General features: G+C 32.6%; 3 protein-coding genes and 1 long non-coding RNA gene across 4 annotated transcripts; 1 reads left to right on the top strand and 3 right to left on the bottom strand.

Annotated features, from left to right (window-relative positions):
* The first annotated feature begins 32,880 nt into the window (after positions 1-32,880).
* On the top strand, positions 32,881-42,733 carry LOC134681454 (uncharacterized). Its single transcript, XM_063541091.1, has 4 exons — positions 32,881-33,037; positions 40,117-40,322; positions 40,841-41,132; positions 41,475-42,733. The coding sequence occupies exons 1-4, from the start codon at positions 32,881-32,883 to the stop codon at positions 42,731-42,733; spliced, it is 1,914 nt and encodes a 637-aa protein (XP_063397161.1).
* Positions 42,734-43,050: 317 nt separating this feature from the next.
* LOC134681453 (chymotrypsin-like serine proteinase) lies at positions 43,051-46,307 on the bottom strand. The gene is made up of 4 exons (XM_063541090.1): positions 46,284-46,307; positions 45,121-45,292; positions 43,656-43,810; positions 43,051-43,226 (listed from the first exon to the last, which is right to left on the bottom strand). Exons 1-4 carry the CDS (start codon positions 46,305-46,307, stop codon positions 43,068-43,070), a joined length of 510 nt encoding a protein of 169 aa, XP_063397160.1. The 3' UTR covers positions 43,051-43,067.
* A 6,138-nt stretch (positions 46,308-52,445) lies between these two features.
* On the bottom strand, positions 52,446-56,446 carry LOC134728117 (uncharacterized). Its single transcript, XR_010108771.1, has 3 exons — positions 56,293-56,446; positions 53,740-53,897; positions 52,446-52,564 (listed from the first exon to the last, which is right to left on the bottom strand). It is a non-coding gene; the product is annotated as an uncharacterized LOC134728117 (long non-coding RNA).
* Positions 56,447-65,670: 9,224 nt separating this feature from the next.
* LOC134681452 (uncharacterized) lies at positions 65,671-70,458 on the bottom strand. The gene is made up of 2 exons (XM_063541089.1): positions 70,373-70,458; positions 65,671-66,325 (listed from the first exon to the last, which is right to left on the bottom strand). The coding sequence occupies exons 1-2, from the start codon at positions 70,381-70,383 to the stop codon at positions 65,671-65,673; spliced, it is 666 nt and encodes a 221-aa protein (XP_063397159.1). The 5' UTR covers positions 70,384-70,458.
* Between the last annotated feature and the right edge of the window lie 1,631 nt (positions 70,459-72,089).

Here is a 72,089-nt window from a genome sequence, read left to right as displayed (position 1 = left end):
ATACTTTTACCTCTGAAATTTGATAGCTGAGAATCGAAAATTGCATTATTTAAATGCAGAAATATATCAAAAGTATTCATTCATCCAACTATTTGTTGTTACCAAAAATCATAACACGGTTATGCATGACAGTCTTTTCAACTTTTTCTATCATATTTTGTGGTTGTTTTCTGTGATAGTTTGTTTTTACAGCATATAACGAAACAAGTTATTCAGATCGATTAAATGAGTTAGCATGTTGGTCTATTGTTATTAAAATTTATCATATCAATTAAAATTAGTAGATATGGGTAACTAACGAGTCCTTACAATTGAATAAAGTAATATTCGTTTTAGTGGATAATTATTTTAACGTTAATTAAGCTCAAATTAAAAAAAATTGCTAGCACCTTTAAGTGATTAAAGTAAGATTATTCTGGTTAATTTTCCAAAATTTCATCATTATGGGGAGATAATTCCCATTTAAAGTCTTTTTCATAAAAGTTTGAATGCTTTATATAGGTTCTCAACATAACTTCTCACTAATGTATTTGACATAAGTTTGAAGTTTCTGGAAATAAGTGTTGGGTATGGTGTTCTATTTGTTCATATGTGTATATTGTGAGTGTACATGTATGTGTTAGGAGCGACTCATCGTACATGCATTTGTCTTAAAGAAACAAGTAATACAACTATATTTGTGCAAGTCTTGCATCGTCAGTGTTACAATTTCTTGTATGTAACTGAATTATATATCTATAAATATGAAAGCTAATAATTTTATTCGTTTCAAAACAAATTAACAAAAGTATATTAATGCATCATTGTCTTTAATAAACCAATAAACTGCAATATATTGAATTCCTACTTTTTGTAATTATTTTGAAATAAATCAAATACCTATACGTAAATATAAAATTATGAACCTGTTCAAGGGAAACAATACTCGCATAGGTTCAATTGACTTTTTCGAATTGCAACAAAGTACAAAGGAATATCACTCTTGCATACAAATGACATCAATAGAATTGATTAACTGCACATTCGTGCACCATCATTAATTGAGATAATAAATTATCAATATAACCAAGTGTTAGTAATCTGTATGATAGTGACGATTAATGAAGGCTAATCCACGGAAAAGACTATTTGTTTGAAGTTTTGTAAAGCGTACCCCGAAAATGCTCGAACTAATTGTCCTTCATAACTCATAATCAACCTGTTTACACAATAATATAATAAAGTAGTTTAAATTTATTTGCTATTCATAGTAAAAGACACAATACAGACCGTATGCTTGCATCATCTTACAGATAAACAGATTTAACTAAAGCCTGAATATTTTATATTGTTTATTATTTTATCCGTGAACGGTTTTGTAATTGATACTATCACAAGTTCCCGTTAAGATCCGACTAAATACCCATATCCAAATATCGTCAGCTTAACACACTAGGTAAACTGTTGATTGTCTTTGTTGGCTGATTAACTGAATGTTTGACTGAGTAAATATGGTTTGAAGAAGCAGCTGTAGTTTAATAATAGTAGTTACCGCTGTTTTATAATCATAAACAGATTGGTCGAAAACAACTCCGGGTCACAAACTAATACCTAGGGAAACATCAACTATAAAAATTTACTAACTGCCATATTCCTTTTTGTTGTTGGAAATTTTGTTGTCGGACATTTTACGGAAAATTTAAGGGGTTAAACCTGCTTTTATGGCTATCAAAGCACTTAGCACAGATAAATACATAAGTAAATAGAACAATAATCCAATAAACCATGTTAACTGCAGAATAACAACAACACCTACAAGGAATTTACGACACAGGGATACGACAACACAAATATAAACTCTACATCAAATGAATTTAACAACGTCACAAAAAATTACGTATTTTCGTGTCGTTTATATTATCATGATTATTACAGGTACATTTTTAGAATTAAAATTGATTCGTTATATTTTTAGACGCGTTTAAGAATATACAGTCTGTTAAGGTGCTTTTTCATGTAGTTTCTTATCGTGACCAGAATACTGAAATTGAACTTTGTTTGTAATGGTGTTATTCGTGTTATTATTTGTATTTTCAGGAGCAGTTTCTATGTCGTTAACATGATAATAGCCTGAAAAGCCAAAACTGTTTGGATAATTTGATATAATTATATGTATGTCAAATATTCCCCTTTTACAAGTTATACGTCTGTCCAAAAAAGTAAAAGTTTAGTTGGAAGTGCATATGTTATCAGTTATATCAACAAATGTGCGAAGTTATATGAATAAAAAATATACGTGAAATTGTAATAAGATCAACATATACTTAAAATGGATAAGATAATAAATGACGCCGATATCATATATACATATATATATGAAGTTGCTACGATTACAACATGCCAAAGCAATTGGCATTAGAATGACATCTATGCGAAGTGCCTTATATTTTTATATGTGTGTGAAGGAGCGATAATATAATGGATTTTACTCTTATACAGATACTAAATAAAATTGAGAAAGGAAATGGGGAATGTGTCAAAGCGACAACAACTCGACCATAGCGCAGACAACAGCCGGAGGCCACCTTTGGGTCTTCAATGTAGCGAAAAACTCCTGCACCGGTAAGCGTCCTTCAGCTGGCCCCTAAAAAAATATGTATACTAGTACAGTGATAATGGACGTCATACTAAACTCCGAATTATACACAAGAAACTCAAATTAAAAATCATACAAGACTAACAAAGGCCATAGGCTCCTGACTTGGGACAGGCGCAAAATTGCGTCGGGGTTAAACATGTTTATGAGATCTCAACCCTCCCCCTATTCCTATAGCCAATGTAAAAAAAACGCAAACAATACGCACATTAAAATTCAGTTCAAGAGAAGTCCGAGTCCGATGTCAGAAGATGTAACAAAAGAAAATAAAAAAAATGACAATAATACATAAATAACAACAGACTATTAGCAGTTAACTGACAGGCAGAATGGGGTTATAAAATAATATTTGGGTCGCATACCACGAGCAGTAGAGGCGTGGCTATCTTGTTTAGAAGCACTTTTTCTTTTGAAATTTTTGGACAAAAAGTGGATCAAAACGGGAACTATGCAATTCTAGATATAAAAATTTTCAATCATAGAATGACAATAGCAGTGGTATATGGACCCAATGAGGACAAACCAGCTTTTTATGAAATACTCCAAAGAGATATTGAAAACTTTGGTAATACTTCAGTAATAGTGGGGGTTGATTGGAATTTACCACAAAATTATGATATGGATACTTTAAACTATTTGCATAAAAATAATCCTAAAGCTCAAAAAAAGGTTAATGAAATGATGTCAGAAATAGATCTGGTTGATGTTTATAGGGAATTATACCCAGAGAAAAAGAGATTTTCCTGGAGAGGACCTAACAAGAAGCAGGCAAGACTGGACTACTTCCTTGTTTCATCTGATTTTCAACCACTGATAACCTCGTGTGATATTGGTGTTGCATATAGGTCTTATCACTCACCCGTATCTCTGTCCATTCAATTTAATACAAATGAAAAAGGCAAAGGGACGTGGAAATTTAACAATGCTTTATCATACGACAAAGAATTTATTACTAATACTAAAACTTGTATTGCTGATTGTATTGATCAATATAAAATAGTTGATTCTGAAAATAGGGAAGAAATATAATTTTCCATTTCCGACCAACTGTTTTGGGAAACTGATGATACGAGGAAAAACAATTTCTTATTCATCTTTTAAAAAGAAAGAACGCAGTAGGGAAGAACAAGAACTAGAAAGTCAATTGAACAATTTGAACAATAATGAAAATATCAATGATAAAAGGGAAGAAATTACACGTATTGAACTTCAGTTAAGGTCGTTAAGAGAATCTAGAATAAAAAGGGCAATAATGAGAGCAAAAGCTAAATGGCAAATTGAAGGGGAGACAAGTACAAAATATTTCTGTAATCTAGAGAAAAGAAATTATATTGACAAAGTAATACAAAAATTAACTTTCGATAATGGTGAATGTATCACTGATCAAGCAAAAATTCGTGCGGAACAAAAGTTATATTATGATAATCTATATTCATCTAAGAAAACACTTATAAATAATACACACAGAGCTAATTTCTTTTCTCTTGAAAACCAATTTATCAAAATTCTGTCTGATGAACAAAATATTAATTTAGAGGGGGAACTAAAAAGCTCAGAAATTCATAATGCATTAAAAAATATGAAAAATGGAAAATCTCCTGGTCTGGATGGTTTTACAACTGAGTTTTATAAAAAAAATTGGGCACGACACTTATCCTTTCTTACTGCGTTCTTTCAAAGAAGCATTTCAAGAAGGTAAATTATCAATTTCACAAACACAAGGTGTTATCACCTGTCTACCCAAGATGGTAAACCAAAACATTTTCTAAAAAATTGGCAACCTATTTCACTGCTTAATGTAGACTATAAAATAGTATCAACATGTATTGCAAATAGAATTTAAAAAGTCCTTGATCACCTGATTAGTGAAACTCAAACTGGCTTTATGAAAGGCAGATATATTGGTGAGTGTACAAGACTTATATATGACCTCTTGAAAAAAGTAGATGACGAAGATATTCCTGGCTTGCTTGTCTTGTTGGACTTTGAAAAAGCCTGCGACTCTCTTGAGTGGAACTTTATATGTGAAACCTTGAAATTTCTAGGATTTGGGGACACAATAGTGAAATGGTTCACAACCCTTTACTACAATTCAAAAAGCTGCATTCAAAATAATGGCTATCTATCTGATTTTTTTTGTAATAGAGAGGGGGTACGACAAGGGGATCCATTGTCTCCCTACCCTTTTATTTTATGTTTGGAACTGCTTAGTGCATCAATAAAATATGACAACAACATTAATGGTATAAAGATTAAGAATTCTGAATTTTTACTCAGTCAGTATGCTGATGATTCGACTTTGATCCTGGATGATAGTGAAGAATCTCTCAACAGTGCTCTAAATAATATAGACTTGTTTTACTCATGCTCTGGTTTGAAGGCTAATTTTGAAAAAAAAACTAAGTAATATGGATTGGGGCAAAAAAGGGGCTGTGGTGAGGAGCTAAACACAAATAAAACAATAATATGGAACCATTCAGGAAATTTCAAACTCCTAGGCATCCAATATTGTTTGTCAAAAGTTGATATATGTGTTGATAATTATTTAGAAAAAAATCGAAAAGTTAAAAATCTTTTAAGTGACTGGTCATTTAGAAATATTACTATATATGGGGAAATTGTAGTTGTGAAAACTCTCGCCCTACCAATTCTAATTCAATGTTTTACTGTTTTACCAGATCCATCCCCAGATATAGTAAAGCAGTTACAATCTATGCTATACAGATTTGTGTGGGATGGTAAAGGGGACAAAATTAAAAGAAATATACTTATCTCAAATTACGAGGATGGTGGTGTAAAAATGCCACATATTGAATCATTTATAAAATCACTTAAGTTATCCTGGGTGAAAAAAGTTTTAGACCCCACAAATTATTCCTCATGCAAGGTTCTATTGGCAGATCACCTTGAAATGAATGGTGGTGAAAATATGTGGCATTTATCAAAATCAGCACTCAATGAAATTAAAAAAGAATTTAACCCTTTTTGGCAAAATGTAATTTCATCATGGAAATCATTGTGTGAACCTCTGACCACAGCCCCAAGTGATATCTTGTCTCAACCATTGTTTTTAAATGAAAATATTATGATTGATGGAAAAACAGCTTTTTATAAAAATTGGATACAGAATAATGTATTTTTCATAAATGATCTCATTAAGGAAAATGGAGAATTTTACAATTATGATGAATTTATTAGAAATTATAATATAAAAACAACTTTCTTAGATTTCTATGGACTAATCTTGGCACTGCTAAAGGAATGGAAGAATGTTATTTATTCTCAAGTATTTATCAAACTAAATACTGTCAGTCACAAAATTGTTACCGCCATAAAAACAGTTGATAAAGTATCAAAACATTTTTATAATTTTTTTCTAGATAAAATAAAGGAAACCCCATCACGCATACAAGAGAAATGGAAAATGAAATTGGGAATAGATATTGTGGCCGAAGAATGGAATTATTGTTTTAGTCTTCCTTTACTTATAACTGAAGATCCCACATTAAGGGCATTTCAATACAGATTACTCCATAGAATTCTAGGAACAAATACTTTACTTATGAAGTGTAAATATAGTGAAACAGAACTGTGCACTTTTTGTACCGAAACTAAAGAAACATACATACATCTCTTATTTTCAAGGCAGCTAAGTGCAACATATACATTGAGCTGCAAAAGTTTCTTATCATCTACATCCGATTTCACCTGGATAGATGCACGCTTGATAAAGCTAGTTGGTCTAGCGAAATATTGCGTTTATTGTCATCATTTTGTAAATACTTTAAACATTCTTATATTTACATACTAAATAGTGTGTTAAAATTACATTGTTAGGCAATCTGTGATTTATAATATATATATATATATATTTAACATTATTTAGGTAGACAGAATTGTACACCACAAAAATGACAACTCTCTCAATAGAAGAGGAAAATTATGTCAGGATGGGCTTGCTGCTAACAGGAATATGTCCACGTGCGGCGCGAACTTTGTTTGATCGAGAATTTGCCCCATCATGCTTGGATGCCTCACTGAAGAAAGAGCTCAACAAACTGAATGACATGAAGAAGAAAAAAGTTATAAACCCGCATCAGTGGAATCTGCTGTTCACTCGATTTCCGGGTAAGTTGCCATGTATTTAGCCATATTATGCACCATTACTAGAATAGAAACCTGATTAATATCAATATACTGATACATGTTACGTGTATATTTTACCAGCTGCAATAAAGCTCAATTCATTTCCTAAGACACAGATGTTCTTCTAAATCTCCTGTAACAGCATATATCTTCAGAGATATTCATATAAAAAAGAGTCCATAAGCAATACAAACATCTCAATATTATTTTGTAACAGGCTTTATGTATATCTTCAGAGAATCAAAGTAAGATCTCATTAGCTCATCATTTAATACACTTTGTATACTTTTATTTTCTTAAATATTTGAAATCTACGGTAAATTTTACTATCAGTTTCGATTTGATCCAAACTATGAAGGCAAATACTTATTATGTTCAACCTATGATAGTAGAGGGGAATCGTTTAATGGTCTATGCGTCCGTCCGTCCGTCCGTTCATCCATTCGTCTATACCGCTTCAGGTTAAAAAAAATGGTCAAGGTAGTTTTTGATGAAGTTGAAGTCCAATCAACTTGAAACTTAGTACACATGTTCCAATGATATGATCTTTCTAATTTTAAGGCCAATTAGAGTTTTGACTCCAATTTCATGGTCCACTGAACACATAGAAATTGATAGTGCAAGTTTCAGGTTAAAGTTTTTGGTTAATGTTTTTGGTAAAGGTTGTTTTTGATGAAGTGGAAGTCCAATTAAGTTGACAATGAGTCTACATGTTACCTATGATATAATCTTTCTAAGTTTAATGCAAAATGACAGTTTTTACCCAAATTGCAAAGTCCATTTAACATAGAAAATGATAGTCCGAGTGGAGCATCCGTATAATAAGGACACATTCTTGTTTTATTATCACTTCAATATTAAAATAATACACACATAGATGTATTGATAAGCAGTTACTTACTTGATGATGCAATTTCATCTGATGTTTTGGTTTACTTTAGAATTTACTTTCTAAAATGGTAGGACAAATCAGTTGATACATTCATGGTATGTTCCCTTCCATGTGCCAATGTGGTATCGTCATTAAATTTTAGAAACAGTCTCTTATTCCAGAGGAACAAGCAAAAATACAAAAGAAAAATCAAAAATTTTGATATGCTCGTAATTTTATGAAACTTTATATGATTGTTAACTGGTAAATCTGGATGGGCCTTTAATGTTTGGAGTTTCCAAATTTGTAACCGTTGCCATTGATACTGCGTGAATATATAAAAAAAAATATATCAAAAATGCTTTAATTGTTTTTATAATTAACAGTTGATAGCCTTTTTAAAATTTTCGAAATGGCTGCCAGTAAGTACCCATAGGGGGAAGGTGACACCCGCTATTGCTTGCAATGGCAAATCTAGTTATAGTTTTGTTTTAGCAGGAGGACGATTAAAAAAAAATTCAGTCACCATTTACAGTTTTGGGAATTTCGGATCCTCAATGCTCTTCAACTTTGTACTTGTTTGACTTTATAAATATTTTGATATGAGCGTCACTGATGAGTCTTATGTATTAGGTCCGAGACCACCATTGTCGTCCCTTGATTTTCGTTGTTCACAAATATAGCCCCTAGTGTTGACAGTGGGTAACTTGCCATTACTTTTTATACCCCTTCCAAATTTATTTCTTCATGTTTAATGCCTCAAATTGCAAGTAGGGGGATAACATTACACTGTAAAAAAATTTGGGTCCAGAATTTTAAAGGAAAGTAGTGATTTGGTCCAACTGAAAAAGGTTTTAAATTAGCACTTCGGAAGCTGTCAACAGATTTCAAGACGCCCTAAACATACAATTGTCCATATTTTGAGTTAGAGCCGATGAAGTTTTCTATTATTTTGATATAATTTGTCCCAAAAGTAGTACAACACACTGTAAAAGTTTCTTTGAGAAAGCGCAGGTGGGATTTTTTTTATTTACATTTATGTTCTAAAAGAAATGCACTACGAAATAATTGTGTTCTCGGACCATGTAGACGAAACGCGCGTCTGGCGTACTAAATTATAATCCTGGTACCTTTGATAATAATTTCCAGGAATTGGTTAAAACATCATGATGAGTTCAAATCTTTCGTTTTGACAGATGTTCCAAATTCTGATACATTCGACATAACATTGATTATAACATTACTAAGAAACCTGGCAGACTTGATCCCTCCACACGGAGGATATGACCGCCTTCCTTCAGCCATTGAGACTACACCTGGTTCTGATTTGGCGAGGATAAAGTATTACAGGAATTACTTAGCCCATCTAGATGACGCAAAGATAGACAATACTTTTTTCAACCCTGCCTGGGAAGACATTAGTGAGGTTTGTTTTTATTGAAAAATATAATATTCGTTCGTAATTTGAGCTCTCATCTCAAGTAATCTTCTAAAAGTATCCCGGACAGTCAAGTACCCAGCGTAAGTCATTGAAACCGAAAAAGAAAGAAAACCTACATAGTCTTCTCAGAAGTTGCACCACAATAATAGTTAATAAACAAAGGCCATAAAGACCAATAACATAAAAAGAAAAGTGTGTTCCAAAAATCAAAGAGTATCTTTAATTTCTCAAAGGCATCAAATTAGTCAGCGGAAGCAGTTGAAATTTTTTTAACATGGAGTTCGTAACAAAGGGTTTCCCTTATCTGGTTACATGCAACAGAAACTGCAAAAGGTAGGATATATATTACTGTGGATTTAAAAACATTCCTTGGATATCAATTGTCGTGGGTTTCGATTGCACAGATGAACCGCAAAATTTCAAATGATCAACGAAAAGCTAATATTCTCTAGATTTGAGTGCAAACTTTGGCAAAACAAAGATCTCAAATTTACACGAAAACACAGACATTTTTCAATTCACGACATATTTATTCTGTAGTTAGTCACCACTTTAGTTTTATCATGAATATCTATTATATAGTCATTTTATAAAAAAAAATGGTCGCAAAAGTTATTCTAAACAATCAGTATGTTCTTATCCCAGGCAGAAAACCCTCGCCGTATTTGGCACAACTTTTTGGAATTTTTAGTCCTCAATGCACTTCATATTGTACTTGTTTTGGCTTTCAAACTTTTTTATCTGAGCGTCACTGGCTAGTTTTGTGTGGACGAAACGCGCGTCAGGCGTATTAAATAGTCTCATTTGGTAGATCAAAGTTGTGAGAAGCGAACGGGATTGTAGTTTCGACATAAGACACATATCCGATATCGTCTGTGAAACGGATATTCCATGACGGTTAACCAACTCGTGATGGCGTTGATAAAATTTACGAAGGGATGATTTCAATTTCACCATTTACAACTCTTGGTTTAATAGATTCCTTGTGTGAAGCAACCTTCTGTCAAAGAAAGCATGATAGGTAATACAGGACTGGGAATGTCGTATCAATTGAGAGATTTATACTCCATATGCAGGCGCTACTGGGTATGTTGCTACATGAAAATGGAAAGTTCACAATTGGGAAGCTTAAATCATCTCTTTTGTCGTAAAGTTGTGTTTTCAACCGACCCTCCTTGTCAATTTCTAGATGTTAGTCAAGATATGAGGCATACTTAACTGTATCTGTTAACATAGTCACCAAATATTGAATTACTTAATGAGAGAACATCATCTATTTAGCAGAAAGTAAAGTTAAAGGATATTGCTAACTTCTTATCTTTCTTCCTACGTAGTTCCTGTTTGAAGTCAGCCTCATAATAATAAAGAAAAAAGTCGTCAAAAAGAGAGGCATAATTGGTTTCCATTGGAATGCCTTTTATTTATACGTTGACTTTTTTAAATTTGTTTTTAAACCCACTTTATATATTTTAGGCTATATATAGATTAGCTGGGTCATCTATGAAACACCAATGTGATCAGTTAAAGACAAAGGTACTTGATCAAACAAATAAAGACATTATTCTGGAAATTAGATATTCAAGAAATGAGATTCAGGAATTGAAACAGTCATTAGAGAATTTAAAAATAATTCATGAGGAGAATGAATCAAAGAATGATACAAGTAAGTATGAGTTCAAATTCCATTGATTTCCATGACAGAGGAAACGATCTCAGTATCCTTTAACTGCATTATATACTAGTAAGTAGATGATGATCTGTACCTAAAAAATAAAAAAAATAAAAAAGGAATTATGACAGCTTAAATACATTAAATATTGAAGTTGAGATGAAAGATACAACAAGTACTATCAATTCAACATCATACATGATTTAAGTCTTAGATGCATGATTTTTTATTAGTTGTTAGTGGCTTCGAACTAGCTGTCAGTAACAGCGAGTACTCTCAGATCAGTACCAAGCGTATTTTTGTTGTTATGATATACAAGTACTCGGCGACGTCCACTCTGTGTTCTTGTTAGATGTATTTCTATTTATATTCATCTGATGAGTTTTTCAATCGATTTTTATAGTTTTCTCTTATGATGTACTGGTACAACACTGTCCCAGGTTAGGGTAGGGTTGGGATCATATTTGTTTTTCGTTCATTTTTTGTACATAAATTAGGCCATTAGTTGTCTCGTTTGAATTGTTTTACATATGTCATTTAGGGGCCTTTTTATAGCTGACTATGCGGTATGGGCTTTGCTCATTGTTGCAGGTCGCACGTATACTCTGATCTATAGTTGTTAATTTCTGTGTCATTTGGTCTCTTATGGAGAGTTGCCTCATTTAAATTCATACCACATTTTCTCTTTTATATTTACATTTTGAAATTGAAAATAAATAAGTTCGGTTAGGAGCACGTTTATTATTTCAATTTCTCCATTTCTCTTTGGCACGTTTAAAAGAGGCGAATGAAACGAAATAATTAGGCACGTTCACGATTCAAAAACAAAATGATAATGCCATTGCAAAGCCAAAATAATGATTTTAGTTAATGTTTTGCATGTTCTTAAAGTGTTTAAGATTTAACAAAATGATGACTGCTGTACCCTTTTTGACATTTGTACCTATAATGTCTTGGTTTTGTTCATACATCGTTGTCAATGTATTGAAATTCTATGCGACTGTCATACAAGTTAGAGGTTTAGCTAGCTATAAATCCAAGTTACGCTAACATGTTTAACTCCGCCACATTATTTGTGTATGTGCCTGTCCCAAGCCAGGAGCTTGTAATTCAGTGGTTGACGTTTGTTTATGTGTTACATATTTAGTTTTTCGTTCATTTTTTTTTACATAAATAAGGCCGTTAGTTTTCTCGTTTGAATTGTTTTACATTGTCTTATCGGGGCCTAATATAGCTGACTATGCGGTATGGGCTTTGCTCATTGTTGAAGGCCGTACGGTGACCTATAGTTGTTAATGTCTGTGTCATTTTGGTCTTTTGTGGATAGTTATCTCATTGGCAATCATACCACATCTTCTTTTTTATATTAATCCACCATGTTCTACATACGAAAATACCTGTACAAAGTCAGTAATATAACAGTTGTTCTTCTAAGCTTCGTTTGATGTGTTTCAGCGTTTGATTTCGCAATTTGCCTAGGGACTTTCCGTCTAGATGTTTTGTTTGTATTGAGGCCAGTAAAATTTTATATGAACCGGCATTTATTTAGACTCTATTATCGTCAACCAGTATAATCGCAATATATAGCGCAGTAATACACAAAACGATACAGAACTACAGAGAATTGTTCATTTTGAAGTTTTCGCAAATAATACATTTTTTTTTATATTTTCTTTCACAGAAATAATATTCATTTTTTTTCAGCGATACAAGTACTCTTAACAGAAATAGAGAAATTAAAAGCTGAACAGGATGAAGTTATTCCAAAGAACATCAGAGGTACGTCACATGTATCTTCTTTATACACATTATGAGAGAGAGGGAAAGAGAGAGAGAGAGAGAGAGAGAGAGAGAGAGAGAGAAGACTGACCAAAATGTTCTTAACATGTGGAATCCGTCGTGATACTTATGTAGCTACTAATCGGTTGAAAAGAAGGCGAGATAATGGTTACGGCAAATGACATATATTGTCTGTGAAACATATCTAAATATTGATTAATGGTCAATCAACTCTTGATCGTGTCTGTAAACATTTCAACTCTACTACAAAATTCTTTGTTTAATAGCTTTACTGTAAGCAGGTACCCGTAGTTTTGATGTAAACAACAATCTTCTTTAAAGAAATTCTGGTTATAAATGGCAAGCACTGGAATATTATATCAACTGAGATGTATATACTTGATGTTTCAGGTTTGCGTATGGGCTTTGTCTATAAGTCATTGTGTTTTACTTTATTGACATAGTTGTTTGTTCTATAGTGATTAAGCTTATAGTACAATGTTGACTTCTGTACACTATTTCTTACATTTTTTACTATTAAATCTAAAAAGACTAATTATATATATAAAAAAAAAGGATGTGGTATGATTGCCTATGAGACAACTGTCCTCCAGATACCAAAATGACACAGAAATTAACACTTTCAGGTCACCGTAAGGCCTTCATCAAACAGAAAAGCCCATTCCGCATAGTCAGCTATAAATTACCCCGAAAGAACAAATGTAAAACAATTCAAATGAGAAAACTAACAGCCTAATTTATGTACAAAAAAAAATGAACGAAAGACCAACATGTAACACATCAACAAACGGCAACCATTGCAATACAGGTTCATAAAGAGGCCCATTTACAACCTCCCACAAATATAATTTGAATTCAAAATCACGAATTTAAATCGTTATCACGAATTGTATAATTCGTTATAGCAGATAAAATTTGGGATAACGAATTTGAAGAAAACAGTCACACTAATGATGTTTCAGTTTGTGTTCAATCCCTTTTGTTGAATTTGTTATGACGATTTTAAATCGTTATCATACATTACAATTCGTAATTTAGAATTAAAAAATCTGTTATTCTGATTTCCAACAACTCGTTATCACAAATTTAATCTGTTATAAAGAATTATACAATTCGTGATTTTTAATTCAATTATATTTTTGGGAGTTCCTAAATGGGAGTACGTAAGCTCCTGACTTTGGACAGGCACATACATACAGAATGTGGCCGGGCGAAACATGTTAGCTAATCCCAACCCTCCCTCTAACCTGGGAAAGTGTTGTAACAGTACAACATGAGAACGAACTATAGAAATCAGTTGAAAAAGGCTTAACGCATCAGATTGATACAAATATTAATACTCTAACAAAAACACATAGTGGACGTGGTCGGGTAATTGTATATCGCAACAACAAAAACACACTAAGTCCAGATCTGAGAGTACTCGCAGAAAAAATTGAATTATGTCAAATTTCATACAATTGAAAAGTTAAGCCAGCTATAAAACCAGATGTTATCCACTCTCTTCAACATACAGAATCTCTGTACCAAGTCAGGAATATGACATTTGTATTTCATTCGTTTGATGTGTTTGAGCTGGGTTTTTTTGCCATTTGATACAGGAATTTTGGTTATAATTTTCCTTGGAGTTTGGTAATTTTGTTATTTCACTTTTTTGTGGCCAATCATAATTGTCTACACTGTCTTAACACATACTATTATATTGTGCAAAAAAATGATAATAATAACCATTTTCATTTTTTGAATTATTTTATCATGTTCAGATCAGACATTTGTTAACAGGACATAAATCAGTCGTTAGAACAATAGCATGCACTTTAATCTAAGCTATACCACAAACAAATCAAGACATATTCTTCTTAGTAATTATAAAATGATTTTCTCTCACATTTTAACCAAAGCCATGTTATTATTCCAAGAACACATGGGTTAAAAGTACTTTGAGTTTTAATGTTTGTTGTATTTTGAATAACGCCTGAGATAAAACTATTAAATGGATGTTTTAAATGCAGATCGAAAGAAGTTTATGTCCGCCTTCATATCAAATGATCCAATCAATCAATTACAAATTAATGTGTGTTCACAATGGGTTATTTAAGATTTGAAAACAGGCAAGTTGTTTGCCAAAAAATAAAACATGTCCTTCGTGAATGACGTCTTTAGTAAACACGTTTATATAATGGGAATTATTCAATATCTTCTTCTTCTTTTTTATGGTAAGTGTTTTATGTCTTTACATACATATTTTAGACCAAATACAAGCACAGATTGAAGACTGGGACAAGAAAGACAAGAAGTTCGTGTCTACAAGAGCCAGTGATTATGTCATTGCATGTTTGGAGGACAACAAGTGTGTGACAATAACTGCCCCTTCAGGACTTGGGAAATCATTTATCGCTAGACACACAGCACTGGTTTTAAAGATGAGAGGATATAATATTATACCAGTGTCTTCACCACCAGACATCAGGGACTATTATCAACCTGGTAGACTGGCGGTATTTATTGTAGATGATATTTGTGGAAATTTCACCGCTAACCAACAACAGATTGAAAACTGGAAACAACTGTTACCTGTGATAAAGACGATTTTTGCAGACCATTGTTGTAAGATTATCGTATGTTGTAGGTTACAAGTCTATAAAGATGATAAATTTAATGTATTATTACCTTTTAAAACATTTGAATGTAATTTACTATCAAATATGTTATATCTTACATCTTCAGAGAAAGCAAAAATTGCAGACATGTATATTGGTAAGAATAGTAAGACTCTTAATGAAGTCGCAAAATATTGTGATTTTTTCCCCCTTTTATGTGAACTCTATCATGAAAGAACCGATGTTGATATGAACGAATTTTTCCAAAATCCATTTTTCGTCTATAAAAATGAGTTAGACAATCTTTGTAGACATGGAGAGGAAGGAAAATATAGAGTTTGTAGTCTTGCTTTTTGCGTTCTATTTAATAATCGACTTAAAGAAATATGGTTTCAAGGTAAAGTTACAGATGAACAGCGAATCATCCTAGAAGATACATGTGAGGCTTGTGGATTGAACAGAAGTACATCCAAGGCAGTAATCAAAGAGGCGCTTGATACTTTAGATAATACATTTATTTGTAAACAGAATGGCATTTATAGAACTATCCATGATAAATTGTTTGACTTCCTTTCTCATTACTTTGGTCAAATCATAATTGAATGTTTAATAGATCATGGTGATAGCGATTTAGTACTTGAACGTTTTATTCTACTAAAATCACCGGATGACAAGAACAGTAACATAGACTTTATTATCGAAATACCAGAATCATTTTTAGGATCATATCTTAAAAGGTTGGTTAAAGAATGGTCAGCAGGAAAGATGTCAGTTGTATTCAATAACATTAATATGAAAGACTCATCATTTAGACAACAGTTATTACAATACATATTACAACTTGATAAACGACAACAAATTACATTGGTCAATACCAAGGATGCAGTGTTACCAAAGTGTTTTTTGGGATTAGGTGAAACGCCACTGATACTAGCATGTAAATATGGTTATACTGATATGATTAGGTGGATGTTACATACTGATGTAGATGTGGATCAATGTAGCATTGATGGTGTCACTGGATTGATTATGGCAAGTCAGGAAGGGTATTCGAATATTGTGGTAATTTTATTAGAGAGGAATCCTCATATTGAATTGTGTGACTCTGATGGATGCAGTCCTTTATTCAAAGCAAGTCAGAATGGACATACTGAGATAGTAAAGTTGCTGTTAAGCACGAGTTGTAATATCGATATAAGTAACAAATATGGCTATACACCTCTATTAATAGCAAGTAAGAATGGACATACTGATATAGTAAGGTTGCTATTATGGAAGAATTCAAATGTAAATGTATGCGACAATGATGGTTGTAGTCCTCTTTACATGGCAAGTATGTATCGGCATCCTGAAATAGTAAGCTTGCTGTTAGAGAGCAATCCTAACGTTAATTTGTGTGACAACAATGGCAGTAGTCCTCTTTACAAAGCGAGTCAGTATGGACACACTGATATAGTAAGGTTGTTGTGTAAGAAGAATCCTGATGTCGATCTATGTGACAGTGAATGCCGCAGTCCTCTTTACATAGCAAGTCAGCTAGGACACACTAGTATCGTTAGGTTACTACTAGAGACGAATCTTAATTTTGAGCTATGCAACAACATTGGCTGGAGTCCTCTTCATATGGCATGTCGTAACGGACATACTGAAATCTTAAAATTACTGTTAGAAAAAAATCCTAACTTAAATATTTTTGAAACCGATGGATGCAGTTCCCTCTACGAGGCAAGTGCAAATGGACATACTGAAATAGTGAGCTTGCTATTAGAGAAGAATCCTAATATTGATCTTTGTGACAGGGATGGCTGCACTTCCCTCTGCATAGCAAGTGAGAAAGGACATACTGAAATAGTTAGTTTGCTATTAGAGAAGAATCCTAATATTGATCTTTGTGACAACAATGGCTGCAGTTCCCTCTACAGAGCAAGTGAGAAAGGACATACTGAAATAGTGAGCCTGCTATTAGAGAAGAATCCTAATATTGATCTTTGTGACAGGGATGGCTGCACTTCCCTCTACATAGCAAGTGAGAAAGGACATACTGAAATAGTTAGTTTGCTATTAGAAAATAATCCAAATATTGATCTTTGTGACAACGATAGCTGCAGTTCCCTCTACAGAGCAAGTGAGAAAGGACATACTGAAATAGTGAGCCTGCTATTAGAGAAGAATCCTAATATTGATCTTTGTGACAGGGATGGCTGCACTTCCCTCTACATAGCAAGTGAGAAAGGACATACTAAAATAGTTAGTTTGCTATTAGAGAAGAATCCTAATATTGATCTTTGTGACAACGATTGCTGCAGTTCCCTCTACAGAGCAAGTGAGAATGGACATACTGAAATAGTGGGCTTGCTTTTAGAGAAGAATCCTAATACTGATCTTTGTGACAGCGATGGCTCTACGGCCGTCTACAGGGCAAGTGAGCTTGGATTTATAGATGTAGTTAAATTACTGTTAGAAAAAAATCCGAATTTAGATATTTGCGACAATGCTGGCCAAAGTTCCCTCTACAGAGCAAGTGAGAAAGGACATACTGAAATAGTGAGTTTGCTATTAGAGAAGAATCCTAATTTTGATCTTTGTGACAACGATAGCTGCAGTCCCCTCTACAGAGCAAGTGAGAATGGACATACTGAAATAGTGAGCCTGCTATTAGAGAAGAATCCTAATATAGATCTTTGTGACAACGATGGCTGCAGTTCCCTCTACAGAGCAAGTGAGAATGGACATACTGAAATAGTGAGCCTGCTATTAGAGAAGAATTCTTATATTGATCTTTGTGACAACGCTGGCTGCACTGCCCTCTACAGAGCAAGTGAGAATGGAAATACTGAAATAGTGAGCCTGTTATTAGAGAATAATCCTAATATTGATCTATGTGACAGCGATGGCTGTACTGCCGTCTACAGGGCAAGTGAGCTTGGAATTATAGATGTAGTTAAATTACTGTTAGAGAAAAATCCGAATTCAGATATTTGCGACAATGCTGGCCAAAGTTCCCTCTCCAGGAATAGTGAGCTTGGACATACTGAAATAGTGAGCCTGCTATTAGAGAAGAATCCTAATATTGATCTTTGTGACAACGATGGCTGCACTGCCCTCTACAGAGCAAGTGAGAATGGACATACTGAAATAGTGGGCTTGCTTTTAGAGAAGACTCCTAATATTGATCTTTGTGAAAAGGATGGCTGTACTACCGTCTACAGGGCAAGTGAGCTTGGAATAATAGATATAGTAAAATTACTGTTAGAGAAAAAACCGAATTTAGATATTTGCGACAATGCTGGCCAAAGTTGCCTCTCCAGGAATAGTGAGCTTGGACATACTGAAATAGTGAGCCTGCTATTAGAGAAAAATCCTAATATTGATCTTTGTGACAACGATGGCTGCAGTCCCCTCTACAGAGCAAGTGAGAAAGGAAATACTGAAATAGTGAGCCTGCTATTAGAGAAGAATCCTAATATGGATATTTGTGACAACGATGGCTTCACTTCTCTCTACAGAGCAAGTGAGAAAGGACATACTGAAATAGTGAGCCTGCTATTAGAGAAGAATCCTAATATTGATCTTTGTGACAACGATGGCTGCAGTCCCCTCTACAGAGCAAGTGAGAAAGGAAATACTGAAATAGTGAGCCTTCTATTAGAGAAGAATCTTAATATTGATCTTTGTGACAGGGATGGCTGCACTTCCCTCTACAGAGCAAGTGAGAATGGACATACTGAAATAGTGAGCCTGCTATTAGAGAATAATCCTAATATTGATCTTTGTGACAACGATGGCTGCAGTCCCCTCTACAGAGCAAGTGAGAATGGACATACTGAAATAGTGAGCCTGCTATTAGAGAAGAATCCTAATATTGATCTTTGTGACAACGATAGCTGCACTTCCCTCTATAAAGCAAGTGAGAAAGGACATACTGAAATAGTGAGCCTGCTATTACAGAAGAATCCTAATATAGATCTTTGTGACATCGATGGCTGCACTTCTCTCTACAGAGCAAGTGAGAAAGGACATACTAAAATAGTGAGCCTGCTTTTAGAGAAGAATCCTAATATTGATCTTTGTGACAACGATGGCTGCACTTCCCTCTATAAAGCAAGTGAGAAAGGACATACTGAAATAGTGAGTCTGCTATTACAGAAGAATTCTAATATTGATATTTGTGACAATGATGGTCGTACTCCTCTATACGAGGCAAGTAGGTACGGGCATACTGATATAGTTAGATTGATGTTAGAGAAGAATCCTAACGTTGATAATTTTGACAATAATAGGTGTAGTTCTCTATATAAAGCAAGTCAATATGGACATACAGATATAGTAAGATTACTGTTACAAAAGAATCTTAAGATTGATTTATGTGATATAAATGGCTGGAGTCCTCTGTACAGGGCAAGTCAAAATGGACATATTGATATAGTCATGTTGCTTTTAAAGATGAACCCTCAAATGAATATGTGTACCAATATTGGATTAAGTCCCTTGCACTGGGCCAGTCAGAATGGCCATACTGATATCATGAAGTTGCTTTTAGAGTATAACCACAGTGTTGATCTTTGTGACAATAATGGCAACAGTCCCTTGACGTTAGCAAGTACTCAGGGACATACAGAAATAGTAAAGCTGCTTTTAGAAAGAAGACCAAATGTTGATTTATGCAATAATGAAGGATGCACTCCTTTGTACAAAGCAAGTATATATCGACGAACTGATATAGTACGGTTGCTGTTAGAGAAGAATCCGAATGTTAATTTATGTGATAATAACGGCTGTACTATTCTGTATAAAGCATGTCAGTATGGACTTACTGATATAGTGAGGTTGCTCTTAGAAAATAATCCTGATGTTAATTTATGTGACAATGACGGATGTAGTCCTCAGTACATTGCAAGTCAGTATGGATATACTGATATATTAAGACTGTTGTTAAAGAAAAACCCTAAAATTGACCTTTGCAACAATGACGGATATAGTTCTCTGCAATTAGCTAGTCAAAACTGTCATACTGATATAATAAAGTTACTTTTAAAACACAATCCAAACGTTGATTTGTGTGACTGTGAATGCCGTAGCCCTCTGTATAAAGCTATTCAGGGTAGGCCGCTATACACGACAAGTCAAAATGAACGTAGTGCTATCGTTATGTTGCTGTTAGCGAATAAATCTAATGTAGATTTATGCAACATTGAGGGCTGCAGTCCTTTATTAGTTGCATGTCAAAAAGGATATTCTGATATCGTAAGGTTGCTATTAGAGAAAAATTCTAACGTTGATCTATACGACAGTGATGGTTGTAGTCCTCTTTACTGGGCAAGTAAGGATGGACATACTGATATAGTTAAGGTACTGTTAGAGAATAATTCTAATGTTGATCTATGTGACAATGATGGCTGCAGTCCTCTGTACTGGGCAAGTAAGGATGGATATACAGATATAGTTAGGTTACTGGTAGACAATAATTCTAATGTTGATCTATGTGACAATAATGGTTGCAGTCCTCTGTACTGGGCAAGTAAGGATGGACATACAGATATAGTTAAGTTACTGTTAGAGAATAATTCTAACGTTGATCTATGTGACAATAATGGCTGCAGTCCTCTGTACTGGGCAAGTAAGGATGGATATACAGATATAGTTAGGTTACTGGTAGAGAATAATTCTAATGTTGATCTATGTGACAATAATGGCTGCAGTCCTCTGTACTGGGCAAGTAAGGATGGATATACAGATATAGTTAAGTTACTGTTAGAGAATAATTCTAATGTTGATCTATGTGACAATAATGGTTGCAGTCCTCTGTACTGGGCAAGTAAGGATGGACGACATACAGATATAGTTAAGTTACTGTTAGAGAATAATTCTAACGTTGATATATGTGGCAATGATGGGTGTAGTCCTCTGTACTGGGCAATTGAAGATGGAAATACTGATATAGTTAAGTTACTGTTAGAGAATAATTCTAACGTTGATCTATGCGACAGTGATGGTTGTAGTCCTCTGTACTGGGCAAGTAAGGATGGACATGATACATTGACCTATAATGGTTTACTTTTTTTAAATTGTTATTTGGATTGAGAGTTGTCTCATTGACACTCACACCACATCTTCCTATATCTATATAGTTAAGTTACTGTTAGAGAATAATTCTAACGTTGATCTATGCGACAGTGATGGTTGTAGTCCTCTGTACTGGGCAAGTAAGGACCGACATACTAAAACAGTTAGGTTGCTGTTAGAAAAGAATGCGAACTCTGATATATGTGGCAATGATGGGTGTAGTCCTCTGTACTGGGCAAGTATGTATCGAAGAACATATAGTGAAGTTACTTTTAGAAAAGTATCCTAACATTAATTAATGTGACAATAATAGTTGTAGTCCCCTTCATTGAGCAAGTCTGCATTGGCATGGTGATATAGGAAGGTTATTATTAAGAAAAAATCCTAATGTTGATCTTCGTGACAATGATGGGACTGGACATGTCACGTCAGGGATGGCATACATCTTTCGTGGATATGCTTTTGGAAAAGAATTTAAAAGTTGCACAAAGGATGTCTGAAAATCCGAAAACAACACCAAGAAAAAACGCTAAATAAGAATAGTTACGAGAATTGACAATAATTACTGGAAATGGATATGCAACAAAATATGAATATAAACAAACCACGAGTTTAAGTAACAAGTGAAGATACTAAAAAAAAACAAATTGAAAAACACAAAAACTTAATAAATGACGACAAAAGATCTCACAAAATCAACAAATCTACGAAAACACACAATGCAAGGAGTTAAATACAGAATGATTGAAGTTGCAGATATCGACAAAAACACAGAATACGAGGAAAATATCTATAGAGCGTCTGATATCAACACAGCATAGACATCAACAAAAAATCTGAAGATGTAACAACACAAGATTCATTATCAACACACTTCTGGATCAGTAGACCAAATTTTAAAGAATCAACAAAAACGCATAGATGGATCAACTATAAACATAAAAATTGGAGAAGCAAAGACTGAATATCTCACATCAACACAAAATTACGATTAATTTAACGATTAGATTTGTCACATTTACGCAAAAAGGAATAACACAAAAAAGAGAGGGAAATTAAAAAAACATTAAGAATCACCAAAAATAAAGTTTGGACAACATAAAATCTTACATACTCAAACACACAGAAACAACATTAAATAACCAAACAGATATCTGATTATCCTTTTAAATCATAGAATACTATTGTTGTACGTAAATATGGAGCAGTACCAAATTGAAGTAGATTAAATAAAAACTGGTTGAATCGACATCAATTGTTTTTTTGCTTATAAAATCAGACATAGATATATTTTATAATTAGAAAATATATTGATTAAATATTTGACATTTTTATTATTGATAAAGAGCACTTATTGATATAACCGGACAATATCAAAATGGCAAAACTTTTTTATTTCTGAAATTTAAATGGCAACAATTTTTTTATTTCTGAAAATTAAATGGCAATTGTTTGTGATATCAATTTGCAATAACGTGTATTTTTTTGCTACCTTTGTGAAACTTTTCGATTTTAGAACTTGCTAGTCAAGGGTAAAAAACTCATTTCATTACATATGGGGAAATAATTTTCTCTGTGTTATTTGCAGGAGAAATCAAAACATTCGAAATAGGTCGCTGATTTGTATAGGTTAATTAGATTTAGATATACATACATCGGTGTACTGTTTTTGCTATATTGTTACGTAATTCACCTATATTTTTCATAGTTTCTAATTATATTTATCATAGAAGCGCATTTTTATAATCACCTTTATTTTATATAGAATGTGTTTGTACACTGTCAAACAGCTCATTGACACTGTTTGCAGTCACGAAATGTTTCTTATTTTTCTTAAATCAATGTTTTTTTTTTATTTGTATTTTTATTTTTTTATTTTATAATGTTTAAATTTTAACCATTAATTGAGAGCTTTTGTCTGTTTTTATATATAATCCTTGATTACCTGCTCCCAGTTTTGATATTAAAGTCAAACATATGTTTTTGTATATAAACTACTTTCACCTTTAAACATACTTCACTCTACAATGTGTCATAAATATATAAAACGCTTATTTAAAGAAATAGATAACTTCACGGTAAATTGACAAATTTAAGCGCTCAATTTAATCAACAAACGGAATCATTGGTAAAGTATGCTTAATATATAAATATTTGGAAGTTTAATGTGACCTCCTTTTATCACCTCAAAACGGTGTTTACAAGAAAGAATTTGTGATGTAACCTCATGTTTTATTATCAAATGTCTGATAATTTACATTGGGTGAACAAAGGAGGAAATTATGATATCATCGATTTTGTTTATAACGAAACATGTTTATTTGAGAAAGACTTCTCCTGTGCATATATTGGAAAAATGTTTAGATTTTTATAGTTTAGTGACCATCACTACATTTGTTTTGATGTTCCATCACTGTGATTATTCAGAATTATCTATTTAGTTTTAATCGTGTCTTTATTTACTGTCTTATGTTAAGTTTTATTTAGCAATATATTTTGATTTAAGCAAGCGTTGATTTACTAATTACTTCAGCATATTCATATTGACAGATAAACCAGGATATACTCATGTTTTAAGATCTTTTAATACTATCACTGTATTTATTAATAAAGGTACATCTTAATTTAACCGTTTGTTTAATTATTGTGACTATGTGTTTATAACAAAATGATTTTATTTAGATATAATTTTTATGATTCATAATCGTCAATATATGCATACTGACTTATAATTTGAGAGAACAGTTTGAATAAATAATATTACAGTAACTGTTACGTTAATTTATAAGTTTATATTTTGCAATTTCCTAAAGTTGTAAACGTGTCATTGTGTTTTTATAAAAATATCTCTATTTAATATGCACATTTAATGTTTTAAAATACAGCAAGCTATATTCGTTTAAGCGTGTGTTTAATGACGGTTAATATGTTTATATTGACATTATTTTTAAATTAACTTTTGTTTATAAAAAATATTATTGTTTATCACCACAAGTTAATAATATTATTTAACTTCATATTTAGTGAATGCCATAGTGTTTTTGTAGAAAATGTCTAATGTAACTTTATATTTCATGACTGTCATTGTTTTCTTTTTATATTGCTAAATATGTGATTCAGTAATACATCTTATGACTGTCAACATATATTAGTGACTGTCGATATGTATGAAATCTTCTGTTAAAATACTGTAAAGTATTTGAATATTTGTTTAGTTTTAATTTAAACAAAGGGCTGTCATAAGTTTTTTTGTGTTACTGTGTTGATTAAACTTAGTATTATTATTTGCTGTAAAAATGTTTTACAACACCTTATTTAAAGTCAATCTAATGTTCAATTATAATCATTCCTCAGTGGCTTCTGTTTTATTATCATGATTGAGGTTCTCTTCTATAATTTTGAACTTTAGAGCGATTTTATGAATTCAGCCACTCATTGCTACAACGTTGGTAGAAAACATAGAAAACATATTGCTTGGACTGCATTGGCTTGTCTATAAAACTTTAAATTGTGTAAAAAAAATATTAAGTCTGACGTGACGAAAATCAAACAAATAACAATCATGCAGATGACAAGATAAATGTCTGTTAATGGGCAACTTACTGCAATATGTAAATTCTACTTTCATATATAATGCAAAGTATCTCCCAGTTTATACAATATTCTAGAGCTTGCATCTCCTATTATGATTTTCATGATAGATGGTTGCTGCTACAATTTTGTCATTTTGGTCTCTTGTGAAGAGTTGTCTCATTAGCAGTCAAATAGACCAAAATGACACATGTAGAAATTAACAACTATGGGTCACCGTACGTCCTTTTACAATGAGTAGAGCCCATACCGCATAGTCAGCTATAAAAAGCCCCGGAATGACAATGTAAAACAATTCAAACGAGAAAACTAACGGCCTAATTTATGTACAATAAATCCATGGAGGAACGAAAAACAAATATGTAACACATAAACAAACGACAAACACTGAATTACAGGCTTCTGACTTGGGACAGGCGCATATATAGGGACTGTGGCGGGGTTTAACATGTAAGCGGGATCCCTAACCTACTCATTTTTTGGTGGTTAACAGTACAGCATCAGAACGAACTATACAAATAAGCCACAAATAAGTATATAATATGCAAACACTAGAGAATAGTACATTATATAATTGAGAAAGGAAATGGTGAATACGTCAAAGCGACAACCACCCGACCATAGAGCAAACAACAGCCGAAGGCAACCAATGGGTTTTCAATGTAGCGAGAATTCCCGCACCAGTAGGAGTCCTTCAGCTGGCCCCTAAAATATGCATAATAGTACAGTGATAATGGACGTCATACTAAACTCCGAATTATACACAAGAAACTAAAATTTAAAAATCATACAAGACTAACAAAGGCCAGAGGCTCCTGACTTGGGACAGGCGCAAAATTGCGGCGGGGTTAAACATGTTTATGAGATCTCAATCCTCCCCCTATACCTCTAGCCAATGTAGAAAAGTAAAAGAATAACAATACGCACATTAAAATTCAGTTCAAGAGAAGTCCGAGTCCGATGTCAAAAGATGTAACAAAAGAAAATAAATAAAATGCCAATAATACATAAATAACAACAGACTACTAGCAGTTAACTGACATGCTAGCTCCAGACCTCAATTAAACTGATTGAAAGATTATGTCTTCATCATATGAATATCAGGTACAATCCCTCCCGTTAGGGGTTTAGTATCATACTATCATAAAATATATGAGAAGAACATAACCCGTGTCATGCCAACAACTGTTTTTTTTAGAAATAAATATGTTTAGTTCCGATGCAAAGACTCTATCAGTGAATCAATGTTAAAGCCAAAATATGCAATCTTTAATGACCTGACAACAGTATCGTAACTATATCCCCTTTTAATAAGTCTATTTAAAGGTTTTGTTAGTTTTGGAGGAGAATACTGACATTGTTGTGCTTTATAAAGAATATTTCCATAAAATTTTGGATGTGAAATACCTGAACGTATAAGATGTCTGCATGTTGAGTTATATTTACGAATTATTTCCTTATACCGGTGATAAAATTTAGTAAATGTTTTGACCAAGTTGTGATATCGAAAACCCTGGTGTAATAATATTTCAGTAATACATAAATTTCTCTCGCTAAAATCTAATACGTTGTTACATACACGAGCGAATCGTACAAGTTGAGATATATAAACACCATAAGATGGTGACAAAGGAACGTCCCCATCTAAAAATGGATAATTAACAATAGGAAATGAAAAATCATCACTTTTATCATAAATTTTTGTATTAAGCTTCCCGTTTATGATATAGATATCAAGATCGAGGAAAGGGCAGTGGTCATTGTTATCATTAGCTTTATTTAAAGTAAGTTCTACAGGATAAATTTGTAACTCATAACAATACAAAAACAGGTCCGCAATAAGTGGTGCACAGTTAGTCCCCATTGGAATTCCAATAACTTGACGATATACGGAATCTCCAAAGCGAACAAAAATGTTATCAAGTAAAAATTCAAGCGCATAAATAGTATCAAAGCATGTCCAATTGACATAGTTCTTTTGTTTATTGCTACTAAAACATGATCTAAAAGAGTTTGAACATATGAACTCGCATTCCGACTTTTTAAATGCCCAGTTAATTAAGGATGTGAATTTTTTCTTAATAAGAATATGAGGCAAAGTGGTATATAGGGTAGAAAAATCAAAACTTTGAACAGATTCAAAATCGCCAATATATGCATGCAATTTATCAAGTACTTCCAACGAGTTTTTGACACTCCAAAAGTAATTAATTCCACTATTTTCAAAGGCCTTATTTGAACAATTTATTATCAGGTTTTTTATTGTACCAAGTGTACTAGTAAGTAAAACAGACAATTTAGTAGTTGAACAATGGCTAGAAGATGAAATAAATCTATATTTGTAAGGTTTTTTGTGCAGCTTCGGAAGCTGTATATACCGTCACATGTAGAACCTCGTCATCATCTGCTGGTTCGTATTAAATGCTTTTGGTAACGTTGCTAATGGTTGGTGTATATTTGACAGTTTGAGTTGCATTAGCCTCAATTTATCTTGATTGGGACTAGCTTGCAAAATAAAACAAAATAACCCTAGAAAAGTACCCCCCTTTCCATACAAAGGATGAGTGATTTGTTCTTTAATAATACAAATTAACAGTTTATAAATTTTGATTAACTTTTCTTTTCTCTACATTCTCTACATTCCCCTGTGTATCTTAGCAAAATGGCTCTTCACGTTTAGTTCGGCCATATTGGATTAAGTCTAGAATTAGGTGTATGGAAGGACTGTAGGATGTGCACATCCAATTGGCAGGTGTCATCTGACCTTGATCGGATTTTCATGGTTCAGTGGTTAAAGTTAAGCTTTTGTGTTTTGGCCTGTTTTACTTATACTGTATGCAATAGGTCTACTTTATTTGGTATAAGGAATGATTGTTAGGTGTACATGTCTAGCTGGCAGGTGTTATCTGGCCGTGAATTCATTCTCATGGTTCAGTGGTCAAATTTAAGTTTTTGAGTTTTGGTCTTTTTTTCTTATACTATACGCAATAGGTCAACTATATTTGGTGTTTGGAAATATATTTTTTATCTAAATGTCAGTCGTGCAGATTAAATTTGACCTTCACCTCATTTTCTTTGTTCATTGCTTAGTGTTAATTTATTGTGTGTTGGTTTGTTTTTGTTAAACTATAAACAATACGTCAACTATATTGGTTGTAATGAAGAATTATAAGCTGTACATGTCTGCCTGTCATGGTTCATTGGTCAATGGTTAGTTTTCTTGATTAATTTAAAGTTAATGTGACAGTTGTAATTAAGCTTTACATTTAGGACTGTCAACAAAGTATTAATGATTAGTTAAGAAGGCGAGACAGTTCAGCGTGTGCATTCTTGTTATGAAAAGTAAAAGTACTAAACAGGCGTACAACTAGAACCAATAAGAATGCCAATTAACACCACTTTAAACACCATATTTGGGCTATTTCCTGGCGGCCATTTTTTATTGGTCGATGAAGCCGGAGTGCCAAGAGAAAACCATTGGCCTTCGATGTGAAAACTGACAATTCCTTGTCAATTACGATTGAAATCGGACTCGGACATCTCTGGAACTGAATTTTAATGTGCCTATTGTTATGCAATTTCTTTTTCTACATTGGCTAAAGGTATAGTGGGAGGGTTGAGATAAGTTTATTTATTTCTTTAATTTTAGTTTCTTGTGTATAATTTGGAGTTTAGTATGACGTCAATTATCACTATACAAGTATACATATTTTTTAGGGGCCAGCTGAAGGACGCCTACGGGAGCGGGCGTTTCTCGCTACATCGATGGCCCATTGGTGACCTTCTGCTGTTGTCTGCTCTATGGTCGGGTTGTTGTCGCTTTGACACATTACCATTTTCTTTCTCTATTTTATTTCATACTATATATATAATTTATATACAACTCATTTAAACATCAAACCAACAATGTAAGATCTGTAAATTTGCTTTGTCCCAGGTGGTCGTGTGGTCAAGCGGGACGGCTGCAGTGCAGGCGATTTGGTGTCACGATATCACAGTAGCATGGGTTCGAATCCCGGCGAGGGAAGAACAAAAAATTTGCGAAAGCAAATTTCCAGATCTAACATTGTTGGGTTGATGTTTAGACGAGTTGTATATACATAATGTACACAGTCATTTATCACCATCATTGATGGCGATCCAATGGATAAATCTGTTGTAGAGTTGTCACTGACTCATACGTACTTATAAATATAACTATTGTCTGTGACTGTATCTTGCATTAATTTGTAGGATTCTTTACTAAAGATAATTCAACTGATCTGTAAAAAAACACATCTCCATGCCTTATATATCATGTACTGAATTACGATGCTAGATAAAAACTGACGAGGAAAGGTAACACACGGCCATCAAAAGTTTTGTTATTATGAAGCCATGGTGGTCGTGTGGTCTAGCGCACCGCATACAGTGCAGGCGATCTGGTGTCACGATATCCTGGTACCCTGTGTTCAATTCCCGGCGAGGGAAGAACAAAAAATTTGCAAAAGCAAATGTACAGATCTAACATTGTTGATTTAATGTTCAGACGAGTTGTATATATATATATATATATAGTCTTGAAAAGTCATAAGATGGATGAAAGTGCTAGACAATGCTGCTTTTAAAACTCAGTTTGTGAATTTAATTTTTAATATATAATTCTGTACACCGCTTGAAAAGAAACTTGTTATGCATATATACAATGTATATATGTAATTTATTCAAATGACCGTTATTTGTATTACAGACAATTTTTTATTCCAAGAAATACAGTCAAGACAGCATTTCCTAAAAGTCAAATGAAAAATTAGGAATCATTATTTGGTTGTATTTGATCTTAATTCTTTTTACAGTAGGAATCTGTTTATTCATATATATATACATGCGGATTTAGAATTTAAGAACATTTTTATTGACTTTCATTAATAATGGCTGGTGAAATAAGATCCGCATATGCATTGAATCAATCTTTAAATTAGTTCAGCTGAAAATCACATGAACAAATTTGCTAGATAACAAACATGTGCATTATCTTAACTAATCTAAAAGGCTCATTGTTAAATAGGCATCTTATACCATTAAAATTGAGAATGGAATTGTTCGCTTCTTCCTGAATAACTTGCCATAATTTGTTTTTAAAAAAAATATGAGACTGACTATTATAATGCTAATAAAAATTATTTTGTGCTTGTCTGAGTATTCCATTGCAGGAGAACATTGATTCAAATATAAGAGAGAAAATCTTAAGTATCACACAGTTCTTTCATTTAGTAAAATATATAGGGAATATTGGGTAGAACAGCTTCCAATTGCTTTTGAGCATTTCCATATGCTCAAGTCAATGGGTATTTTGATTAAGCGAAAATTTTGATGTGAGAACTTTGGTAGGCGACCTTTTTATTTATTTAAAAAAGCATGCATTCTCGAATTCTCACTATTAAGCTAAGGAATATAAGATCGACAATGTACACATCAATAGAAACTTATGTTATCCGAATTTGGATAAAATAGATAAAACGCATTACCAAGAAAAAATAACTGCTCTTATCCAAATTTGGAAAGGCCTACCTCAGAGAGTTTGGTATGCAATGAGAATCCTTATTCAAATTGGCAAAAGTATATCTATATTTGATAGTAATTTGTCTTGGTTGTTATCCGAATTCGGATAAGAAGATAAAATGAATTATACATACATGTATGAGTACCAATCAAAGATGATTTTTTCCGAATTGAGATAAAAGCGATATATCTATATATCAATTAGCCTTGTGATTAATTTTCTGCGCTAATGATTGATTGATTTGATGGCAAATATTTGATGTCCAATTGATTTTTCTTCTTATCCGAATTCGGATAATGACCAAGACGACTTTATATTGAATTTAAATATACTGGTACTCATCCGAATTTGGATAAAGGTCTCCACACTGCATACTTAACTCGTGCGTCAAGTACTCTTCTTATCCGAATTTGGATAAGAACAGTTTTATTCCTTGATTATGTGTATTATGTATTCTATCCAAATTAGGATATCCTTATGTCTAAACGATGACAATTCAATTATTCATTATTATTGTTAAAACTACGATAATAAAATAACTACTGCTATTTTAACAGTTAATTAATATTTTATATAAAAAAAAAAAGTATTAGGTCTAAATACCGTATTGTATTGAGTTCATCTTAAAAAAGTGTTGCTTTCCAACATTCTTATTTCAGAATTCTCGCTTATCCGAAACACCCATTAACTTGAGCATATGGAAATGCTCAAAAGCAATTGGAAGCTCTTGTAGATAAAACAAGAATGTGTCCTAAGTACACGGATGCCCCACTCGTACTATCATTTTCCATGTTCAATGGACCGTGAAATTGGATAAAAATCTAATTTGGCATTAGAAAGATCATACCATAGGGCACACGTGTACTAAGTTTCAAGTTGTTTGGACTTCAACTTCATCAAAAACTACCTTGACCAAAAACTTTAACCTGAAACTTCCATTTTCATTTTCTATGTTCATTGGACTGTGAAATTGGGGTCAAAAGTCTAATTTGGCTTTAGTATTAGACAATCATATCATAAGCAACCGGTGTACTAAGTTTCAAGTTGATTGGACTTCAGCTTCATCAAAAAATACCTTGACCAAAAATTTTAACCTGAAGCAGGAGGAACAGACGGACGGACGAACGAACGGAGGCACAAACCAGAAAACTGTAAAAAAAAAAAACACCACGAAAACAAATAAAACTTGAGACGGGTACATAAATGCATTGGGAATAAAATGAAATTGTTAGATTTCAATCCCCCAGGATACCTTAAGCCAAAGTGGAATAAACAAACAGCAATACACATCCCTTAAAGTATAATTTTTACAGCTAGGAAATCATACCCCATGCAACGGAGTTGCGGAGAGTATACTGTTTTTGAAACGTCTGTCCGTCAGTCATGTTCTTGTCATCGCAACTCCTCTGAAACCACATAACAGAATTTCATGAAACTTTGTAGATAATAAGCACATACTATGTAGATGTGCATATCGACAGGATATTATGATTCAATATTGTTCGCCCCTTTGAGCTTTTTTGCTTCAATATACTACATCAACAGCTTGTCATCGCAACCCCTCTGAAACCACACAGCATAATTTCATGAAACTTTGTAGATAATGATGAAATACTATGTAGATGTGCATATCAATAGGAAATTATGATTCAACATTTTTTCTAGGAGTTACGCCTCTTTGAAATTGTTTGCTACAATATACTACTACAACAGTTTGTCATTGCTACTCCTCTGAAACCACACAACAGAATTTCATGACACGTTGTAGATAATGATGATTCAGTTTTTTTCTTAGAGTTATTTTATTTGTCCAGTGACAATGTGTATATCTACGATAGAGGGGCATAAGGTTTTCTGGTCTATTCGTCCGTCAGTTATTCGTTCGTCCGTTCGTTCTTCCATCCATCTGTCCCGCTTCAGGTTAAAGTTTTGATCGAGGTAGTTTTTTTTTATGAAGTTGCAGTCCAATCATCTTGAAACATATAATCTTATTTTTTTAATTGTTGACCCCTTACCTCAAATTTATATCTTCGTTTAGCCTATTTTTGGTTACGAGACCTAACCCTACTGGAGACAAATTAATTTTCGAATAGATCATCAAAACATTTCGATTTGTATGTGATTTATGACTATATCTTTGTTATATATGTTTGAACTGATGATTATACTGGTTAATGGTCTCAATAGGGCAGGGTTACATGATCGTAATTGTAGGTCACATTTCATTCATACCATGATTATTGGCTACCGAAGTAAAATTAACAAGTAAATCCAACAATATATGTAGGGTAATAGAATTTCGAATGTAGCAAATAAAAAACCTATTAACTAGGTATGAACATTAACTCTGATCACAATCGAACTGTTACTGAACCTGAACGATTGCACTAGGATAATGGTTATTTGTTCTAGACTCATCACTGATATTTATTGGAATTAACCAATACTTTTGATATCAATCAATAAAATAGGACTTACTTTGTGATAAAAAAAATTAATGGATAGAAAAAAATAGGAAGACGATGAAATCATCAACCCGTCTCAGAGATTCCAGACTTTTCCCAAGACATTTTCATTGGATTATATTTATACTGACAGTAATATTTAGAATTCGTTATGTTATAAACAAAGACAATTGGTGGATTCTACATCCAGATGAGATTTACCAAACACTAGAAGGTAATATATATATCATAATTAGTATCTATCTAATATTTGCCACTGGATGTAAAACAAGAAACAATCATTTGTGGTTTGAGTGATAATGTTATAATTTAAAAGCTATTAATGATTGTCTGTGCAGTAAAAGATAAAAGAAATGGTTGTAGCTAGTCATTGGCGGATCCAAGGGGGGTTGGAACCCCCAAATTTTTTGGCCGACCAATGCATGTGAATGGGGACATATAGTTGGACCCCCCCCCCCCTTGTCCTGGGTTGGGAACCCCCTTTTTCAAAATGGCTGGATCCGCCCTGCTAGTGTATGCAAGTAAATGAGAGAGCGACTCAACACAAATTTAGTTTGTGCTTTGGAAATGTTTAACGATTCTCATCTTCATTATTTTTATTTATAAATTATTTTGAAAGAGACCACCAAAGAAGATACGTCTCTGTCCTCTCACAATCAAAAACAAAACAAAATATTAAACAAATCGTTCTATCAAAAAGTCGTCGTACACATATATTTTACATGACTTATAATTTTCATTGAATGTAAAATTTATCTGTTCATTGAAATTGTAATGCGAAAATTAAGGTGTTTAGCTTTATTAAGAAAATTATGTAATTCTTGATAAAACTTTTTAAAATTAATCTTTTTATTTTTAAAATCTTTATTCATAGTATGTAATTCATTTAGCTAGATAGGAGAATGATCAATATAATGCTAACATCTTATAAACATACCTAAAATGATGTATAAAAGGCTAAATTGAAAATATCTTTTAGAAGAAAATAATTGAAAATCACTTCTTTAACTTGTCACCATTTTCGTGCTAATGAGGTTTAAATCTTGCAGTGTTTATTTCTCAGAGATTAAGTTTAGACTTTTACCGAATCAAGATTGAATTCAAAACGGGAATTTTTCGGACAATTTTGTCCTTCTTAACCTATACGATAGCAGGAACAGCTATAGCATATATACTTGTGGTGTGAGTGCCAATGAGACATCTCTCTAGCCAAATAGCAATTTATAAAAGTAAACCATTATAGGTCAATGTACGGTCTTCAACACGGAGCCTTGGCTCACACCAAACAACTAGCTATAAAGGGCCCCAAAATTACTAGTGTAAAACCATGTTTGTATTATTTCAACGCATTGCTCCATATTCTATTATTTCATGATTTTTTCGTAATAAAAGCGGAAATACCAAAGCTTTCACACGTTTAAAACTTTGAGGATCCGATGACATTTATCTTGTAACATTAATTATTTTAATTTTATAATATTTCAGCTGCGTCGGATACAAATCGACCTTATGCAAATGAATATCAAAATATATGTTAATTTTAGGGGCCAGCTGAAGGACGCATCCAGGTGCAGGAATTTCTCGTTACATTGAAGACCTGTTGCAAACTCCCCGGCAGTTCCAGTTCCGATCCGCATACGGGCCCGAATACTACTCTACCTGTTGGTGACCTGCTGGTTTTTTTCTATGGTCGGGTTGTTGTCTCTTTGATACATTCCCCATTTCCATTCTCAATTTTATCATTCTGCCGAAAAATCTTCAAACAAATTCTGTAACTGTTGGAAAATTGAGTTGTTGCAAGAAACCTAAAAGAGGCCCAACATCCTCATTTATTTCGTACATGACTGTTCCAAAATCACTCAAAGTCTTATTCATGTACATGTATGAGTTCACTTATATAACGTTAACGTTGGTTTCTGTTTGACGCAGCTCAATTTTGTTATAGACTTTGATTATTAAAAGATTCAACTTCGTGCGTTTAAAAAAGAAACAAGAATGATAGCTTTCTCCTTTTTTAAGCATATGTACAATAAAAAGTCAGAATTCACAAAATTAACACGATTTTGAATAAACAACTGTAGAAAAAAAGAATGTTGACTTCTTCCGAAAAATGTGTTTGATGTAAAACGTTTGTGGGTCCATTTTTAATTGAGTACTTTTAAATATTTGATCAGAAATGGTGCTGGCCCAAGACCACAATTAATGACCCTACGAATATAGTTCCCTTTAATTATAGTGTATTTTTTCTTAATTTTTTTTCTTTGCCTTTTTCATTCATTTGTTAGTTTTTATGGGGTGGAAATGAAAGAAGAGAGGTGAAATAACTTTTTGTTGAAGGTATTTTAACTGATTTTAATATGGAAAGAGTGATTAGGTCAAGTGCAAAAAGGTAATATTTACAGTTTTCGGAACATCTCTTGACTTGTCCATAGGGGTATGGATGTGTATTGGCTAAATTTGTAAGTTGTGTGAAAGCAATCTTTCTGAATTTTGGATATATTTTTGGACTAGTACTATACATTACACACACAAAAAATTGGACAAAAAGATTCGGTGCAATTTTTTTAATAAGACAAAAAGTTATAAAGAACTAATAGAGGAATTAATTGTGGTCTGTGGCCTGCTGTCATTCAAAAAAGATAATAATCATATGCTGCCATTTCAATTGTGGTTTAAAGGTCTAAATGTCAGATCATAAAGTGATAAAAGAATTAACATTTCATTCCACATGAATAAAGTTAATTATGTATGAAAAATTGAAAAGAACCATACTTTGACAGTTATATGACAGTATGTCAATCGATTTATACACATACATAAAGATTTAATTAAGTACAAAACGGGGAAAATAAACGTATTACACAATACTAGTTCGTAAGAAACTTTGAAGGTTATACATGTAACATATTTTCATTATAAGCATTCATTTGTATGAAAACATTTGGACAACGCTGCTCATTGAACGTTAAATAAATATGTTGAAAGATGCACTTAAATTCCAGACATATTCACGATGTTATTTTTAAACATAAAAATGAATCCTTAAATTTTGTTTTGATAATTTTCCAAATATGAGGTAATGGTGTGTTATGATAACCACCGTACTTCGGAAAGTAACAGACGACATGTTCATGTTAGACGAACTGATCTATCTTTTATTAAACTTTTCTAAAGATTAAAAATAAATCTATATATAAACTTGACCAACTCCGGGAAAGTCATCTTATAATGTATAGCTTGAATGAGGGAGATATATTACTAAATTCTATAACAGCTAATTTCAATCAAAATATGTCCGTATTTTTATACGCATTTATGTCTTCTGTGCTGGTGATACTTTCGTGGACTACCATTCTTTAAGTCCACCAGCAAAGGTATACTTAGGACTTTCAACAATGATTGCAGTAAAGGTAACAAGTCACAAATCTATTGACATTATTATATATACCTTAACAGTGTATAACAATAGAGCCTTTATCCATGTGGAGAGATGTTTTACAAGATATTTGATATAGTTCTCAACTAACTGAGCCTTTATCCATGTGGAGAGATGTTTTACAAGATATTTGATATAGTTCTCAACTAACTCCTGACCTCCAGAGGTTGTTTTTCTTTTCAATAATAAATTAAATTAACAAATATATAATGACAATGGTTTGTTATATCAGATACATTGTAAAATCAGTGAAAAAAAGTTGATTCGGGAAGATTTCATTTGTGATTTTTTTTAAGGTTTTATATTAACTAATTTTAAGGTCTAGAATGTCACAAACATATATATATATATATATATATATATATGTACTATTTATTTTATATTCTGTAACTTTATTTTGATGTCTTGGTGCCTGTTACTTTTCTTTTTTTTTTCATTTTTTTTTTATTTCTTTAGTGTACATTCCTTTTTGATTTTATCTTATTATTGATTAAATGTCTTCTTCCTGATCTGGCCTATATAAGTATGCTACCCTTTTATCCTCTGGGGAGAAAATAAGGTGAAAGGGACTTACGGTTATTGTAATATCGTAATGGGACTAGTATAATGGTATCTTAACGCGTATCAAACCAGTGAAAGGGTATTTGAATGTTAAAAAATTATAATTTAAAAATTAAATACAAAAAAGTATAGAAACGTAGAAAGGTAAAAAAGGGGGATGAGGGTATGATATAAGCATCTGTAGCTACCGTTTTAACTTAAATAGTCGCAGTTTTTATTTACCACTTTTCTTGATAAATGTTGTACTTCAACACCATTCAAAGATACAGGAATTTGTGAATGTTTTCTTGGGTTAAATGATTTGTTGATGTATATAATATCCGTTTATGAAAAGTCAAAAAGGATACAACATCGCCATAAAAGAACAGTAACCTCTAGTTTATATACATATATATATAAGTTAACCCTATAAAATATATTACTTATATTCGTGACGAAGTAATAAAGCCTAGTAAAATATAAATGAATTAATGTATGTACAATTTGGCCACGAGCATTTTTTAAATTGTTATTTCCATCAATGTTTAATGGGTGTATCATTTATAGTAAATGATAAAATTAATTACATTTTAGAATAACAACATAAAAAATACTTTATTTTCTGTACAACATTAAAAAAGGTGACGACCGTTTAAATTCATCAGAAATTTATCTACGTTTTCTTGAATTTATTCATGTTTGCATACACTAGAATTGACGTTAACATACATTTTAGAATGCAGGCTACCTTAAGCTGTGACCTTTGTTTTTCTTTATAGAATACAGAAACGAAAGACCCCACCCTTAACCATACATGTACCCTCGTGTATCTAAAGTTATGAAAAATGTCATCCATTGGCAGTTTTGAACGTCTTTTAATAATTTCATTGGTGTTTGTTTTATTTTACTTCTTTCATTATGTTTTCTATGCTTCGTCTTTTTTTTTATAAATACTACAAGCAAACATATGATGTGTTAAAATAACCATACTAATTATGTTCAGGCTATTGAGATTCATTAATTATGACTTATAAACTTGCGACATAGTCATTTCACACCTCATTTCTGATATTTAAAGTCCTAACAATCAAAATGTTCATTTCAAAAGTAGTCCAAGTCTGTACAATTGATATAGTTGCTATTTCCAATTTCCTTTTACAATTGGAGTATTGTAAATATGTATCTTTGAATTTAAAGCAATCACGTTATATCTTATTAAATGACAAATTGTTCCGAATGAGACATCTCTGGTCTTTGTTGGTCTTGTATGTGTTTTTTTTTAAATTTTCGGTTCATCCATATGTTTTCGTGGCCTAAGACTGTTTTCTGCTCTTGTGGTCGAGTTGTAGTCTCTTTGGTGCATTTAATAAATTCAACCAACATTATTTAGTCAAGGAATTCGTTACCAAAATCAAAAACATCAATATAATTATTAAGTATGACCTTGAAAAACTTTTATCATCACTTTTATCTAATTGGAAAGAAAGGATATGGTGAAACAATTAAAAACACAAATGTGTCTCTATTACACGGATGCCCCATCCGCACTGTCATTTTCTATGTTCGGTGGACCGTGAAAATAGGGTAAAAACTCTAATACGGCCTTGAAGTTATAGGGAACATGTGTACTAAGTGTCAAGTTGATTGGACTTCAACTTCATCAAAAACAACCTGGACCAACAACTTTAACCTGAAGCGGCAGACAAACGTACGGACGGACTGTACAACGGACGTACGGACTGACTGTACAACGAACGAATAAACGCACATATCAGAAAACATAATGCTAAGTTGGGTGTAAAAAATTAAATCTCTATGTGGACATAGAATAGCAAAGGAACATAGCATCTTTTGCTGTTCTTCATCTTCGACCTTTTTTGTGGTTGAACGTCCTTTGATGTTTATGAACTGGGTACATGATCAGCATGATTTGTATGTCATTCGCCATGTAAAGGAGAAATTTGACATGACATTCACAAATTAGTATTTAACGAAAGCACATCTTACTTTCTTACAACCTTACAAAAAAGGAAAGATAAGTATCATTAACATTACTTCAGTGAATGTTTACCCTAATCAGCTAATATAATGACAAAAAGATGAACATCACCACTGAAGGAAAACGCAATGTATAAATAAATTCACAATTTACATATTTTATCCTTGATAAACTTCTTACGATATTGATACGATAAACAATTTTTGATTTGGTGCAATGCAGCAAGTTGTAATAACAGAAAGACATTGTTCAAAATTTAAACACTATTACAAGTTTCTCACTTACTTAAGTGATTGTTACATATGAATGATTTTTCCCCGCGGAGCGGCATACATATGATATATAAATCACTTACAACATTTTTCTAGTGATTTTGGGAGCTATTAAAGTGTCATTTGACAAAAAAAAAAACATGCTTAATTTCTACTTTTAGTTAGGTTTTCGTTAAGCAAACAATTTAAAAGTCAGTGTAACGATTGATTCAAATGCTGATAGTCATGCATATTTAAGCTACATTACCTTTGAGAGCTAAATTGTAGTTTATAAAATGAACCAAGTGGCTACACAGGATGCATACATACGCAGCAACGTTCAATCAAGTTACAGACTTTAAAATGCGATGCCTTATGAAGGACAAGCGGAACACTGTCTACACGTTAACGTAACTGTGCAACAACGCTCTAGATAATCCACAGGTTGTCTGTTACAAAAAGATATATATGTCCCTATCAAACGTTACACCAGTTTGAACAGTTAAACTCACAGTTCAAATTTCTTCCTTCGTTTTCCTAGTCGAACGCATGGCATGACAGTACCAACATATTGTTTGATTTGTTGATATGTTCTTGTGATACATGTTTGTCTTGAATATATAACAATAAGAAGATTTTGTATGTTATTGCCAATGATACAAGTTGAACTCTCCACCAGAGACTAAATCACAAGGACGTTAACAGGTATCCGTAGATTAAAACAAAAGATACTGTGCATGTTTGTTTTATTTTTACATATTCATTTATTTTGCATTTTGTCCCCATTATGTCAAATCAAGGAGGTTATATGTTGAATCCATATATGTATGTTGAGTATCAATATTGAGTCTTTTTATATCAACGGTATCCATCCATGGTAATGTATGTGGCAATACATGTACTAAGTTTGTAAACTGTATTTACATGTACATCGTGCTGTTACGACATATATCAGTGTACAATAAGTAACAATATCACATCAAAAGTACTACAATGATGAGAATTTGTCTTTGATATTTTAAAAGTATTTACAATTGATAACATTATTTCTTCTTTTCTTTTTTCAGTTGCTCACTCAGAACTGTATGGATTTGGATTTCGACCTTACGAATACCTCCAACCACCAGATTTGAATGACCCGAACATTACCATTGCCAGAAAACACGAATACCATCTCGGGATGTACAGTCTGAGGTCTTTCATTATTCCAAAGATTTATACATATGTTGGGTACTGCTTTCTGTATTTTGGATACAGTGGAAGTTTATTCGTGGTATGTAAATTAAATAGTATAAAAGAAAGATGAATTTACCAAAAATATGAACAAAATAAATATTTGCATAAAGACCTAGTTCACAAAAAAACAGAAAGAAAATAAAGAAAAAAAACAAATTTAAAATAAAACAAAATAGTTATCAAAGGTACCAGGATTATAATTTAGTACGCCATTATTGGTATTGACATATAATCGGTGTATATCCGACAATTTATCGGCCGATTTATCATGTTGCAATGAATAGCTCAAACGAATTCGAAGCAAGAAATATGGTAATGTTGTGAGGAAAAAAAATGCTTCAAGATGAACATTTATCAGGTTCTCACAATAAAAAAAAATCAACTTAAACACATTGTAGTGAAACTTCTATTTCACTTGATTTTTAAAAGGAGAGGAACCTAATAACAACAAACAAATAAATAATCTTACAAACTAATTTCTTTCAAAATCTATTTTTTGCCTTTACTCTTTATCCTGTTGACCCTTACATAACCATTATCCTATTATTTTTACAGATGTGGAAAGTGTTTCACACTGCTGTATCGTCACTGTTGATTTTATCAGTTTATAAGTTCACCACGTGTATGTATGGATGCCATGATACTGGAGTTCTCTCAGCTTTTATGTGTGCATGTTCTATTCACTTGAATATCATGTCAACACATACTTTAATCAACAGCTTTCTGTCCCCGTTCGTGTACTTAATACTAGCCGATGTCCTCGAACGATCTTCTTCCGGAATGGTAACAACAACCAAACATAACAATGAGAACAACTCAGCCAATAACAACAACGAGTATTATAGTCGTATGTGTGGAGTCAACAACGATAATATGTATAACGAAGCAAAATTCAAACAGATATCCGATAAATGCAAAACAGATCATAATGCAAACCTACCTAGCCGAATATTAACGAGCAAACACGATTTGGAATTAAGCAACTCAACGATAAACCTGTATTTTCATATTATTGCGGATAGGATTGGCGGACGATGGTCAGGAATAATGAAATCTGTCTTTTCTGGTTTAATACTGGGTCTAGTAGTTTACGTCAGACCAGACACTTGTGCTGTTATACTTAGTGTTATCGCGTTCACGATTAATTTAAATGAATTGAAATTACTTTTATGTTCATTTTACTTGATAGGATTTATTATCGCTATTTTCCTTGGCATAAGGGATGATTATGTTAGTTATGGTTCAGTTATTTTATCACCATGGCAATGGATTAAATTCAACGTTGGTGGGAATTTATCATCAAAATTGTTTGGAGTCGAACCAACTTTGTTTTATGTACGGATATTGTTGTTAGATGATTGGATCAACTTCCTACTTCTGACTTTAAGCAGCTCCCTTTTTCTGCTGTTTGCAGTTTATACCGTCCTTATTCGTCATAGAGATTCAAGTCCAATAGTAATGTTGGAAGTCAAATTGACTAAGCAATTAATGTTAATAGTATTTTGTTTGTTGTGTTTGTACTCGTCAAAAGGACACAAAGAAATTAGGTTTGTTCACGACGTAATTCCGTTGATACTTATTTTATACAGTAGAATTATTTTGGTAGTTTGTGAACTAGGAGTTAAACTGTGCAAAAGTAAGCAGTGTCTGTATATGATTCTAATATTAACTGCAGCTATCCAATGGAAGACATTTATTTCTCTTGATAAATACAAAATATCAAAATGGAGTTACAGAGGAATTGATAATTCAAATCACGTGAATAAATGCCTTGATTTCATTAGTCGACAGCAAAACGTCACAGGTGTATTTCTAGACGCCGATTTTCATATGTCTGGGGGCTTTTCAATCCTTCGGCACAATGTTTCAGTCCTAGCACTTAATCAAAAAGAATATTTCAAGTTCGAAGAAGACGCACGGATAACCGTGAAATCAAATTTCATCAGCAATGGCACACATTCAATATTTACTTTAAGTCGTGTTTCCGATTTTATATCAACAAGCAACCAACGATATCTTTGGAAAAGTATCATAGAAGATTCAAGTATCAATTATCTTATTGTTACAGGTAGAAGACTCTTAAAAAATTCCGCATTCGTTGAAATATATACATCTGGGGATTTTAAATTACTCAAAAGAACTTTCGATTCTATGGAGGAGCTAGCCGTTTATTCAATGTCAAATGCCACATCATCGGTTGACAACTCAGATATACTAAATATGGAGGCAGACTGGCTTATATATTATGGATCATATGTGACAGCAAAGGAGAGGCTGACATACATTTTGAAAATCGATGAACGAAATCTGAAGTCACACCAGCTATTGATACAATTATATCATATTAAAAGTGACAATAAAGCAGCACGCGCTTCTTTACAGAAATGCAGGAAATATCATGATAGGAAAACATGTCTTCTGACCCCAAACCATTTCAATATGAAATAAAAGAATGACAATAAATGAAGCACATAATGCATTTCTATTATTTGAATAAATTTGTGACCAACCCCTCAGCCCCAACCCTTTCAATAATTCTGGATCAAATGTTTATTTCGTTTACCTTATTTATCTATTTTTTAAAATAGACCAATGATCATATATTTTGTATACATAGATTTACCGAGTAATCCTTTTTTGATTGCTGCTTTATTTTAACCCCCAAAAACCTCATTGACATGAAATATATGTTGGTAAATATTATACAAAACGAGATATATTTATATAATATCTAAAATCACAAATAGAATCAAACAAAATTATTGATTTTACATCCTTTAATTTAGATCCCTGTCTGTTGTCTGATCCAATCTCTGAAGAATGAAATCCTTGTATATACACTAGGGTACCCTACTCCACACCCACTGATTCCCCATGATGTTGCTCCTGCCAGGTAGGTTGTTCCCTGTACCTCACATTGCATAGGTCCACCACTGTCACCCTTTAAAATAAACAGTAAAAGTGTGAAATTGGAAAGATTTAATGAAAGAGAGGCATAGGGAAACTAATTGTTTCAACTGCAAAAGTGTAATATTGAATTGTTTATTCTAACAGCTTTCGAAAGTTGCATAGACTCATGTTCTAATAATCATGTCAGAGTTGAACTGAATAAACAGTTTCCGCTCTATTGACGGTTTTGTGAAGCTTTTCTGTTATCTCAACATAGACGCTTTTTGAAGCAGTACCGGTTTGTAAATAGAGTGTATTGCTTATACATGTATCGTTATAACCCTGTCTAGCAGGAGATATAGTCTAACAGCCCCCTGGTTTATAAAAGATTTTCAATCTTGTAACGCTGCATTAAATATTGCAACATTGTTATTGTACTTTGTATAAAATAAAGAATTTCAAGATACGTTAGACTGCTTACATTGCATGCTGATTTGCCGCTGTCTTGGTCATTACCGATACAAATGTGACCTCCGTTGATTGTAGCCCCAGTAACAGTTGACCATTTGTCGGTACAATCAGCATTAGTCAATACTGTCATTGTTACTTCCTGTAACACATCTGGAAGACCTGGTTCTGAATGTAAATTATTTGGAATGATGAAACGTTTGTATTTGCATTAACATTTAAAATTGATAATGGAAATAGGAATGTGTCGAAGAAAAAACATCCCCGACCAAAACAGCCAAAGAGAGGTATATGATATCAAACATAACTGAGTTCTCATCCAATGAAATCAAAGCATTGATATCTTAAGATGAACTCCGAACATGGCAATAACATCAGTGAAGAGAACTCTATCACAACTGGAGAATACTTGTAAAGTCCAAAACATGGCGTCTGATGGTTTGGGAAAAATCTCCGTATTTTGCCCCCTCTTTTTTGTGCGTTAGGATAATCATTTTGTTTAGTTTTAGCAGTATACAGTAATTTTTTTCACAAAATTGATGCTATGAATAACATATAAAAACATAAAAAAAACACATAAACAATAAAAAAGGTATGCATCCCATTCTCCACTTAAGAAAACAAGTACTTATTTTGAAAAAAATAAATAAATAACTGTGTATAACATTATCTGTATATTCCATATGAGGCTGTTGGAGAATAGAATCAAAAGTTCAATAATGCACAATGTACGGTTCAGCGACTTATCTTGGAAAACAAAATCAGTTGTTATATTTCGATCAACTGCTGATATAAAAAGTGCATATGGACTAGTAATAATATTGCCAATGAAATTGAGTTATCTTTCTTGGTACACATATTTACCATTTGCGTTTAAAATCGAATTGCAGCTAAACTAACTAGTATACTTAGCTGTTTTATAGTTAATAATAGTTCAAATTAATTGACCCGATGTATTTATGTACATGTTATAGTCATTTTTGTGAATTATCGCATTTCGCAATCCTTAACGTGAACGGTCAATCAAGTGACTGTAGGATGTCTATAACACAAAAAAATAATCTGCAAACGTTCTTAAATGATGTGCTACAATGTAAATCTGTTTTAGAATAAACCAACAACAACAACAAAAATTTAAATTCCAACATTATGGGTTGCTTGTGGTATGTCACAGTAGAATTTGAAATGTTTATAAAAAGTTGACTCGTTTCGAAATGTAATGCAGTTTTTACTGTTAAATAACCCTAACCCTAACCCTTACTAGTTGTGAAAGGAACAAGGATTATAAATTAAAATGCCTGACCCTTTTTGGTGAACAAAGGATTATACTTTAATCTTCAATGTAAATGCAGAACACAATCATCGTCTTATTGGATGAGATAATGTACTGAACTAATACGGCACACTATTATATATTATTGATCTAATGCTGAACCAAACTGTACGAACAAGTACTCATACAATATACCAAACCTTACCATCATTTGTCAGACCCCATCCTGTAATCATACATTTGTCTCCCGAAAAATTCCCCTCGTCATCTGCCAACTCAATCTTTGCAATAGAACTACTGAATGGTAAAGCTGATTCAAGTTCCAATACAGCGATATCGTTAGGGAAGCCATCTCCAAACCCATCATAATCAGGATGCTGTGAAAAAAAATGTTCCGTGAAATTGAAATACAATGGTGGACAATAATGCAGATATCAGGGACCCTTTAGTTGTGGAATTGTTGTTAATCGTATAGTTTGACAAAGTTCTAGTTTCGGCAAAATGGTATAACTTGAAAGAAAGGAAAACCTCGCGCGCCAAAAAAGTACTACTAAAGTTAAGAAAGTATTGGGGTCGTTTTGTGTATAAAAATAACAACCTGCGTCAAGTAATATTTCAGACACGCATTCAATCAACAACGATTTAAAAAAGGAGAAAGCTTACAAAAATGCCGAACTCCAAGGAATATTCAACAACTGTCATATTCATGACTTAGTACAGGCATTTCTAGATGCAGGAACGGGCAGACTATACCTAAGCTGTATTAAAATAGAATTGAGAATGAAAATAGGGAATGTGTCAGAGAGACATCAACCCATTCAAAGAGCCCAATGCCACTAATGGGTCGTAAACACATCGACAACATCTCGTACTCAGAGGCGGGCTTCAGCTGCCCAAAACAAAGCAGTGTACTAGTTCAGTTAAGATGTACGTCCCACGAAACATATACCTGACCTAAATTTATAAACATAAATATACAGGTCTAAGAAAGGCCAGATGCTCCTGACCAGGTACAGGTGAAAAATTGCAACGATGTTGTCTTGTGACACCTCAATCCTTTAGTTTGCATTTATGAGATTGTGATATTCTTATTTAATTATATGAAATAAGAATTAGCATGACGAACTTTCACTGATCTTATCAACAACTTACAACAATATAATTTGGAGAGTTTTTACAAAGAAGCAATAAGAATCGATTCAATTTCCGATATTTTATTTTACCTGCCGACTCTCGACGACCGTATAATTTAAATTGAAAAGATGGTATTTAGGCGGTTTACGACATCAATGCATAACTTAAACACAATGATTTAAATTTTGAATTGGGTCAATTTCATAGGTAAGGAAATATGAAACAAAAACTTACATTTGTATCGGATGTGGTTACCATTATTTCAGATAATCAGGGCTTACTATATGATCTCAAATCATCTAAAGTTTGAAGAAAAAAATAAAAATATGCAATGCAAGTTTTTGTACTTATATGTCAATGAACGTTGTCAATGTTAAATTCAGAAACATTGAGTCATGTAGGTATTTTCAAAATGAATCGATACAATGATTGACTAACAACAGACGAAACGTATTGAAAAGATAAACGAATATCACTCATAACAAATACCTTTATTTTCAAGTAAATCAAGTAAATTGTGAGTTGGCAATACATGTGCTTTTGGTTAGGATGACTGCGTCTAATTATTATAGATACATATTGAGGGAATCAACTGGATTAATAGACCAGTTAAAACTTTTGGCATATATTTTGGGCATTGTAGAGAGGACTGTGAGAAACTAAATTTGGAAAATAAACTTGGATAGATGAAAAGTGTTTGATAAATGAAGCATCCGTTGAAGCTTTTTTAACTTTAGTGGGATCTGCCTGTGAATTCTCAGAGAAATATTTGAAAGAGATAAAAAAAAGTTGTTTTAAATTTGTTTGGGATAATAAACCAGATAAAGTAAAAAGAAATTCAATCATTTGTCCATATGAAAAGGGGGAATAAGATATGATAGATATAAGAAATTATTTCATTGCTTTAAAAGCTATGTGGGTTAAACGACTAGTAATGGATTGTGAAGGAGTTTGAAAATTATTTCTCAGCACTATTATATACAGTAAGGTCGAACTGGTTAGTGTTAAAAAAAAAATGGCGATTTCCCTGAAGAATGATCAGGAAATGTTGGACATTACCAGGTGGTGGTCTAACGAAAGAACCAAAAATATCTACAGATATGAGAAAAATTATATTATAGAACAATGAATCTATTAAATTTGAAAATAAAGCTTTAGTTTTAAAATTTTTGGTTTAAAGCGATCTTATTTGTGTAAAACATATATCATAGATGGAAGTGGCTGCCTCTAGCGAGACATCATTTTTTAATAAACTTAAGAATAAACCAGACTGGATAGCTGAAATAAATTTGGTTACGAAATCAGTACCAAAAACAAGACTGGGCAGCAATCTTCAAACTGTTTATATATATGAAAAAAACTATTTTTGATGAAAAGGTTTACCCATAAAATTAGAATCACCATCATCCACACTTTTACTTCAGTTTATCATGTACATCTTTTGAATAGTCATTTTATAAAATTTACTGTTTGCAAAAGTATGAATTGTTCTAAATAATAGAGATGTTCTGGTAACTAACAGAAAACCCTTGCCGTTTTTGGCAAGACTTTTTTTGATCTTTTGGTCCTCGATGCTGTTCAACTTTGTACTTGTTTCGGCTTTTGTATCTGGGCGTCAAACGTAGGTCTTGTGTGGACAAAATGCACTTCTGGCGTATCAAAATTTTGAACTTGTCCCCTTTTTTTGGGCTGTTGTTCATGTGATTCTTTGTCAATTTTGTTCTCCAATTTGTTAATAGTGTAGTCCTGTGTTGTCATTTTGATGTTATATTTCACATGGCCATACACGTGCGAGGTTTGGCATGCCACAAAACCAGGTTCAACATTATTGTTATATTATAGTTCGTGTCTGTGTGTATTACAGTATACCGTTGTGTCGTTTTCTCTTATTTTTGAGTGTAAATTCACATTGCGATAAGACGTGTCACGGTACTTGTCTATCCCAAATTCATGTATTTGGTTTTGATGTTTTATATATGTTATATTTGTTATTCTGGTGGGATTTATCTATGTGTGTTTCATTGTAGTGTTATATCGTTGTTCTCTTATATTTAATGCGTTTCCCTCGGTTTTAGTCATACCCCGATTTTATTTTTGTCCATGGATTTATGAGTTTGAACAGCGGTATACTTCTATTGCCTTTATTTATATAACATATACAAGTCTCTGATAAATGAAAAACAATATGAAACAGCTAGTGGACCAAAAAATGGCTGGTGGAGTTTTAATTCCCCGAAGGTATCACCAGCCCAGCAGTCAGCACAGAATTATGTGCTGACATGAATTATCATTGATATCGTATTATCTATAAATTAACTGTTTACAAACTTTTAAATTTTTGAAATACTAAGGCTTTTCTACATCAGGAATAGATTTTTTTAAGAGTATTTGGCAAAACTTTTAGGAATTATGGTCCTCGATGTTCTTCTACTTCGTACTTTGTCTGGCCTTTTTAACGTTTTGGGAATCGAGCGTCACTGATGAGTCTTTTGTAGACAAAACGTCTGGTGTAAATAAAAAAAATTAGATAAAATAAAGATAATTGGTTTTTGAAGTAAAATGTCTGACGAATAATATTTTGCATTTAAATGTTATAAAAAAAAACCCATATTATTTGAAACCCCTTTCTGTGAGATTATAGTACACATATGATTTAATTGCCTGTTGAATGAATGTTTTGAGGCCATAGGTCGGGATTGAGGGTAAAGACTATTGTAACATACCCATCGTCTTATAACAAACAGTAATTCTATAACGGTCTCAAACGGCGTTTGTAAAATGATTACTCTAAATTTATTTAAATGAACCTTTGGTCAAGCAGATTCGTATTAAACCTTAATCAAATAAATAAATTATAGGAGCTAAAATTTGTTTAAACCGTATCTCGGAGATATGTACTAACAACTTATGCCCTGTTATAACGTCGTTGAAAAAAACGGAAAGTGCACAATAGGGAAGTCAAAATCATCTGTTGTGTCATGTTTGTCGTTAAGTTTTGTTCACAACTGACCTTAAATGTGAGTTTCTAGACGAAGGCCAAGATAGTAAGCAGAATCAACTATGGAGTATATGCGACTAACATGTTCACCTAACATTGCATCACTACGAAAAACCGAAAGTAAATCATCTATACAGCAAAATATGACTTTGAAGGATAATGATAACTGATGTTTATTCTTTCAAAGACGCTTCTGTTTGAAATAAGGGGAAAAGTCGGTAAGGTGAGGAAAATAGGTGTTGTAGAAAAACCGATAGTTGATAATAAAAACGCCATTCAATTATAGAAAGTATGAAAAAACTAGATCGAATTGGTCAGTTGTCTTTATAATAATAACATATTTACACGTCATTATTTTTTAGAAAAATGGCAGATAGAAAAATTCTACAGCTGCTATACCTGTTATACGATTTATGCAAAGACAGTTTGACAGAATTCTTCATATACAACTGTCTAAACGATAATCCAACAGATGAAAATTTAAAGAAATATGTGACGGATCACAAAGGACAACTTTATCATCATGTGACAAATTCCTCCTGTCACATGTGTTCAAAATCAAATAGTCATAATAGCTGTGCACAAGGGAACAAACAATTATTTCAATCATTGTTTACATTTTCTGAAAAATTCTTAATGACTGATATTAGCAATGTTTCTTTTAAGAAAATTCATATAGATAATCTAGATTTATGGACTGTGCAGTATTTGTTGTTAGCAGACAATTTAGAGCCTGAACAACATCAGTGGATTCGGTTCCTTTATGAGAAAAGGCAAGAAGTAACTAATAATTGTTTTAAAAATATAAGTGATCTAGACTTTAACCGCATATGGACTGACACAAGAGAAGTCATTTTAAACTTTTTACGTGTATTTAAATGCCGAAAGAATGAAAAGGAATTTGTCAAACGTTTATCCATTTTAAGAATGGCCTCTCCCGAATTGTGTGACATAGAAGTTTATTGGGATATGATGAAAGAAGAGTTCAGTATTGAAGTAAGTAGTTATCTTATATGATATATTTCTTTTTCTTGAACTTTTTATTTTGGTAAGATTCACCTTTAGTCTTACTACTGTGGTCGTGATTTGCATGAAAGTTATGGAGTACTAGTTTCTTAAACCATCAAGAATACAGTTCAATATTGAAAATTTTTGTAAAGTAGTTCTGCATGTAATGAACATCCATGTACGTTACATATCAATTATAGTGCGATATAAACATGCTAACGGTGAGGCAGCCGAAATGTCACTATTGAGGACTTGGAGGATGAATTACAACTGCTACAATCTTAACGTTTGTCGTAGATTCTAGTTCAAAGTTATTCTGAAGATTTTCTTGTTACGTTAGCTTATCTTATGTCAAGCAAAATATACTTTCGAAACTATGATGAATTCTTAAATTAAAACAATGGTTTTAAAACATAATTTTCAAGTAAACTCCAGATGTAAGAGCCTTAGTAAAAGAATTATAACCAAAATACTGAATTCCCAGAAAAATTTATCAGATCAGAATAAGCCTACGTATAATATAATATTCCACAATCCACTAGACCTTACATTTAAGACGCACTTATCACATTAATGATGAAATTGCAGACGTTTTTGTTTGTTTACCTCTTATAGTGTGTTATGTTCATAAATAAAGGCAACAGTAGTATACACTACCAATAATTTATCTATACTTTTTTGGTACATTTCTACCCTCGTGCATATCAGTACTGTTAGGAAAGACTGAAAACTTATAATGTTATACTTTCAATGAAATCAGTACTGATTTTGTCAGTACTGTTTCAGTACTGATTTTGACAGTACTGTTTTAGTACTGAATTTGACAGTACTGTTTCAGTACTGATTTTGTCAGTACTGTTTCAGTACTGATTTTGACAGTACTGTTTCAGTACTGATTTTGTCAGTACTGTTTCAGTACTGATTTTGTACTGATTTTGACAGTACTGATTTTGATAGTACTGATTTCGTCAGTAATGATTCAGTACTGATTTCGTAAGTAGTGTTTCGTTACTAATTTCTTCAGTACTGTTTCATTATAACACTTTTTAAATCAGACTGTATCTGTATAGTGATGCCTAGTTGTTTTGTATATTTGGGGTGGGTTAATTGTTCTCTTTGACACTTACCCCATTTCCATTCATTTTCTTTATCGTGACATGTTAATGTTTTCGTTATGTTTTTTTTTTATTTCTCTGATTTTTGTTGTCCTGAAGTGGTTCAGCTTTAGATCCAGCTCTTCGACAGTTACTTTAGCTTTTTTTTTTTTTTTTTAAATATTCTGTCATATTTATTGTCAGAATTGCATCTTGTGTGGTCTACCAGGTTTATGTTTTTAATACTTATTAATACTTCTATTTGACAATACCATATTACATGTATTTATATCTTGCTTGAGTCAAATCAGAACATATTGAACATTGGAACTCGATATATTACTTTTGAGAAGATGGGTGGATGGATTGATGTTATGTGATCCAGTGGCAAGTTAAGTGCAGGAAGAGGACATAATACTCAGATATAAATACAATGTAATTAACATATTTTGTACAGAACTAGACCAATAATGCACTGAGCTCGTTTTTAACATGCTAGTTCACCACAAGGAGAGAATCTGCTATAAGACATGTCCCCCTACATGAACAGGTACCTTCAGACTGAACAGTGTATGTTTTTCTCCTTTTACTGTGAGCTGAGCGAATATTCAGAATGCGACCACTTTTTTTAGTCTAACTTCTCATAAATAAATTTCCAATCATATGCTCAATGTAAGATTTTTAATGGTTAAATACATTTATTGACAGATTTCTTTTTTTTTTTGTATACATTAATCATGCTGCAATTTCATTCACTTGTAATGAGTGTATTGTGAATAGTAACTTAAATACATGTATGCATAACTCTTGTTCTCTTTCCTATAAAACTGCAGAGCGTATTTTACGAAAAGAATATATGAAATTTAGAGCTACAATATTTAGGCATCCCGTTAACGGGGAGTTGAAAGGGTAAGAACTACATTACTCAGTATAGCATGTTCACATGAGGACTGATGACTTTCAGAAACTCTTGGTTTGTAGTTCCTCAGAAATCTCTGATTGATTTGAATCTTACAGACATACAAACAAAGGTACATTTTGTAAAATAAGCATAAAAATTTAAAGAAAGATTTCCAACAGACTGATTAATGTCTGACGGAGGTCATTTGGTACATAATTAACCTTTTGGATTTTTGAACATATATGGTTTGCTTTTCAAAATTAATTTTTATTGACTGAATAAAACAAGCTGAAGAACTCAAATGTTTGTTCTATCTTCTTATCAACTGCAATAACTTCCATCGAAATACAATAAACAGTAATCTTAAGAATGAACAGCATTAAAAAGTAAAAAAATGTGTTTTTCTCTCTCTCAATTTAATGGGTTTTTTTAATAACTGTTTCATAATTCTGCTTCAATGTTATTTTCCATTGCTCTTCCTATGCATGTGATATATATCTTTGCCAACTTGTTTCTGGAAAGGAAAAAGTGGATTATAACATTTATCATTTTGTTAAAGTCCAATAATAAGATTAAACATAGGTCAACCATGACATAATGTGAATCAGTGTACATGCATTGCAAAAGGTGGTATAACGTTAATTATACAAGGTTTATATTATACAGGGAGAAAAATGAAAGAAAAATAATGAAACAATGTTTGATTTACGTACTTGAAAACTGGCCTTGAAGTCATTAAACTTTCGAGTCAGTTATTTATGCAAACTCCAAAATCAACAAATCAACCAATCAAAATGCTGGATTTCAATTTTCGACCACGATTTTTTTTCTCCGGGCACTGAGAAAATTTTGTATGACTTTAGGACCTGATCTTATACGATTTGGAGAAGAATTTTAGCGTCCCAAGTCTGGGTTCATGGCAAATATCAATGTTTTCAATACGGGCTGCACTTTTAACATTTTTAATTTGTTTTGTTATAAATTAGGTCGTTAATTTTTCTGAATTAAATTGTTTCATATATTGTTTATGTCATGGTCTTTTGTAGCCGACAATACGGTATGGGTTTCTCATTGTTGAAGTCTGCACAGTTGTATATTATTGTTCACATTCACATCGTCTCAAATTTGGTGGATAGTTGTCTTAGTGACAATCCTACAATTTTTTATCATTTTATACATATTCAATAGTTTAAAAATTAAATAAAAGTCTTCTTTTTGTGATTTTTTTCATTATTAGTACCAGTGGAAATTCTCATTATAATAAATTACTATCTTTTAAATCTGTTATTCGGTTACAGAGAAGGATATCTTTGTTTATATTTCCTTTAGTTCAACTATGTCCTGCTGTAATAGTCTGACATCTTTGGATCGGCAACAAAACACATATGTATTAATATAATCTGATTTTTCGAGCACAATATCAATGCAATCTGTGAAACAGTTATATAAGAAGTTGTGTGTACGGATTATGTACTTCCCGTAGACTTCTTTGTTAACTTTAATGATATATTTCAATTGTTGAAGAATTGTATTTCTACTCTTTATTTTTTTGAACTTGCTCGCTGTTGGTTTGTTGTCATATGAACACACTACAACATTTCATGATATTGAAATAAAATTATAGGAATAACTGCAAATACTTACTTTAAAAAAAATCATAATTGAGTGTAAAACTATATATATACCTACCTTTCAAATTATTTCAATGTTCTACTGTCACCTTTCATACCAGTTCTATCTCTATCTCATGTTTTATCTGTTCATGACATTTTTTAGTCGTTGATCTAAAACTTTATTTTCCTCATAGACTTAGTCTTTGTGTTCTGGTGGGATCCATTTTTAGATACCTATAACAATAGATCATACTGCATCAAATACTTTGCATGCATTTATAAAAAAGTTGTTTTTCCCAACATGCATGTTATGGTATTAATTATGGACGTAACACTTTGTAAATTGTCCTTTGAAAAAATACATCATGAGATAAAGTTTGTATCGATGATTTACAAAATTCTGTAAAGTGGTTCAGGAGTTATTGATGACACTTACGTGGGACATAAGGACAAGATATGTTCCATATGTGAACACATTCTCACTAAGAAAATGTCACCAGAAGTGCAAGTCAGTCATCACAACGGATAATGTTTATGTGATACAGTAAAAACAGTAAAACCATTGGTAGTAAAATTGTGCGGGATGTTTAATTTTCAACAAATGTAAGATTGGTCACCTTTAATCGGATGCCTCATATAGCATGTATAGAAAGAGAGTGCCATGATCTCTACAGGTTAATAACTATTGCAACAACTCTTTGAGAGGCCGTCGGTGGCCTTTTGTCTGAATATGCAGCAGGGCAAATTCCTGTCCACCTTCAATATGCTTTCGTTGTCCAGTGGCAGTCCAAGTTTCATTGACCTTCTTTCACCCAAGATGACATCTTTTACAGGACTTACCTATTGAACTTATTTAACAATTGTTTTGAACATGCATGTAATATTTGCCACTGGACATTAAGCAAATTTTTAATACATGTACTCTAATATGTTATTATTTTGAGGAATCTCAGTAGGATCATTTTAAACTATGGGGATTATCCTCTTAAAATATAAATATTATTCATACAAAGTATTGCTCAATAATTATGTGTCGGATTACTAGTATTCGTGTGTCGGTCCAATGGGTCGTCGGACTAATAGGGCGTCAGGCTATTGGGGTGTCGGACCAATATGGTGTCCGAACAGAAAGATTTAAAAGGCAAAAAAATAAAATAAAAAAAATGTGCAACTTATAAAAGGGTCAGGTCTGGAAGTGTTTCTTCATTTCTGTATTCTGTAATATTCTATATCATTTTTCACTTTTTATTGTTAATTTTGCCTGTTATTCTCTTTTCTTCATTTCTGTATTCTGTAATATTCTATATCATTTTTCCCTTTTTATTGTTAATTTTGCCTGTTATTCTCTTTTCTTCATATGCAAGCACCACACTATTATCGATTCTTCATTGCTTCTGTCTACTTTATAACAACAATGGGAATAATATGAAAGCCAGCCAAATAGGACATTGAAAAATTGTCTGTTTTCTGTTTCTTGGTTTATTCTTGCTTGTCGTTGGAGACAAACTTTGTCTTTCTGTCTCTTTAGTTTGTGTGTATTATTATAAATTTAACGAATGTAACACAAATTTGCCATCTTTAAACAAATTTGTTGAACATTGCGTCCGTTATTTAATCTCTTTTTAACAGAAGAAAAAAACTAAGATTAAATATAATCAACAGAAGTAAAAAAAAAAAACTATGAACTAAGTCTTTGAAGTTAGATGCATGATTTTTGTTATTAGTTGTTAGTGGCTTTGAACTAGCTGTCAGTAACTGCAAGTACTCTCAGATCTGTATTTAGTGACCTTTTTTGTTGAGTAACTGTAACGTCCATTATGTTTTTGTTACTGAGATGTATTTCTATTTGCATTCATCTGTTATTTAAAGTTAAATAAGCCTTTTTCAACATAATTTTATAGTTTGTTGTTATGTAGTACTGTTACAACTCTGTTCCAGGTTTAGGGGGAAGATTCTAGCATGTTTAACCTCACCACATTCTGTATATATGTTCCTGTCCGAAGTGAGGAGCCTGTAATTCAGTGGTTGTTGTTTGTTGGTGTGTTACATATCCATTGTTCGTTCATTTTTGTACATGAATAAGAACGTTAGTTTTCTTGTTTGAATTCGTTGACATTTGTCATTTTGTTGCCTTTTTTAGCTGACTATGCGATATGGCTTTGCTCATTATTGATGGCCGTATGGTGACCTATATTTGTTAATTTCTGGTCATCTGATCTGCTGTGGAGAGTTGTGATTATTCCGCTCATTTTGGGTGCCATGCTTGGCAAATAAAATATATGTTGTTGCTGTTGTTGTTGTGTCGTTGGCAATAATACGGCATCTTTTTTTATAAACAAATATATATATATATATACATTGTGTTGTATATATGTAAATCGAATGTTCTGTTCCCTTATGAACAACATAAATTTGAACTAAATTCTTGAAGGGAAAGACATTGTTTTTGTATAAATGTCAACAGAATATAGAATGTTGTGTCAACAGTATACAGAATCAACATTCTGTATTCTGTTGACACAGTATACAGAATGTTGATTCCGGCAAAATATATGATCTGACAGGATGCTCACGGAATAAAACTTGTGATGGAAGAAGACATAGCCTACATTTGACTTGTAAAACATACATGAACAATAGCAATCCGTAGATGATTCGAAAAGGATCCGCCATCTCTGACTTGTCGTAACAATCGTCTCTTTCTGTAACTTTAAGAATTTCTGCAAGTGGCTGGTAAACCGATATTTTCTCTGCTGTATTTCTGTATCCTATCCTTCCCGGCTGATCTGCTGTCTCAAATTTTGCCGTTGATGTTATTATCGTCATCACAAAAGCGCGTCAATATGGAACATACAATTGCCTATTGTAAAACGTTTATGTGATTGGATTTACACATGACGTCATTCATTGTTTACAAACGTTATTTTTGCACTCGCACTGACATTTCAAAAGTTCAACAGTTCAAACTTCTTCTGGATTGAATACCACAATGGGATTGAAGGTAGATTAAGGTATAGTAGTACATTGAATCTTTTAACACTGAGAAAAGTGTAGCATATATCTAATTCAAAACATATTACGTTAGTTAAAAAAGCAGAATACGCGTTACACAGTGGCGGACCCCTGGGGTTCCGGGGGTGGGAACACCAAATTATTTTGGACGTTCAATGCATTATTTTATACTTAAAATATTTTATTTCCCCCATTTTTTCGCTATAATTATGAAATCTTTAGGGGACTGAGTTGGAACCCCCCTTTTTTCCTTTTATCCAGAGTGTTTGGGGTTTTCTTGTTTCTATCCTAGTCCTATAACATATGACCTCGGTGGCATTATTTACTATTTTTATTTGCTGTTCTGATATTTTCTTTTTACTATCAATGTGCCAAAATTTTTTTTGGAAATATCAGTATAAAAACGTTAAAAATTGAATAAGAATGCGAAGTCATATATGTTATAGGACTAGTTTCTATCCATACAAAGGTCGACTATGGATAGAAACAAGTGCCTGTGTTTGGAACCCTCTTTTAAAACAATGGGTGGATCCGTCTCTGGTTACAGAACTTTCTGTAAATGTCAAAATAGGTATAAAATCGCGGGTTGTTTTGGATATACATTTTATTACTTCTTTGCCAAACCTTATTAAATAGATTATAGTATTAATATTTGTCAAATTGATATTTGTGAAATGATCAGCCTGACTTTCTAAACAAATGATTGGATAAAGGGAGGTGCGGTACACCCCTCGGCGTAAGAAGGGGGAGGGGTTCGAAGGTTGGACCCCTTTTTAACGATAAATGCATAAATTTGAAAAGGGAAATCTATTTGGAAACCCTATCTCCAGATTTGGAACCCCCTTTTAAAAATGTGTTTCCTATTTTGACAGGATTTTTTTTTATAGGGCCCAATGCTTCATTTAATTTGGGAAACATTTTAATATATAAGTCCTAGGTGCCTACAAAATTATTTCATCTCGCCACATTGACTGCTGTGTTTTTTGCTGTTCAGTTGTTGCTGCATATATGTATATGTATATTTTTATATATATTTGATGTAGGACTTGTCAGTAAAAAATAGACATGGAAATTAGATGAAATTTACAATACAACCGACACGAGTTAAAAAAGACAAAGAAGCAGTTTTTATCAAAATGTTTGATTGATATGTTTCACCCAACATAACTTAGAGAACCGAAGTGAGGGGTTCCAAATCCAACAAAGACTACGAACGTGTCTGAAATGACAACGAAGTTATGAATGACGGTCAACAAATGGAGACATAAAAGTCACACCTAGTAGGCAGGTTGCATGCAGTCTGGTCTTGAAAAAAGTATTCAATATATATAAGTCCGGCAAAACATGCATTCCAGTCAGACATGCAAACCCCGGCCACAAAAAAATACGCCCGTTTTTATTCATCATGTTCATTTCATGCTAAATATTTTTGTTGGAAATTTTAGCTTTTAATAGCAAAAAAGTGGACAAGACTATTGTTTTCAATCCAGATACGGCCAACATTTTTGTTTAAGGCAAAAATCAGAGTCATTCTTTTTTCTCTCAAATATCTCAGACTGCCTCCTCAAATCAAATGGTTCGTACTTGAGACTTGAAATCTTTCTAGAGCTTATACTGACTGGGGATCATTATTCAATTTGTTAAACATGTTTTCGTAGGTAAATAGTATTGTGGAACTTTTTTTTCATGAGAGTGTAATAGTCTATAGAGTATTTACCATTACTTTCTGTTTAGTGGAATAATGAAATAGAAGTCAATACGTTCTTGTTCAATCCTGTGTCGCTTTGAAGGTTTCCTGATTGTCATGAAAACCTCAGCCTAAGCAATGTGTATTACTGTAATTTGAATTTCAAAATGACCGAGTGCCGTTTTTTCAACGCAAATCACATGACTTTGACAATCAGTAAATACCGGCCAGCGAAAAATGTCTTTATAAGTAAAGAATTGTCGTATAAAAATTAAATACTCGGGAAATGGCAAAGTTTACGAAGTCTAGTCTGATTAATCATTTTACAAAAAATGCCCCCCTCTGAATCCGCCACTGAAAATCATTCAACAGTCTTCCTATTTTTATATGTAAATAAAGATGTCTGTGAAATATTTGAATTTCTATTTTATTTTGGTACTGGCTATGGTTACATTGAAATGTAACAGTCGTAAAAAAGTTATTGTTACAATGAAGTTTAGGCTATATCGCCGGAATGCAGACCTAGGGTTGACTAAGGAACTACATAGAATACTTACGAGTGTAACATTGATATTTATGTCTACGGTTACATTGTGTTATTGTTACGTAAATGCACTCAAATGAAAAATTATTTTTTACAATATTTTATACATTATTTTAATTTTAATTTGATTGTCAGTGTACACACAACTAGTATGTTGTTTCAGTCCGATGCATTTTTGGCCCGGTGTAACCACTCTCAGTGGCGGATCCAGAAATTTACATAAGTGGGGGGCCAGTGACTGACCTAAGAGGGGGCCGACTCCAGTCACGCTTCAATGATTCCCCTAGATAAGCAACCAATTTTTTTCCAAAAGGGGGGGGGGGTCTCCAGCCCCCCTAAATCCACCTCTGACTCTAGGCAGCCCTCACAAACGAGTAATTGGGGTGGATGGGTTGGGTGGCTCAGTGTTGTATTAATATATAAGAAGATGTGGTATAACTGCCAATGAGAAAAGTCTCCTGTTCATATAAGTCGTAATTTGTAGAAGTAAACCATTATAGGTCAAAGTACGGTCTTCAACATCGTGCCGGCATGAGGTCTCACCGAACAGCAAGGTGTAAAGGGCCCCAAAAGTGACTAGTGTAAAACCATTCAAACTTGAAAACCAACTACAGAATATCAAACTCCTGACTTAAGACAATAACCTCTTTTGTATTGTTACAATCTCAAAAACGTGTCCGATAATTTAGAATGTGTCCGGATAAAAACGCCAGAATATTTCAAAACTCATATACCCCCAATGATACTCTGTAAAGTAAAAACGCAATTCAATATTAATGGTGTGGGATACGATAGAACCCGTATTGTTCGGTTGGATTGTAAATGATTAGAAAAAAAAGTCGAAGCAGGTGCCCAAAAAAAATCTGGAGGAAAGGTTTAGTAATCCGTACATGCAGACAAACGGCCAAGGTATGCTACACTGTGCACGCTTTCTTCTGCTTGCAGACACAGACTATAGGTCTGGTTAAAAAAAAAATGCACAATAAAAAGTTATTTTTATTTGATGCGCTTTAATTTATGATTTTCTTTATCAATATGATTATTATTATTATAAAGTTCAGACAGAGGTACTTCACAATTTAGAAAACTAAAACATCATGTACATTTATATTGTATTTCATTCCTGGTGCTTGACCACGTTTACTGTATGTCAGTGATAAACATTAGTTTGTGCAGCAAAGGTAATTCATAACAAGCATAACTGCAGGCTAAGTTTACAACACATAATTTACTATTGATTACTTAATGTCCAGTGGCAAATATGTCATGCGTATTTAGAAAAAAAAACCCATTAACATTGCATTTAATAAGTTTTGTAAAGTTTAAATCATCGTTTATAAATAGTAAGTAAATTCTATTGTTTTAATATTATCCGGTGATGCCTATAAATGTCTTTTTACAAAATGTATGTCTATGAGGGTACTGCTCGACCAGCGTCCCGCAGAAGTGGTTTCGCCACTGCAATTTGAAATGTTTATCAAATCATTGACGCGTTTTTGAGGAATCGGACACGTTTCTGTGTGCTACCATAGATAGATGTATAACATCTCTGGCAAGGTGCTACATATATGACTATGTACGATAAATTTTCAATCAAATTAAATTTCCACTTCAATCTATTATACATTAATGTACTTTTGTATAAAGTAGTTAGTATATATTTTAATGTCTTTCGTCGTTGTTTCACGGATCTTATTATAAAGAGCACATAAATAGACCGATGGTTAAAACTACACGTGTATGAAATACTTGCCACTGGCAAACACCAATACTTTGATGATGATGAATTAAATTATCATATTTCCATCTTTTTTTTTATTTAGAAACAAATTTCAACTTTGATTGATTATAATATTATATATACATGTAGTATCAGAAGTCCAGTCCATTAGTGATTACTGGACTTATGGCAGTATATAAAGTAATAAGTAAATTTTGATGTCATACCATTCCCATCCATAATTGTGCATTCTTTTTATTTTTACACAACACAGAAATGAGGAAAGTTTTAACATAAGATAATTTATTGTAGCCTAGACCTGTTGGTGACCTTCTGTTGTTTTTTTTTATTTGGTCGGGTTGTTGTCTCTTTGACACATTCCCCATATCCATTCTCAATTTTATTATTTATAAATTCATTACATTTTCTTTCCTCAGAATGATTAACAGCAATGGAGACAGGAGCAGACATGGGAATGTTCGATGTGAAAATTGAAGACCTATAATCAAAATGATGTATCTAGACAATATGGCACTCATCAAAAAAAAAAATACCCAACATTTGATCATGAACCATTGAATCCTGAGTTTCGTACAAGTACCAAAACATTAAAGGTGGATGTTTATAATGAGCTCATATTAGAACTAAAGTGTCCTCTTGAATTACCACTGTACATGTAAAAAGACACATCATATCCGGGACTGAATTGAGGAAAAGAGCCAGGAAACTGACATTCAACAAAGCATTCCAAAGAAAAGATGGCATAGGGGGAGAGAAATGAAACATGATACATGCAAAATTAATTGTTTCTTTGATTGTTTTATTTATGAGCTTTAAAGGGTCATAAAATAACCAAGGGGCGTAAAAATGACAGAGATTTTTGCCACATACTTCACATGTTGGTATGACATTGCATGTTTTATTATATATTAAAAAATGGTTATAATAAATAAAATAAATTCCAGTTATGATTAAAAATAAGGTAATCGAGAGATTGTTTTGTGTTGATTATAATGCATTGCCTAACATAGTAACATATAACTGCATTAATTACAACATATTTTAAGCAATAGCAAAATACCAAAAAATGAACAGTATTGAAGATTCTAATCTTGTTTGATATATTTATAAATTATGCGCTATTATACAATTGATACTGTAAAATATCAGCCTCGAACCACAGTGTGAATATTCCTGATGTCGAGTGCGTATTTTTTTTATAGACACTGAAAGACAGTCACAATCAAAATCAAGAAGTAAGCAAAGAATCACAAAACGAAAGGGCATTTACAACAACACATTGAAAATTACATATATAAAAACAACACGAACTCCATTAAAAACCGGGAGTGAATTCAGATGCTCCTAATGCGTATTATTTTTATAAACACTGAAAGACAGTCACAACCAAAATCAAGAGGTAAGCAAAGAATCACAAAACAAAAGGGCATTTACAACAACACTTTGAAAAATACATAAAAGACAACACGAACTCCATTAAAAACCGGGAGTGAATTCAGGTGCTCCTAATGGGTAAAATCCGATAAACTGCTTATATTGCTTCAATTCTGTTGTTTTCTTCTTCGCTTCAATAGTATTTCGATAGACGAGAGTAAGCTTGATAATTTTCCTTGGTCATGTTCACGTCGCCAAAAAAAAATCTGCGCAGCAGGGTGATATAGAAAAACGTAACCAGCTAAAAAAGGATAATAATATTGTCACAGAATTATCAAACCTATATTTGGATACCAATTGTACTGAGATGCACATTGTAAAAACTTCTCTAATAATAAACACTTAATCAGAGATATCTACAAAAGATACAAAATATGCCACAAATTATTATATAGCATACTATACTTACCGAGTTTAAAAGTTTTCAGTTCCAAATATTTTTTGAAACAATACACATTCAAGTTAAAAAGATTAACAACACCAAATCTACTGAAACAGTACTGAAAAAAACAATACCGAAATAGTACTGTCAACATCAGTACTGAAACAGTACTGAACAAATCAGTACTGAAACAGTACTGACAAAATCAGTACTGAAACAGTACTGTCAAAATCAGTACTGAAACAGTACTGATAAAATCAGTACTGAAACAGTACTGTCAAAATCAGTACTGAAACAGTACTGATAAAATCAGTACTGAAACAGTACTGTCAAAATCAGTACTAAAACAGTACTGTCAAAATCAGTACTGAAACAGTACTGTCAAAATCAGTACTAAAACAGTACTGTCAAAATCAGTACTGAAAACAGTACTGACAAAATCAGTACTGATTTCATTGAAAGTATAACATTATAAGTTTTCAGTCTTTCCTAACAGTACTGATATGCACGAGGGTAGAAATGTACCAAAAAAGTATAGGTAAATTATTGGTAGTGTATAATATAAACCTTGTATAATTAACGTTATACCACCTTTTGCAATGCATGTACACTGATTCACATTATGTCATGGTTGACCTATGTTTAATCTTATTATTGGACTTTAACAAAATGATAAATGTTATAATCCACTTTTTCCTTTCCAGAAACAAGTTGGCAAAGATATATATCACATGCATAGGAAGAGCAATGGAAAATAACATTGAAGCAGAATTATGAAACAGTTATTAAAAAAAACCATTAAATTGAGAGAGAGAAAAACACATTTTTTTACTTTTTAATGCTGTTCATTCTTAAGATTACTGTTTATTGTATTTCGATGGAAGTTATTGCAGTTGATAAGAAGATAGAACAAACATTTGAGTTCTTCAGCTTGTTTTATTCAGTCAATAAAAATTAATTTTGAAAAGCAAACCATATATGTTCAAAAATCCAAAAGGTTAATTATGTACCAAATGACCTCCGTCAGACATTAATCAGTCTGTTGGAAATCTTTCTTTAAATTTTTATGCTTATTTTACAAAATGTACCTTTGTTTGTATGTCTGTAAGATTCAAATCAATCAGAGATTTCTGAGGAACTACAAACCAAGAGTTTCTGAAAGTCATCAGTCCTCATGTGAACATGCTATACTGAGTAATGTAGTTCTTACCCTTTCAACTCCCCGTTAACGGGATGCCTAAATATTGTAGCTCTAAATTTCATATATTCTTTTCGTAAAATACGCTCTGCAGTTTTATAGGAAAGAGAACAAGAGTTATGCATACATGTATTTAAGTTACTATTCACAATACACTCATTACAAGTGAATGAAATTGCAGCATGATTAATGTATACAAAAAAAAAAAGAAATCTGTCAATAAATGTATTTAACCATTAAAAATCTTACATTGAGCATATGATTGGAAATTTATTTATGAGAAGTTAGACTAAAAAAAGTGGTCGCATTCTGAATATTCGCTCAGCTCACAGTAAAAGGAGAAAAACATACACTGTTCAGTCTGAAGGTACCTGTTCATGTAGGGGGACATGTCTTATAGCAGATTCTCTCCTTGTGGTGAACTAGCATGTTAAAAACGAGCTCAGTGCATTATTGGTCTAGTTCTGTACAAAATATGTTAATTACATTGTATTTATATCTGAGTATTATGTCCTCTTCCTGCACTTAACTTGCCACTGGATCACATAACATCAATCCATCCACCCATCTTCTCAAAAGTAATATATCGAGTTCCAATGTTCAATATGTTCTGATTTGACTCAAGCAAGATATAAATACATGTAATATGGTATTGTCAAATAGAAGTATTAATAAGTATTAAAAACATAAACCTGGTAGACCACACAAGATGCAATTCTGACAATAAATATGACAGAATATTTAAAAAAAAAAAAAAAAAGCTAAAGTAACTGTCGAAGAGCTGGATCTAAAGCTGAACCACTTCAGGACAACAAAAATCAGAGAAATAAAAAAAAAACATAACGAAAACATTAACATGTCACGATAAAGAAAATGAATGGAAATGGGGTAAGTGTCAAAGAGAACAATTAACCCACCCCAAATATACAAAACAACTAGGCATCACTATACAGATACAGTCTGATTTAAAAAGTGTTATAATGAAACAGTACTGAAGAAATTAGTAACGAAACACTACTTACGAAATCAGTACTGAATCATTACTGACGAAATCAGTACTATCAAAATCAGTACTGTCAAAATCAGTACAAAATCAGTACTGAAACAGTACTGACAAAATCAGTACTGAAACAGTACTGTCAAAATCAGTACTGAAACAGTACTGACAAAATCAGTACTGAAACAGTACTGTCAAATTCAGTACTAAAACAGTACTGTCAAAATCAGTACTGAAACAGTACTGACAAAATCAGTACTGATTTCATTGAAAGTATAACATTATAAGTTTTCAGTCTTTCCTAACAGTACTGATATGCACGAGGGTAGAAATGTACCAAAAAAGTATAGATAAATTATTGGTAGTGTATACTACTGTTGCCTTTATTTATGAACATAACACACTATAAGAGGTAAACAAACAAAAACGTCTGCAATTTCATCATTAATGTGATAAGTGCGTCTTAAATGTAAGGTCTAGTGGATTGTGGAATATTATATTATACGTAGGCTTATTCTGATCTGATAAATTTTTCTGGGAATTCAGTATTTTGGTTATAATTCTTTTACTAAGGCTCTTACATCTGGAGTTTACTTGAAAATTATGTTTTAAAACCATTGTTATAATTTAAGAATTAATCATAGTTTCGAAAGTATATTTTGCTTGACATAAGATAAGCTAACGTAACAAGAAAATCTTCAGAATAACTTTGAACTAGAATCTACGACAAACGTTAAGATTGTAGCAGTTGTAATTCATCCTCCAAGTCCTCAATAGTGACATTTCGGCTGCCTCACCGTTAGCATGTTTATATCGCACTATAATTGATATGTAACGTACATGGATGTTCATTACATGCAGAACTACTTTACAAAAATGTTCAATATTGAACTGTATTCTTGATGGTTTAAGAAACTAGTACTCCATAACTTTCATGCAAATCACTACCACAGTGGTATAACTAAAGGTGACTCTTACCAAAATAAAAATTTCAATAAAACGGCGCGTAATATCATATAAAATAACTACTTACTGCAATACTGAACTCTTCTTTCATCATATCCCAATAAACTTCTATGTCACACAATTCGGGAGAGGCCATTCTTAAAATGGATAAACGTTTGACAAATTCCTTTTCATTCTTTCGGCATTTTAATACACGTAAAAAGTTTAAAATAACTTCTCTTGTGTCAGTCCATATGCGGTTAAAGTCTTGATCACTTATATTTTTAAAACAATTATTAGTTACTTCTTGCCTTTTCTCATAAAGGAACCGAATCCACTGATGTTGTTCAGGCTCTAAATTGTCTGCTAACATCAAATACTGCACAGTCCATAAATCTAGATTATCTATATTAATTCTTTTTAAAGAAATATTTCTAATATCAGTCGTTAAAAATTCTTCAGAAAATGTAAACAATGATTGAAATAATTGTTTGTTCCCTTGTGCACAGCTATTATGACTATTTGATTTTGAACACACGTGACAGGAGGAATATGTCACATGATGATAAAGTTGTCCTTTGTGATCCGTCACATATTTCAGCAAATTTTCTTCTGTTGGGTTATCGTTTAGACAGTTGTATATGAAGAATTCTGTCAAACTGTCTTTGCATAAATCGTATAACAGGTATAGCAGCTGTCGAATTTTTCTATCTGCCATTTTTCTAAAAACAAAAACCAGACGTGTAAATATGTCATTATTATAAAGACAACTGACCAATTCGATCTAGTTTTGTTACATACTTTCTATAATTGATTGGCGTTTTTATTATCAACAATCCGTTTTTCTACAACAACTATTTTCCTCACCTTACCGACTTTTCCCTTTATTTCAAACAGAAGCGTCTTTGAAAGAATAAACAGCAGTTATCATTATCCTTCAAAGTCATATTTTGCTGTATAGATTATTTACTTTCGGTTTTAGTAGTAATTCAATGTTAGGTGACCATGTTAGTCGCATATACTCCATCTAACATGAAATACATGATACACCAGAAACAGTTGATTCTGCTTCCTATCTTGGCCTTCGTCTAGAAACTCACATTTAAGGTCAGCTGTGAACAAAACTTTACGACAAACATGACAAAATAGATGTTTTGGCTTCCCAATTGTGCACTTTCCGATATTGTCATCAACTTTCTAACAGGGCATACGTTGTTGGTACATATCTCCAAGATACGGATTAAAAAAAATTGAGATCTTATAATGTATTTATTTGATTAAGAATTCATACGAAGAATCTGCTTGACTAAAGGTTCAAAGTATTGAAGTTAGAGTAATCATTTTCAAACATTTTACAAACGCCATTTGAGACCGTTATAGAATTACTGTTTGTCATGGGAAAGGATTTGTAAAGGTACTGCCTGTTGTCCAATCCCTTAGTTTAAATGTACATTTGATATTTGAACTGTTTGTTATAAAACGATGGGTATGTTACAATAGTTTTTACCCTCAATCTCGACCTATGGCTTCAAAACATTCATTCAACAGGCAATTAAATCATATGTGTACTATAATCTCACAGAAAGGGGTTTCAAATAATATGTTGTTTTTTTTACAACATTTAAATGCAAAATATTCTTCGTCATACATTTTACTTCAAAAAACCAATTACCTTTATTTTATCGTAAAATTTTGTATTTACACCAGACGTGTTGTCTACAAAAGACACATCAGTGACGCTCGAATCCCAAAATGTTAAAAAGGTCAGAGCATCGAGGATCATAATTCCTAAAAGTTTTGCCAAATACATCTAAAATATTCTATTCCTGATGTAGAAAAGCCTTAGTATTTCAAAAATTAGAAAGTTTTGTAAACAGTTAATTTATAGATAATACGATATCAATGATAATTCATGTCAGCACATAATTCTGTGCTGATTGCTGGGCTGGTGATACCTTTGGGTAATTAAAACTCAACCAGCCATTTTTTGGTCCACTAGCTGTTTCATATTTTTTTTCATTTATCAGAGACTTATAGATGTTATATAAATAAAAGCAACAGTAGTATACGGCTGTTCAAAACTCATAAATCCATGGACAAAACACAAAATCGGGGTAACAAACTAAAACCGAGGGAGACGCATTAAATATAAGAGGAGAACAACGATATAAAACTAAAATGTAACACACATAGACAAAATCCCACGAGAATAACAAATATAACATATATATATATAACAGCAAAACCAAATACATGAATTTGGGATAGACAAGTACCGTGACACGTCTTATCGCAATGTGAGTTTACACTAAAAAATAAGAGAAAATAAACGACACAACGTTATAATGTAATACGCACAGAAACGAACTATAATATAACAATGACCATATTCCTGACTTGGTACAGGGCATTTTTGAAGGAAAAAATGGTGGGTTGAACCTGGTTTTGTGGCATGTAAAACCTCGCACTTTTATGGCCATGTGAAATATAACATCAAAATGACAACACAGGACTACAATATAAACAAATTGGGGACCACAATTGACAAAGAATCAAACGAACAACAGCCAAAAACAAGGAGGCAACAAGTTCAAAATTTTAATACGCAAGAAGTGCATTTTGTTCACACAAGACCTACGTGTGACGCCCAGAGATTTGAAAGCCGAAACAAGTACAAAGTTGAACAGCATCGAGGACCAACAGATCAAGAAAATAGTGCCAAAAACGCCAAGGGTTTTCTGTAAGTTACCAGAACATCTCTATTATTTAGAACAATTCATACTTTTGCAAACAGTAAATTTTATAAAATGACTATTCAAAAGATGTACCTGATAAAACTGAAGTAAACGTGTGGATGATAGTGATTCTAATTTTATGGGTAAACCTTTTCATCAAAAATAGTTTTTTTATATATATAAACAGTTTGAAGATTGCTGCCCAGTCTTGTTTTTGGTACTGATTTCGTAACCAAATTTATTTCACTTATCCAGTCTGGTTTATTCTTAAGTTTATTAAAAAATGATGTCTCGCTAGAGGCAGCCACTTCCATCTATAATATGTGTTTTACACAAGTAAGATCGCTTTAAATCAAAAATTTTAAAACTAAAGCTTTATTTTAAAATTTAATAGATTCATTGTTCTATAATATAATTTTTCTCATATCTGTATATATTTTTGGTTCTTTCGTTAGACCACCACCTAGTAATGTCCAACATTTCCTGATCATTCTTCAGGCAAATCGCCATTTTTTTTTAACTCTAACCAGTTCGACCTTACTGTATATAATAGTGCTGAGAAATAATTTTCAAACCTCCTTCACAATCCATTACTAGTCGTTTAACCCACATAGCTTTTAAAGCAAAGAAATAATTTCTTATATCTATCATATCTTATTCCCCCTTTTCATATGGACAAATGATTGAATTTCTTTTTACTTTATCTGGTTTATTATCCCAAACTAATTTAAAACAACTTTTTTTTTTTATATCTCTTTCAAATATTTCTCTGAGACTTCACAGGCAGATCCCACAAAAGTTAAAAAAGCTTCAATGGATGCTTCATTTATCAAAAACTTTTCATCTATCCAATTTTATTTTCCAAATTTAGTTTCTCACATTCCTCTCTACAATGCCAAAAGTTTTAACTGGTCCATTAATCCAGTTGATTCCCTCAATATGTGTCTATAATAATTAGACGCAGTCATATTAACCAAAAGTAAATGTATTACCAGCTCACAAAGAATTACTTGATTTACTTAAGAATAAAGGTTTTTTTTATGAGTGATATTCGTTTATCTTTTTAATTCTGTTCGTCTGTTGTTAGTCAATCATTGTATCGATTCATTCAAAATACCTTCATGACTCAATGTTTCTGAATTTAACATTGATAACGCTCATTGACATAAAAGTACATAATTCCTTGCATTGCATATTTTATTTTTTTCTTCAAAGATCTCTCATAGTAAGCCCCGATTATTTGATATAATTGTGACCACATCCGATACAAATGTAAGTTTTTGTTTCATATTTCCTTACCTATGAAATTGACCCAATTCAAAATTTAAATCATTGTGTTTAAATTGTGCATTGATGTCGTACAAAGCCACATAAATACCATCTTTTCAATTTAGTTATACGGTCGTGTATCGTAAATTGAATCGATTCTTTTTGCTTTTGGGTAAAAACTCGCCAAATTATATTGTTGTAAGTTGTTGAAAAGATCAGCGAAAGTTCGTCATGCTAATTCTTATTTCATATAAATAAATAAGAATATCAGACTCTAATAAATGCAAACTAAGGGATTGAGATGTCACAAAACATGATTAACATCGTTGCATTTTTTCACCTGTCCCCGGTCAGTTGCATATTTTTATAAATTTAGGTCAGGTATATGTTTCGTGGGACGTATATTTTAACTGAACTAGTACACTGTTTTGTTGGGGGGCAGCTGAAGCCCGCCTCTGAGTACGAGATTGTGTCGATGTGTTTACGACTCATTAGTGGCATAAGGCTCTTTGAATGGGTTGATGTCTCTCTGACACATTCACTATTTTCATTCTCAATTCTATTTTAATACAGCACATATACACTGATGCAATTATTCTCGTTCACACTGTTGTCTGATCCAGACAGATAATTTTCATGACATTTATATCAGGCGAGTAATAGCGTTTCAGTTTCCTATAGTTAGAAATGAGACAATTTAAAAAATTATAAAATAAAGTGCTGACTGACTGTCAATAGAAAGACAGACAGTTATTCATTTCTCACCTTTTTGTCATTTTTCGTCATCATCCAGCACTAAATATCAAGGTTTCAAGTTCACAACCATTATAGTACAATCCTCTGTGTTACCTGTAAACGTTTTCAAATTCTTTTAAAATGTATAAAGACGATAGTTTTTAATTCATGCATGGTTGCAGTTAATAAATAAAAACCACTTTGTTGAACTGTTTGTAAATATTTGAAGTGACTTTACGTCAAGTCAAACAATATTACAGTGAACAGTGACTTTTAATCTATATTTTGCATTTTAGACATATATTTTCAAAGAAAATCATTTGCAGGCACTGTCACTTTATTATATAAGTGTTGCTCTCCATCAATGGCAGTAAATGCATCAATAAACAGACAAAATCAAATCTTTATAACGGCATCCAAACTGTCTCGTGCTCCTCAATAACCTCAACTCCGTGAAAAGTTTTTATGTGTCGTTTTAGATAGTCCTTCTTATACCCTATCTCACAGTCTTCACATTTGATCTCAGACTTTCTTTCTACACAGAGAAGTAAATGATTTTTACTTTTTGCAACAGAAGCCCTACCTACTATTGCTTGATCAATTCTCTTATAGTCATCTGTAGGTTCAACAAGTCCTACTTTAAATGAGTCAGTAAATTCATCGGACATAGCTCTATTTACAAAAGTCTCACTTCTAGGGGGTATGTTAATAGTTTCTGATATTGCAACCCTATCACAGCCTATGTGACCTTGAACATAGGATTTAACTTAATAGTTAAAGTCCCTTTATATATATTTATGTTAGCTTCTTGTGTTCTCAAGAAGTCTAACCCTAGTATACAATCTACATTAATGTCAGCAACTATTGCAGCGTTTATACATTTGAACGTGTCAGTTTCAATTTCAAGTTCAGTTTTGCCTGACACATGCAACGATTGTCCACTAGCTGTAAGTATATCCCTTTCAGTTGGAGTTAAATAAGGCATATTTGACATTTTCTTAAACATTCTAGTGGAGATACCTGTAACTGTGGCTCCAGTATCTATCAACAAGTCTGTGACAATACCGTTTACTCTTGCTTTCAGGAACATAACTGGATCAGGAAATAGTTTATGAACCCCCACTTTTCCCGGTGTCGAATCTGAAGTTTTTGGCTAGTATACCTTGTGTTAGTTTTTTTCTGATATCTAGGGTTCTGATAATTATATTGAAAGTTTGGATAAGTAGGACAGTTAAATGCTCTGTGGCCTACTTCGTCACAAGCATAACACCTAAATGCGGCTACACCCTGCTTGCAACCTTTATTGTTTTGTTTCAAGAGCCTCATTTCTTTTTGTAACTCTATTAATGTCTCCGACATGGTTTTCAAAAGCTGACTTGTCATGTTGTCAGCACTGTGTGTATTTTCGAAAGGGAGTTCATAAAAATCCCTGACCTCCAATTCGTTTGTTTTCCGCTTTGTGGAAGGCATCAAGCTCAACTGCATGTCTAATAGCGTCATTTAAATCAGTAGGTCTTGCCTGCTTTATTCGGAGCCTCATGTCCGAATCTATTAATGAGTATATGAACTATTATTATGCCAAAGTCTCCCGCACTGCGTTTGGTGCAGTTGCATAAGAAAGGTTAGTTAAGAAATGATGAAGGTAAATACAGAAAAGCGCTTCGGACGCAAGAAATTAATAACGTGTTGTTTTCAATATTTTACATCACTGGGTCGATACCTCTGCTGGTGGACTATTAGTCCCCGA

This window comes from Mytilus trossulus, chromosome 8 (assembly GCF_036588685.1).
Source record: "Mytilus trossulus isolate FHL-02 chromosome 8, PNRI_Mtr1.1.1.hap1, whole genome shotgun sequence".
Lineage (NCBI taxonomy): Eukaryota > Metazoa > Mollusca > Bivalvia > Mytilida > Mytilidae > Mytilus > Mytilus trossulus.
This window is presented reverse-complemented; position numbering and strand designations above follow the sequence as displayed.

Bases quoted from the DNA above. Each gene is read 5' to 3' on its own strand.
- LOC134681454 (XM_063541091.1), top strand. From the start codon at position 32,881: ATGAAATCATCAACCCGTCTCAGAGATTCCAGACTTTTCCCAAGACAT. The intron at 33,038-40,116 runs GTAATATATATA...TTCTTTTTTCAG, and splicing joins GATTTACCAAACACTAGAAG to TTGCTCACTCAGAACTGTAT. The intron at 41,133-41,474 runs GTATGTGTGGAG...TTTACTTGATAG, and splicing joins CAACAACGAGTATTATAGTC to GATTTATTATCGCTATTTTC.
- LOC134681453 (XM_063541090.1), bottom strand. From the start codon at position 46,307: ATGGTAACCACATCCGATACAAAT. The intron at 43,811-45,120 runs GTAAGGTTTGGT...ATTTACATTCAG, and splicing joins ATGGGGTCTGACAAATGATG to AACCAGGTCTTCCAGATGTG. The intron at 43,227-43,655 runs GTAAGCAGTCTA...TTTATTTTAAAG, and splicing joins GCGGCAAATCAGCATGCAAT to GGTGACAGTGGTGGACCTAT.